Source organism: Camellia sinensis, chromosome 6, assembly GCF_055761805.1.
Source record: "Camellia sinensis isolate YWXY chromosome 6, ASM5576180v1, whole genome shotgun sequence".
NCBI lineage: Eukaryota > Viridiplantae > Streptophyta > Magnoliopsida > Ericales > Theaceae > Camellia > Camellia sinensis.
The window spans coordinates 107,887,079-107,949,331 of NC_138966.1; the positions used below are offsets into that span (position 1 = coordinate 107,887,079).

Genomic DNA, 62,253 nt, shown 5'->3' on the forward strand with positions numbered 1-62,253 from the left:
GTTATAGGATGTGTTGGGCGGGTTGGTTTCAGGTTGGTTGAGTTTAGAAACCAAAATAGTTGCCCAGATTTTTGGCCTGTCCGCTCGAGCGGAGGTGTTGGCGCTCGAGCGGGGAATACATCCATCCAGTATCTTGTTGTGCAGTGTTGTGAGCTCGAGCGTAGGGTTGGGAGCTCGAGCGGAGGCCTGGTTCTGCAAAAGTGCTGGGCGAGTGCATTCTGCGCTCGAGCGGGAGGTTGGCCGCTCGAGCGGAAGTCTGTGAGTGGACGCTCGAGCGGGGTGTTTTACGCTCGAGCGGAGACCTGGGTTAAAGTCCCGAAATTGTGACTTTTCAAATCACTTTTTCACTTTCTCTTCTCTCTCTTACTTTTCCAAAATCACCATTGTTGAGCCTCTCACTCTAGACTCTACCTTCTCTCTAGGTTTTGATCTAGTAGGAGTGATTTACTCACCTTTGGCCTTTACAAAAAAGTTGTTGATCGTCGAGGGCTTCATTTTAATCTGAAAATCTCGGGTTTTGGAGCACGTTGGGTTTTGTCGTCTTCTCCTTTGGGGCTCCGAATTTGAGGTAGGGATATCCTACTCCTCTCTATGGGTTTTGTCTTTAAATTTTGGTATTTTGAGATGTTGGGCTTGGTGTGGTAATTTTGTGAAAGTTTGGGGCTTTTGTGCAATTATCCAAAAGTTGGGGTTTCATTCATAATAAACCTAGATGCATGTTTGGCATAGAAAAATGGAATGATTGTTGAATCATTGATGAAAATGGGACCTAAGGGTTGAAATAGTAATTATGGAAAATGGCCTAATTACATTGTTTAATTAATTGGGATAATTAATTGGTGAGAAATGAGGAAATGAAAATGTTGATTGAATATCCATTTGTGCATTTATTTTCTGTTTTAGAAATAACTGCTTTGGGCTATCGGTGGAGGATAGTCGTGATTGTTGTAGACAATGTATGTTGATTAGGCAAACTGAAACTAATCAATGGAATGTGTTATGGAACTTGACAGTTGTTAGAATACATTAATTGTTTGTATTGTGTGATTGTATATAGAACCAATGTGTTTATATACGTTATGTGTAGAGGAGGAGATAGGGGATGTACTCCGCGGTTTAGGGGAAGATAGGGGATGGACCTCTAAACCGGATAGGTATTTGGAGGAGATAGGGGATGTACTCCGTAGACAGAGCTCATATGCTTGTCTAGAGAAGTGAAGATAGAGCTCATATGCTTATCTTTGTGAAGTGAAGTGTGGATACAGCTTGTATGCTTATCTGTGGATATTGTTGATATACATATCTGTTGTAGAGTGTGGATACAGCTTGTATGCTTATCTGTGGATATTGTTGATATACATATCTGTTGAGAATGTGGACATAGCTTTTATGCTTATCTGAATGTGAGATATAGTTTTTTATACATATCTGTGGAAATGATGATAGAGCTAGCATGCTTATCTGTTGAAAAAGGGAAAATGAAAAGTAATTGGGACTTGTAAGTCGTTGACATAAATATGAAATTTATGTGATTGTATCAGTGTTGACCAACTATCAATTGCTAATGTTTTAGTCATTATCCATGGTTGGTTTAGTGTATTTCTACTGGGCTGTGGCTCACCCTATATGGGAATATCATTTTCAGGTACAGGAAGCATGCCACCTCCAAGGACATAGCTGGGAGGCTTGTGGCGGGCATAGTTTTGTCGTTTTACTTTGATGTATTACATGTAATTTCAAGCCAAGGGCTTAATGTGTAAACGAGTTAGAACTATTTGTTGTAACCAAGTGTTAACTTGGAAAGCTGTAAGCCCGTAGGGCATTTTGTTATGAGGTTAAACATGTAATACTTATGTCTTGGAATTCTAATGAATGAAAGGAATGCGGTTAGTTTAAATGTAAATTCATGTCTTATCTGATGGGTTTATTGTTATTATTTTGAGGGCGTTACACTGTGCCTCACTGCGAGGTTCCGAGCCTGTCAAGTTATGGCTTAGGGGTGTTTTAGTTCCCCCTTTTGTCTCTGTAACTGTTTTGTTTACTACACTATACTGTTTAATAGGGATTAGGTCTCTAAACTGAATGATTATATATATGTACATACTGTTTTGTTCGACTGTATATATTTGAATGGAAAGTCTTTTTGCATACAGACTGTCACAGCTCATTGGACATTGTTTATTTACTGTATTGGCTTCTGCCAGCCCCTGTACTCTGTATTACTGTATTACTGTTAAGTAGGCCTTCGGTAATCTTGGATTACTGGCCGGTTACGGTGCTAAACCCATAGGGGCGGGTTTGGGTCGTGACATTAATCCAAAGTATTATATAGATTGATATAAAATTTTGTTAAAATGTATCCTAAAAAGTTTTTTTTTTTTTTTGGGAGGAGGGGTGAATATATCCTAAAAAGTTAAAAAAGAATATATTCTCTATGCAAAATTAATGAGAAATTTTTGGATGCAAAGAGGGTAGGTGCCATGTGGTACCTTCCTCTTCTCTCATTGGTTGAGAGAGTGGGGGCTACATTTATGTGTTGGGTGATGGGGAGACAACATAGAGGGCCATGGTGTTTGTGGTTGGTTGAAAGTACCATGTGGCATGCCACATGATACCCTGCTAGCATCCAAGAATTTTTCAAAATTAAGAACTTGTTTGGTATGATCTGCATTAGCATTTATTATTATTATTTTTAATTTTTTGAGTCAAATCACCTCTCTATATTTTTGCATATTTTTTCATAAAAAGTCAAAAACATACTTATTTAAATCATTTCAAACAAATAAACCACCTTATAATATATCTAACTTGAGATTTGTTTCTCGAAGGGAGTGATTATTTTAGAGGTGAAAATAAAAATGTTTGACAATAATTTTTTATAAAAAAATATGCAAAAAAAATAAAATAAAAATACATAGAAATAAAAGAATCTTTAAATTTTTTAAATATTTATATGACTTTGAAGTTTGTAATTATTTTAATCAGTTGTCAAATATTTTCTTAACAGAAAAATTAAGGTCCCAAAATTTGAAATCCAGAATCTACTTAGAAATAGGTATTTATATGGGAGATTGAATTGATAAAATATGAGATTCACATATAAAATAAATCTAAATCATTAATATAATTTCTGAATTTTTATATTAGTGTTTTCTTAAAGGGAGCTTTTTTGATAAATTCATTTTCTAAGAGCTTTGTTTCATCCAACCCATATTCTTTTTGACTATTCCATTAGGTCCAATTTGAGATAAGAAGACCAAAATATCCTTTTCATCTACTTATGTTCCATTTAGTTCACATTATTTTCTTATGTTTCAATAAGTCCTATGGGTGACATAATTATCAAAATACCCTTAATGTGAATGTTCACAACGTCAATATAAATGTTTATATCGTCAATGTGTAGGGGCCCGGCTCATGTCGATCCTCGTGGGTGCTCGAAAAAATTCTAGTCGGGTCGGGCCAGCCCACAAGCCAAAAAAATAGGCCCGACCCGGCTCGTTGATAATATGAATATTCACATTGACAAGTTAACATTCACATTGATAGGAGTGTAAAATTGGCCTGCGGCCCGTGGGCGGCCCGAAACCAGCGAGTCGCCCGGGGCGAGCCCGGGCCGGCCCGTTCACAATATGAATATTCACATTGACATATTAACATTAACATTAACATTGAAAAGAGTGTAAAATTGGCCCATGACCCGTGGACAGCCCGAAGCCCGGGTCCAGGCCCAGGTCGGGGCGGGCCCGGCCCGTTGACAATGTGAATATTTACATTGACATGTGTAACATTCACATTGATAGGAGTGTAAAATTAGCCCGCGGCTTGCAGCCGGCCCGAAACCCGCTTGCGGCTCGTGGGCTACCCTGGGCGGGCCCGGCCCGACTCGTTGATAATGCAAATATTCACATTGACATGTTAACATTCACATTGATAAGAGTATAAAATTAGCCCGCGCCCCGTGGCTGCCCAAAACTAGCCCACGGCCTATGGGCAGCCCGGGGCGGGCCCAACTTGGCTTGTTGACAATGTGAATATTCACATTGACATATTAACATTCACATTGATAAGAGTGTAAAATTGACTCGCGTCCCATGGGCAGCCCGGGGCGAGTCCGGTTCGGCCCGTTGACAATGTGAATATTCACATTGACATATTAACATTCACATTGATAGAGTGTAAAATTGGCCCGTGGCCCGTGGGCGGCCCGAAGCCCACCCGCTGCTCAGGGCAGGCCTGGCCCGGCCCGGCTCGTTGACAATGTGAATATTCACATTGATATATTAACATTAACATTGATAAGAGTGTAAAATTAGCCCGTGACCCGTGGGCAGCCCGAAGCCCGGCCCCGAGCCGACGCGGCCCCAGCCCGTTGACAACGTGAATATTCACATTGACATGTTAACATTCACATTGACAAGAGTGTAACATTAGCCCGTGCCCCGTGGCTGCTCGAAACACGCCCACGGCCCATGGACAGCTCGAGGCGGGACCGGCCCGGCCTGTTGACAATGTGAATATTCATATTGACATGTTAACATTCACATTGATAAGAGTGTAAAATTGACTTGTGTCCCATGGGCGGCCCAAAGCCCGTGGGCAGCCTGGGGTGGCCCGGGTTTGGGTCCGGGCCTACCCTGGGCCACGGGCGAGCTTCCGGCAGCGGACAAGTTTTACACTCCTATCAATGTTAATGTTAACATGTCAATGTGAACATTCACATTGTCACGGGTCGGGCTGCGATCGAGCTTCGGGCCGTTCACGGGCTGCGGGCCAATTTTACACTCCTATCAATGTGAATGTTAACATGTCAATGTGAATATTCACATTGCCAACGGGCCGGACCCGCCCTGGCCCGAGGTCAGGCTTCGGGCTGCCCACGGGTCACGGGCCAATTGTACACTCTTATCAATGTGAATGTTAACATATCAATGTGAATATTCACATTGTCAACAGGTCGAGCCGGGCCCGCCCAGGGCCGCCCACGGGCCGTGGATGGGTTTCGGACAGCCACAGGGCGAGGGCTAATTTTACACTCCTATCAATGTACATGTTAACATGTCAATGCGAATATTCACATTGTCACGGGTCGGGCCAAGCCCACCTCGGGCTGCGGTCGGGCTTCGGGCTGCCCATGAGCTGCGGGCCAATTTTACACTCTTATCAATGTGAATGTTAACATGTCAATGTGAATATTCACATTGTCAACGGGCCGGGCCGGGCCCGCCCCGGGCAGCGGGCGAGCTTTTGGCCGTCCATGGGTCGCGGCCATTTTTATACTCTTATCAATGTGAATGTTAACATGTCAATATGAATATTCACATTGTTAACGGGCCGGACTGGGCCCGCCCTGGGCCGTCCATGGGCCGCGGGCGGGTTTCGCGCCGTCACGGGACGGGGGCCAATTTTACATTCCTATTAATGTGAATGTTAACATGTCAATGTGAATATTCACATTGTCAACGGGCCGGGCCCGCCCTGGCTCGCGGGCGGGTTCCGTGCCACCTACGCGCCAATTTACATTCTTATAAATATGAATTTTAAAATATGAATATTCACATCATTAAATTGCTAATCGTTGAAAAAATATTTATAAGGGTATCAAAATTAAATATAAGGGCATAAATGTCCAAGAAAATATTGTAAATCAAGAAAATAGACTTTATGGAATAAAACTATACATACATAAGACTAAATAAGTTAAAAAATTTCTTCATAGACTTCTTAAATTAAACACTTCTAAATTGAACTTATCGATAAAAATCTCTTTCTTAAATTAAAAAACGGGAATGACCAAACATGCTTGAACTCCGAAAAGAGCACAACAAACATCCTTCGAAGTTGGACACAAAAAAGCATGATAATAATATTGTCGCATTCCACGTCACCAAATCCACACGTGCGTATCCTCAACCGCTACCTCAGTACTAAGGAACCGGTTCGCAACAGTCCCCACTCTCTCTCTCTCTCTCTCTTCAAAAACCCACACACATATATGTATACATACACACTTGTGTTTCCCATTTTCTCTTCCTTTCTCATCCCCTGATCTTCACAATCAGATCACAATCCCTAAAAAATTCCCCAAAACCAATCCCCATTGACACAATCGTTCCAACCCTTCCCCTAAAAATCCATTTCCTATCTCTGTTTTTGGTACATTGATTGAAAAATTGCTCTGATCAGAAGAACACTGTAATGGCGACTGCGATTCCGACTCAACAACAAGTTCAGGTGGCGGCGGAAGCGGCGGCCGCCGGCGGAGGAGGGTTCGCGAATGCGTCGCTTTACGTGGGCGATCTCGACCCGACTGTGAACGAAGGCCAACTGTATGATCTGTTCAGTCAAGTGGCTCAAGTTGTGTCTGTTAGGGTTTGTAGGGATCAAGCCAGACGAACCTCTCTCGGCTACGCTTACGTCAATTTCGGCTCTGCCCAAGATGGTTAGACTTTGATTTCCATTTTCAAATTTTTATTTTTTAATCTTTTTTTTGATTTGTTTGTTCGATTGCTTGATCGGTTAGATTTTGATTCACATTGATCTTAGTGAAACATCAGATACATACTAGAAATGTGTTTCGTTGATCAAGATTTTTTTTTTTTCCATTTCATGTTGGTGTCTTGATGAAAATGAAAATGATTTTAGTTGTTAATTATTTTATGTTAAAAGGGGTTGCAGTGATTGTGCATTGTTTTAAAAGTGTGTTGTTGCTGTGATTAGTTCTGTGCAGTGACTTTGTGTTGAGTAGTTTGTTATGTTATGGATTTATTCTGTAATTTTTTTTTTCTTTTGAGTGTTATCTATTTTTCTGGTCTCAAATCTCCGAGATTTACTTTGTCATTCTGTTAGATGATTATGCTTGAAACACAAGTACCCAAAATTTACATAATTTGGTAAAGAAATTTTGTATAATTGTGTCTTTGTATGCGTTTCGAGTGGCTTTTGCTTGTCATTTGGAAGTATATAGTGACTAAATTTGATTGTTGCGAGTTATTTGTCAACTTTTGATTTTCATTTTCTGACATCATAAACATTTAAGGGTCGTCACGATGTGGGTCTATTTCAGGGACTTGTTACTTCTAGTAAATGTGTGCAATGATGTCTTTAACTATTTATTGAAGATTTATTGATGCACGCATGCATACAACCTTCAAATTTTGAAAATTTTAAATTTCTATAGATTGGACATTAGTTACCAATGTTTCTTTGGAATCATTTTTATGTTATTTTTTGTTATGAGTTTGACCCTGTTTGTATTCTGTAAATTGCAGCTGCTAATGCCCTGGAGCTTTTGAATTTCTCACTTGTCAATGGGAGACCTATCAGGATTATGTTCTCTCATCGAGATCCTAGCATTAGGAAGAGTGGATATGCTAATGTGTTCATCAAGAACTTGGACACATCCATAGATAACAAAGCATTGAACGACACTTTTGCTGCCTTTGGCACTGTGATTTCTTGCAAGGTAGCCATCGATGCCAATGGTCAATCAAAAGGGTATGGATTCGTGCAGTTTGAACAGGAGGAAGCTGCACAAAACGCAATCAAACGGTTAAATGGCATGTTGATTAACGATAAACAAGTTTATGTTGGCCTTTTTGTTCGTCGCCAAGAAAGGAGTCGAGGAAATGGATCACCAAAATTCACCAACATTTATGTGAAGAATTTCTCTGAAAATACTACTGATGAGGAGCTTAAGAAATTTTTTGGCAATTACGGTCCCATAACCAGTGCAGTTGTTATGAGGGATGGGAACGGGAAGTCCAGATGTTTTGGTTTTGTAAATTTCCAGAACCCCGATGACGCTGCTGCTGCAGTAGAGAACTTGAATGGCACATCTTTAACTAATGATGACAAAGTTTTGTATGTGGGGAAGGCTCAGAGGAAATCGGAAAGGGAGGCAGAATTGAGAGCCAAATTTGAACAGGAAAGAAACAGTAGATTTGAAAAATTACAAGGTGCTAACCTATATCTCAAGAATCTTGATGACACCATAAATGATGTAAAACTGAAGGAGTTATTCTCTGAGTTTGGAACCATTACGTCTTGCAAGGTATAGTGTTTCATGTAAAATTTATGATTAGGGCCTTTAATACGCTGTTGTTACAATTTTCTGATACATATATATACCAGAGGGTTGTTATGTGCAGTGCATGTGATCTATATCCATTGTGTAACTGCTCCCTCTGTGACAAATTTTTTTTTTTTTTTTTGTTGGACTGTTCCAACCATGCATTCCATTCAAAATTTCCAATTTATCTACTACGTTCTACTACTTTTCCACCATGACTTCCTATTCTCTCTCTTCGTCTGTTGGTTCAATAACTTTCTTTTGTTTCTTTGTAACTTCCTACTTTGTAGGAAAATAAGATGTATATAAAATTTTTATTCTAGACCAAACATGACACAACTTCAGAATCAGGGGAACATTGGATTATGTAATTTGTGACGGAGTAACCTTTTTGTATTTATGTTTTTGTAACAATTTTGTCAGGTTATGATTGATTCACAAGGGGTGAGCAAGGGCTCTGGTTTTGTGGCCTTCACTACCCCTGAGGAAGCTACAAAAGCTGTAAGTAGCCTCCTCCTCCTTTTGAACTTGGCGGATTTTTCTCTTCTATGTTTCAACCACAGAGTTTGTCTACTCATGTATGAATTATGATTTATTGATTGTTATCTATCCTGTTCAGTTGAATGAAATGAATGGTAAGATGATTGGTCGAAAACCTTTGTATGTTGCTGTGGCCCAGCGCAAAGAAGAAAGGAGGGTACAATTACAGGTGATTTTACTTCATTGAATATCTTATAGTAATGGATATAGGTTCTTCTTCTTCTTGTGTCCGTGATGATGGATACGATAATAAAAAATAATTTTGAGATCTTGGTGCAATTGAAAGTTTGTTCCCTTTCGAAGGGTAGTATCATATGTAACTGAAGTTAGTTTCTGCAATCTTGAAGTTTAGTCTGTAGATAAAAAATGATTGTTATACATGGAGTGGGTGCTCCTCCTAACAAAGAGTTTGGTGTTTCGGCAACAAATAGGTGTGGGGAAGGGACTTCAAGCCCTCTCCCATTGTCGTTCCCGGACCACCCATCCCTTCTTTCCCCTTCGCCTGGCCCAGTGAGGTCTGATGAGATCAGATATCTTTAATGAAGTGAAGTGAGGCATTCTTGTTTTGTTATACTGTTGTTGATAGATTTCCTAATAATAATACTACATTAATGCTGGGAACACTAATATACCAACAAACAAACCAATAAAGACACAAGGCTTGCATGTGGGTCCATCACTTCATGTGTGGCCCACCTAACCTTTTGTTTACTTGCTGTATTGGTACATTTGCTTCTAATATTATATATATAATAAAAAGTAAGGTTTTTATGGTTTTCCAGCATACATGCTTTTGGTGTTGAAAATGATGTCTTTGAAGGAGCACTATAACAAATGCCCACAAGATCTCAGTCCCTCGTGTCGAGCATAGTTCTTAATATATATTTTTCATTTATTTTTATTATATTTTCAGGCACATTTTTCTCATGTACAAGCACCAGGTGGAATGGCACCGTTGCCTACAGGGATGCCTGGATTCCACCCGGGGTTGCCTAGGCTTGCTCCTCCTCAGCAGTTGTATTTTGGTCAAGGTGCGCCTGGTCTTCTACCTCCTCAGCCTGCTGGCTATGGATTCCAGCAGCAACTCTTGCCTGGTATGCGCCCTGGTGTTTCCCCCAACTTCATTATGCCATTCCAACTTCAGAGGCAAGGACAAACCGGACAGCGTGTTGGAGCAAGGAGAGGTGGGAGTCCTCTGCAGATGCAGCACCAGCACCAGCAGGTACATTATTGTTCTCTATGTTGTCTCTAAGCATTGTTTTTTCATTTCTTCCTCCTCATGCTTTATGCATTTATATAATCAAGGGTCTTTGGCCTTGGAATTTGATCGAACATGACATACACTTCGTAATTTTTAAAAATTCCAGCCTTGTTGGAAGGCTGATATAAAAAAACTTTAGCAAGAATTCCCAGTGACTGATTTATGAATGTCCTTGTCCCATGTCTGTTAAGACTCTTGTGTTCTGCTTTAGAATTTCGTGGTCTCTCTAATGGTGTTGTATGTATTTTTGTTGTTATTTTAAATTAGTTGATGCATCGAAACGCCAACCAAGGCTTAAGATATGTGGCCAGCACACGAAATGGTATGGACCCATCTATTGTTCCTCAAGGTCTCATGGCTCCAATGATGCCATTGCCTTTTGATGTTTCGGGAATGTCAACGACTCCATTGGATGTTCATCGTCCTGGGCCAGTGCCTATGTCAACACTTGCTTCTGCTCTGGCTTCTGCTACGCCAGAGAATCAGCGCATGGTGAGTTTTTTAATCTTGTCTCTTCATTTCAGCTTCCATAGCATAAAAATCTGAAAACTATTTTGAAATGTTGGTTCTTGATTCTGAATGTTTGCAATGGCCTTGTTGTCAAAATGACAGATGTTGGGGGAACAGCTATTTCCACTAGTGGAGAGGGTTGAGCCTGACCATGCTGGAAAAGTGACAGGCATGTTGCTGGAGATGGACCAAACCGAGGTTCTCCATCTTATCGAGGCTCCAGATGCTCTGAAGAAGAAAGTTTCCGAGGCTTTGGATGTCCTCCATTTAGCATCATCAGGACCCAATGTTGGTGATCAGCTCGGCTCACTGTCCTTGAACCAATGAAGCGAGCCCAATTTGGCATGGTATATACATTTCTTCTTTAATATATGCATATGCATTTGTAGAGGCCTAGGGTTATTTATTTTTAGGGTTCATGAGCTGCGATTGATTGATTGTTGGGGTTTTCTCCAAAAATTTCTAGGATCTGTTTCATTTTTGTGGGGGGTGGCAAATTGGTTGCTGAAATACTTTTTAGGGTTGGGATTTGGTATGGAGAGAGAGTTTGAAGATCTGGGAATTGGTATTAGGATTATTATTTTTATTTTCAGTTTGTTTTGACTTTTCTGTCAGTTTTAAAGTTTGTTCAGTTATCAGGGATTTGGTTGGGTATTCTTTTGGCCTATAGTTGTTCTCAGCTATTATTTTGATCCTATTTATTAGCAGTTGTTCTAGGAACAGAAAAACTAATTCGGTTAATTTGATTGGTTTGTGTCATATTGCTTGCCTTTATAATCAGTGTCGGGATCCAAACCGTTGATTGGTGTGGTGTTGTCGATCTTCCGTGGGACACACCAACTAATCGATAGCTTGGAACTCGTATGCGGTACTATTTTATTGGCCTTATAAAAAAGGGTCCATTTTTAAATCCAAATGTTTCGTTCTGAAACGCTTTCCATGTTTTCTGTTGGTCTCGTGGGGGTCCATCACGGGTCCCGTTTTGATAATCCGAACTGTTCAATATGTAGAACTCGTCGATTACTTTTATGCTTGTAAAAAATCACGTTGATCGGATATCGATAGCTATGTGAACAAAACAGTTTTTTATCAATCGTTAATTGTTTCACCATCCATTTTTTTTATTCAAAATTGATTTGATCACAGATCTATTGATATCCGATTAACGTGATTTTTTACAGGCATGTAGTACTCGACGAGTTCTACACATTGAACGGTTTGAATTATTAAAACGGGCCCAAAAAATAGGCCCCATAGGCCGAACTAGACGGGTCCAGTCTTGATCTCAACTTGAGACAAGCTGGACCCTTTTTTTAATCAAAATTTGTTGATACGTTTTTTTAATCAAAATGTTGAAATGATCTCAACTTGAGACAAGCTGGATCCTTTTTTTAATCAAAATTTGTTGATACGTTTTTTTAATCAAAATGTTGAAATGATGAGTCAGTTTAGATATTTTATACTCTCACACATAACCATGGATGTGTAAAATAGTGTATTTTTTAATTAACATATAACTATGGTCTCAAGTAAGAGTATATATATTCTATTTAAATCAAAGCATTAATAACAAATTAATCAAAATAATAAATAAATAAATAAAAGATACTATTGTTGTAATAAAATAAATAAATGTATTAATATAACTTATTAAATCAATCATTAATAACAAATTAATAAAGATGATTATAAATAAACATTACAAACATAAAAATTATAAATAAAAAATAATGCAAGGGAGCTCTTGATTTTATTGTTTTAAAATAAAAGATTTATTAGGATAGCTTGTATACTCCCTATCTAAAATAAAAAAAAAAAGGAATTTTCTTTTTAAGGTCCCTAATATTAAGACTTTATAAGATAAAGGATATACAATATTTTTATAGGAATTAAGGTTTCTCAATATTTTCACAGAGAAATTTCTTCAAGTCAGATAGAATTTTTCTAAATTGAATTTTTTGTGAAAATATTGAGAGACCTTAACTAATAATAAAAATATCTTGGACTTTCTCATACTACACAAAGTTGAAGATGGATGTTTCACTAATGTTCAAAAGAAAAGAAGAAAAAAGGTAGCGCTTGTGTACTCTTAAAAATAACTTTGGCATATTGTTTTTATCAACAGTTATGGATATAATTTTTGCGCGAATAAAAATAAATTAAACAATTAGAATAACTAAAAATATTAATTTTATTAAAAAAACTACATTTAAATAAAAATTAATATCATTTTAAAGTTTAAAATATTAAATTACCCATTAAAGATATTTTAATAATAGTGATGTGTATTGGATTTTTCAATAAATTTTTTTGTACTTATCTTTAATGCATTCTTCTATTTTTTGGAGACTTGTATTTAGAAATAAAAATAAATAAAATAAAAAATGAGATTAGATGTCACCATTTTTCAAAATAAATACATAATTAAAAAATCCATAGAGATAAGGGAAAATTACAAAAAAAAAAAAAAAAAAAAAACTTCATGTTATACCCTTGTAACAAAAGAAACCTTTAATTTTTAATTTTATTAATTAATTTAAACCTTAATATTTTGATTTGTTTGAATTTAATCATTATTTTTATTTTTATTTTTGTTAAGTAAAATTAATACCAATTTTATTTAATAAAAATACTCAAATAAATTAAGAATAATTAAAAATTTTAAATTTAAATTGACAAAATTAAAATTAAAATTAAAATTATTTTATTATAAAGGTCAATTCTTAAGATTTTTTGGTAATTTTTTCAAAAAAGATATCCTTAAAAAATTCGATACGAAGGAAGAAGACAAAACTTTAAACCCCCAAAAACACAATGACAGAAAAAAATGTGTTTCAACATAGGGAAAAAAAAAAAAAAAACAAACAAACAAACAAAAACATAGAGAGAATTGGGTTTCAAACACAGGATACAGAGAAAATTTTGTGGTTAAACACAGTGACAGAAAAATTATGTTTCAACACAAGATATGTGTTTCAACACAAAGAAAAATAGAGATAAAGAAATTTTGTATTTCAACAAAAAAAAAAAATAAATAAAAAATTATAGAGACATGGAAAAAATAGCAAAAAGAGAGAAAAAGGGAGAAAGCAGATGGGAGAAGAGATTTAAAAACTCTTGCATCAAATTTATGCACGAATCAACAATAATGAAACAAATTGACTAGATAGAAAGTAAAACATGCTAGATCTATGCATAGATCCGAGAGAGGTTGTCGGTGATGGTAAACAACGGTAGTTAGACGACGGTGGTAGAACGAGCGGTGATAGATGAATGCCGGTGGATGCGGTGACGACACCGGAGATACAATAAAAGCTAGGTTATTGTTATCAATAGCTGGATTTTTCTTATGACATCTTGTATTTTTATGAAAGAAGATTTGAGTTTCTATCAATAGCCTTTCATAAGGTATCTTGTGTTTTTATTTATTTATTTATTTTAAGAGATATGAAAGAAGATTTGATTTTTTTTATTTATAATTGGGTCTTTCATATGGCATCTTGTCATTTTTTTATATTGTTCTGTTTGAGGACAATTAATAATTTTAAATTAATCTTGTGATGTTTTGTGGAAACAATCCTAGAAATATAAAAGAAGACTTGGTTGTTGCAATCAATAGTTAGGTATTTCATATGATATCTTCATATTTTTTTTATTGACAGTGTTATATTCTTACAATTTTATCCTATAAAAGCACTTCTTTAGATACTCTTATTGGTAAAAATGGATCATTTTTCTTTTTTTTATGTTGTTATGTTGCAGGACAATTTAATATTTTTAAATAAATCTATTGTGGTGTTCATGGAAACAAGCTTAGAGACTGACTTGGTTGTCGCTATCAATTGTTGGGTCTTCCAAGAGAGAAATATATATAAGAGAGTAGGAAAAAAAAATAAAGTGATAGGAATGAGTAAAGAAATAGCGAGGATTGACCAGTTTGTTATCACGATGTAGGCATAAAGGAATTTCATCCACTCTATTCTTATTACATATTATAAAGGTGGTGATATGGTTTTCGGAGGTGGTGATATGGTTTCGGAAATATTCTTTCTATCTTTGGTGATTTCTTGGAGAAAATCCTCAATATGATACCTGTAATAAGAAGAACAATTCCGATCGGTGGTACTAAAATTAGCACTCTAACAGACTAGTTATATCCAAAAGAATTTTCTTGGCGTGGGTTTCTTTTAGGTCTAAGTTTTTTTTTTTACCTCCTCTTCGTCTGAGCTCTACCTCCACCTTTTATAGTATTGTTGTCCTTGATCTTTGTTCCATGCAACCCAGGCGCTCATCATTATTCTTCTTGGGCCCCCCTCTCTTGCTGGTTCATTTGCCCCAATTTATTCTACTCTGGGTGATCACAAGGTTCAATGGGCTTGGGTTTTACTTAGCCCACAGTATTTGGCCCTTCTTATTAGCCACTTGTTTGAATATATTTATTCGGCTCTCACAATTGCCCTCCGAGTATCTGACTTTCTTCATAGCTTGGATAGTCAGCTTGTTTAGATGCTGAAAGGTTGTTCTGACATGGCATTCAATGACGTTCACGTGCCTTAATTACTGTGGGTGTGCCGGTTGCCTAGTGAAGCGTCCAACGTGACACGATATGTGATAATTATAGCTTTCCCGTCTCTTCGTAACCTGCAACATTAAATGCGATTGAAATACGTCTTTTTTGCCCTTCCATTTCCAAAGAGACTTCACTCCTGCAACTTCCAACCTTCAAAGCTCTTTGAGCGACTGCTTCGCTTTTCTCATTGTTCGTGAAACTCTCGTTTGGACTTGTAAGTTTTCTAAGCTTCCCATTATTTTGGTCTTGTTTTGCATTTCTGTCCACTCGTTGTTCTCGCCTCCTGTATTTCCTTAGTCGTGTCTTATGGCAAATCGTTTGAAAGCCCACATTTCGGAAGATAGAATAGCCGCCTTTCGTCACTAGTTCTCCATCCCTGACGATGTCTATCTTACTCTCATTGGGGATGATGAGGTTAGTATGGAAATGACTAATGCCAACATCAACGTCTTTCCCCTACTGGCAATCGCGGAAGGTGGAGTTCGTTTTCCACTTCATCCCTTACTCAGATATGTCCTCCACCATTGGGGTTTGATTCCATCTTATTCCAATGTCAACTTTTACCGGGTGATCATGGGGGTTGTAGAATTAAATCGTAGATTAAGATTAGACTTAGGAATTCCTGCTATTGGGCACTGCTACATCCTTGCTAAATCCTCTGGTCGGCCAGGGCGGTACTTTCTTAGGGCTAAAGACACTAACCACCACCTAGTCACCATGCTTGCCAGCTCCGGTAAGAGGGCAGATGGCGTAATGGTTATTGTGCAAGGCAACTGGAAATTCAGTATGGGAGAGGACCATTCGATTTCAGTTCTTAGACGGAAGGGTGACCTAGGTAGCTGAATAGATTTTTTGCAAGTGTTAGTGTTAATTGGCATTTCAACTTTTGCAAACTTCTCACCTCCTTTGCATTATGCAGGTACCAATTTGAAGAGGTTATTTACTTCGATAGACGAGACTGTCTTAAGCCAAGTAAAGGTTGTCCTTGACTTTTCTGGTCCCCAAAATCTTCAAGGTCAGGGACGTGGCGCTCACATTTTGTTGAAATATGATCCTTGCTATTCAACATTTTCGGCGGCAGAACATATTCCAGTTCCTTATGGTGAGCAACAACTTACAGCGCTTGTTTTCCCTAACTTCGTCCACTTGAGAGAAATCGGGGTTCGGAATTTATCTGATAGCGAATCAAGTAATGGAGATGGCCCTCAAGATGCTGAACAAGGTGTTCATTAGGGTGACGAACAAAACGCCGAGCAAAATATAACTGATAGTGTTGCCGCAGATTCGGACATTCGTCCATCCGAAAAGGAAAGAATCGGCGAGCCAAGCGTTTCTTTTGTTCAAATTGGCTCTGGTGACAATCTTGACGGTGAATCACAGTTGGCGGCCTTCTTTGACTGAATTGTGATTGACAACTTAGAAGAAGATATATTCATTGATTTGGCTGATTTGCCCGGATCCGAGGCCGAAGACATGGCTAGCGAATCACTATCGCTTGCTCAACTAGCCAAGAAAAGAAAGGCTGAACATCTGGCAGCAATGAAGAAGGTGGCTGTCGTTGAAAGCAGTCAAGAGATCCCCCCTTTGGTTGTTCAGTCGGGGGATGTTGCTGCCGAATACAATGCTTCGGAGTTTGATTAGCCAATGCAAGAAACGGTGGTGCAAGAGACTGGTGACTTTTCCAAACGCTAGGTCAAGAAGCATACAGCTGAATCTGCCACGAATTAACCGTCAATTAGTAAAATGCCAAGGGTTTCGCCGGCTCTTGATCTGACGGTACCGTTTACGATTTAGCCAAAGATAAAAGGTGCACTTGTTCCAACGGGTGCATCAGCTGTGAAGGAGCTTGACATCTCGCTGAGTGTGGCTACGGCCATCACTTTGTTGCTCGATAAGGCGGCATTTCGTGCTGAACCAGATGTCGTTTCTATTATTATGGCCGCTCAAAATGCCATTGTTTTGTGACTCGGCTAACCATGGTACTTTGCAGGCCGCCGAACGAATTGCTGAAATTGGCTGCCGCCACTATGATGCTATTGAGCTTATCAATCAACTCAGAGAGGAGGTGAGGGCCGAGCAAGGAAAAACTAGATCTGCAGTTGCAGATTTGGCCATTACGACCTGAAGGGCAGAGGCCGAGTCCAACAGGGCCAATGAAGAGCATGCAAAAACAACTGCTGAGGAGGAAAAAACAAAACAAGTGGATTTATTATGTCGTGCAGGTGAAGAAAGAGCCAATTTTGCTAATGCTGCTCTAAAGACGGCTCATGAAGAATTGAAGAAACTTAAAGTTGAACTTGTTGAAGCCAAAAAGGCAGCCGAAGAGGCATGGTCCATTGCGTTAGAGGCTTTCGAGGCTGAGGAGACAACAACCACAATAAAATATGCCGACGAAGCTCTCAAATTTGAGAATTGGAGCTTTAAGCACGATTGGCTCAAGACATTGGCTGTCGCCTAGGTGACTTTGGACGTGCCGATTCCATTTGAGCAAGAAGGTGTAGATCCATTGGAATCTGATCAAGACGAGTAGCTCTGAGGCCGAATAGGAAGAATGATACTTGTTTTTGATGTATTTACTTTGTTTTTTTCTTTTTTTTTTGTGGTCATTTTCATTTGTAAAGTGTCCAATGTATGCTTTAAGCCAGTTTATTAATGAAAACTTGCTTTTTAGGCATCAAATTTGTGTTGAATGGATGTTAAACGGTTGTTGAATGGCATGCAAAAATAGTTTGCAACTATAAACTTGTTAGTCGCACAAGACTTAAGAATAGCACAAACTGGTGATATACAACTGTATAACTGTATAAATGGCACAAACAAATTTATATGTGAAGTATCCAATGATTGTCTAATGCTCTGAGGGATATTCATGATATATTCAGCATCCTTCGGCATTTATGTTCTGAGAGGTCCAGTAAAGGCCAGCACCTACCCCTCCCCCAATGAGGACGGAGGCAACTTAGTTGCCGATCAATTATGAGTTTCTTAGGCGGGGTATGACGTTAAAATTCGGAATTTTATTTAAGACTCAGAACTTGGTTGTCAAATGGATTCATATATCTACCCCTGCCCCGGCCGAGAAGGAAGAAGCACCACGCTAGACAAGAGCCAATACAGTGAAGGCGTGCTAGGTGGGCACGTTTAATGGTTGATGGGATAGAGTGGTAACTCATATTAAATGTGTATAGTGGGTCCTTAAATGTTCCACTCTTGTCAAAGAGGTGAAGCTTTGGCATGCGATTCATTTTTCTAATAGAAGAAATCGCTTCACTGAATAAAGTCCAGGAGGTTGTGTATGTCAGGAAGGCTGTTCTTCAATAGCAAATGAGAGAGAAAAAGTTTAGCAGAGTTGGACGTGGAAATGAATCAAGGGGTGCCCAGTGACCTTACTCGTAGAGAGGCTGTGGGGTTGGAGAAGCAAAATAGGTGACGCTCGCCCAGACGTCGTAGCAGATCACCCAGGAGGGACGGGTGAAGCAAATCTCCAAGAAGTGGCAATCTCTCGAAGAAAGGGAACGCAGGTACTACCAATGTTCAGCCCTTCAACAGAAGTGAGCCGAGTAGATGACCTTTTCGTCCACTGAGTTTCTCCATGTTTATTGGGAATAAACCCATGATGGAGGTAGATTCAATTGTCCACGATCCAAATGCGATGGTTGAATTTAGACGGCAAATCTTCGCTCCTAAAGTACAACAGTTGATGTTTGATCGCGCTGACTATAAGGTGTTTAGGGAGAGGGTGCATGGAGCTATCAAAGGTTTGTACAACTCCTATAAGGTCGAAATGCGCCTTCCTGTCGCTCGTAGGGACATTGAGCATAAAGATGGCCGAATCTGCAACTTAGAACGTTGACTCAAGAAGGTCGAAGAAAAAGCTAAAAACGAGGCTCGAAAGGCTAAGCTGGCAGAAATGAAGATGGCGAGATCAACGTCAAGGGACACAGTTACACAGCGCCTTATTGATAACGCCATAGCCGATTGTGATACTGCTGCCATCTTTGCAAAAGAGGCCATAGATTCCCGGGCCTACAACAAGGGTTTTTTTGAGGGAAAAAAGATCAGTATTGACAAGACGATAGAGAAATTGGCTGACGATGTCTGTCGTTGCAATAACCATGGCTTTAAACACGAATGGGCCAAAACACTTCGAGCGGTAGGGGTGGAGTTGGAATCGCCTTTGTACCAGGGCTATGTATTGCCGTTTAAAGCTTATGATGCTAAGAAGTCGGATGACGAGGCTCTGAATTCAAAAGAATAGTGGTCGGCATTGCTTATGATTGGCTTATGATTGAATAGAACTAGGCAGCCGATCGGCTAAATTGTCAATGTACCTGTACGGGGAGCAAATATTCCGGCGTGCCCGTATTCCTTTCTTCCGAGCTCCGTCGATATCCGATCACCTGCGAGCAAATAACGATGAGCTACCCGGCGGTGTGTGGCCGGAAAAACCCTCCGACGGTCAAGTTAGCACACACCTTAGAGGGAATAGAGAGAAGGGAGAGAGTGTTTTAGTGTAAGAATTTCTTACAAGGATGTTCGTGTCTCGCGTATGGGGGGCGCAGACATGCTTATATACCTTCTGAGCCCCATATCCACTCCCAGTCATCTCCTGACACGCGGCTCTGCTATCCCATCTGTCAGCATAGACCATGCCATTCATCACCTAACCTCAACTGCCCGTCATCACAGCTGGAGCTCGGCAACCGAGCTGCCCTATCCGTAGTCGTGCCATGCCGTGCTCCATACCCTAGCACTTTCCTGGCAAAGTATATAAGGGGGGCCGGGCTAGGCGGCATCTCGGCAAAGCCTAGCCCGAAGCACCCCGTGGCCAGCTTCCCTGCCGGTCAAACGGTAACCTCGGTCGATCGTGCCTTTCCGGGCACCGGACACTCGGCTTGTCTGGCTTCGGCTATCCTCGGACCGAGCAACCGAGTCCGACCGAGCACTGCCTTGCTGGCTGCTTCTTTAAGAGTCCGGGTCGGGACGCGCTCGGCCCAAGTTCTGCCCGGCCCAAGCTCTGACAGCCCATCTCTGGGTGAACAGTCGATCATCTCGGCCAAATGCACTGCCGGGCTCTCAACTTGCTCGGTCACCACCTCGGCCCAACACCGGATCATAAATCACCCTCTCAATTGCCCCTTAATTCCGTCCGCGAAAGCGTGACTGGGATTACTCACTTCGACCGAGATAACACTTCTCCGGTCTTCAAGACGCCTTACCTTGACCGAGCTGGTTAACACACTTGTCCGCAAACTTGCCCGGTTATATTCCTCGGCTGACATCTGTTCCTTCGAAAACACCTCGGTTGTCTCTTCGACTCTTCAACCCGTCGCTTCAGTCCCGTCGTCGCCATAAATGGGGACACGTGGTGGGCTGCCATTGGTCATCGGGCAGCCAACCCGCCGTTCTTGTCAGATTTTTGAATTTGGGCGGCCTTTCTCCCTTACATATACATCACCCTCCTCAGGCCATTTCTTCCTACTGCTGTTTCATCCCTCAACTACAGAGCTCTAGCATTCTTGCCATTGACTCGCCTGCCACTCTTCGTGATTGTGGGATTAGGCCCTGCCCTCTTCTGGTAAGTCATCCCACCTTTATTCTGTTGCCATTTTCCTTTATTTTACACACATTAGGGTACAAAAACGTAGCATTTAGGGCAAAGGCCATAGAATCTGTCCCAAACCCCCCACTGTTCTTGGTGTTCTTCGTCTTCCTGAAGAACACTGAAGAACTGGGGTGAACCGGGCTCTGGGCCTTCTTTTGATCCAAAAAACCAACCAAACCGGGCAAACAACATGTTTGTTTCAACCCCAGCGAAAACCGAGATAACAAAAGGACTTGGCCGTTCAACCGGGCTAACATCTGGTCCGCTTGGGCGACCGGGCTCCTTAGACAGACAACCGAGGTGGTTTGGCACCCTTAATGACCGAGCTAAAATCCAGCACCTTTCGCGCGACCGCGCTAACACTTAACACTTGCAATCCTTTTCCTGCAGAGTCCAAGGGGACCACTGTCATTCCTGAGGCTCTCAGGACCGGGCAACATCCAATACCCAGAGCCAAACCCCTCAGCCGGGATACACTAAGCCGGCCAAAAATGGGGAAATTCCGCTTCCTAGTGGATACTCCGGCCGCGCTAGCCGCTTTCAGAGAGGAGTACGGCGTCCCGGCCGACGTCCATCTCGAGCTGGCCGAAGAAGAGACCACGCCTTGGGGTAGGGAGGAATGCCCCTTCACCGTGCTGTCTATTGTCGAAGGGGGCCTTCGTTTCCCGCTCAACCCTCTTATAACCGAGTTCCTCCGCCGCACCGGGCTGGCACCCACACAGGTGTCCACCAACACTTATAGAATAATCAACGGCGTTCACGAATTGAACAAACGGCTAGGCACCAACTTAGGCCTAGCCGAGATATTGAGGCAATACACAATGGGCCACACCGGTGACGGCCTAGCTTACTACTTGAAAATAAGACCGGGCAAGGAAAAAATCGTAACCGGCACCCTGGATAAAGATATGCACGACGATGATTTTTTCTGGGTGTCCGGCAATTACGAAACAGCCGAGGTACCGGGCTGGCGCATAAGCAAGGACTTCGGTTCTTCATGTAAGCCACTCAAACTTGCTCGGTGAACTTAATTCTTTAGTTTAACTAACCGGTTTCCCTGTTTCTTTTGCAGCTATCCAAGCCTTGCAAGCCAACTACCAGTTCCCCAACGTCGAAGCAATTCGGGCCGTGCTTAGGTACCGTCACCGGGATTGCAACGATTTACTCGGCTATACCCCAACGTACAGGTATTCTGCCCCGCGCCGGAGTAGAGTAACCGACTTCCTCAGAGCTCCTTCGCCACCTCCAGATCCAACCCTACCCGACGTCCCGCTAATCCGGCTGACCGAGGAGCAAGAGATGGCAAAGCGCAGTAGAATCAAAAACCTTCTAACCGCTACCTCAGCCGAGATACCGAGCGTCGCCACCCGCTCCCCGGCTGCCGGTCAATCGAGTGCAGCCGTGGTAGCCCTTGCTTCTCCAGCTCCAGCTGCCGGGCAATCTGCCAGAGAAGCGCGCCGGGCTGGAAAAAGACCAAGGGCAGATCCCTCCGCCGAGCTCGTCGCCGAGCTGACAACCGAACATCCAGCTGAGACTCCTGCTCCCGTGCCCGCTTGGCGTCCCCAGCTGAAGCACCGGGGACAGGACATCCCGGCGACGGCTTCGATCAAGGCTGACAAAGAACATTTGCTCGCCTTCGATCTCTCCAAAGCATTTCTCCTACCCGGCGACGTGGTCGGCAGCGACCATGTCCCTGACACCCGGCTGGTGAAATCCTCAGTCAAGTCCATGGCCAGGGTAAGTCGGCGTTCTTCTGAAAATTTCACGAAGTGTTTTCCCGGTACTTTTTCTGCTCGGTCTCCTTTCTAATCTACTTTGCTTTTGTGCAGGCCATTCAAAAACAACATCTTGTCTTGGAGCGCATCCACAGGCTTCAGCAAAAGGCTAACGACACAGCCAGCCAGGTCGAGAGCCTCCAAGCCGAGCTCGGCCGGGCTAAGGCTTCCCTTGAGATCGCCAACGCTGATAATAACAGGCTGTTGGGTCAACTGAATGCAGCCGAGAAAAAACAAAGGGAGCTCCAGGCCGAGGTGGACGTCCAGAAGAAGGCCAAGAGGAAAGCTTGCCGGGCTGCCAACAACGCCGGCTTCAACGAGGCCGAGCAAAACTACAAGAAGCAGGTCTTTGCAACCCAAGACATCTACTTTAAGGCCGGTTGGAAGTCCGCCTGCGAACACCTCGGCCAAAGTTCTGACACCGACGTATTTGCCAACCCTCCTCCAGCTTCTCTACCGGTCTACCTTGTGCCATATGCAAACGATGTTTTCAGCGCTTTACAGGCTGAGGCCGAGAAGGGACTTGAAGATGGAGACGGGGAGACAGATTCTGAGGAAAAAGAGGCCGAGGTGCCTGAGCAGCCCGGCAACGATGAGCCCGGCGCCCAAGAAGCAAGCCAAGCTATTGACCTTGATGCTGATGCTGCCGAGGATGCATTCACCAATCTTTCCCCCTTAGTTTAGGTTTCTTTTTCCTTGTTTTTGTATTTTTGCTTCCAACTCTTTTGATGTAACCGGGCTCTGTCCCCTCCGTTTGTAATGAATTTCTTATCAATGAAAATTCAAATTTTTGCAAGTGTATGCACGGTTGTAATCAGTTCTGTGCTTCGGGCTAGGCGGCATCTCGGCAAAGCCTAGCCCGAAGCACCCCGTGGCCAGCTTCCCTGCCGGTCAAACGGTAACCTCGGTCGATCATGCCTTTTCGGGCACCGGACACTCGGCTTGTCTGGCTTCGGCTATCCTCGGACCGAGCAACCGAGTCCGACCGAGCACTGCCTTGCTGGCTGCTTCTTTAAGAGTCCGGGTCGGGACGCGCTCGACCCAAGTTCTGCCCGGCCCAAGCTCTGACAGCCCATCTCTGGGTGAACAGTCGATCATCTCGGCCAAATGCACTGCCGGGCTCTCAACTTGCTCGGTCACCACCTCGGCCCAACACCGGATCATAAATCACCCTCTCAGTACCTTTTTTCTGTTTTTTGTTTTTTGTTTTTTTAGTACATAATAAAGACATTTGCTGTTCATTTAATATAAAATACGTCTTTTTTTTTTCTTCTTAGTTTTGAACAAGACAATTGCAGAACTAGCAATGCCATATAAATCGCTTTGAATTTGAAGGCTTGTCTTGGCACCTTGTGGTGAGCACGAAATGCGCTTCGAATATCGTGGCTTTTGTTTTGGCACCTCGTTGCGAGCACGAAGTGCGCTCCGAATTCAAAAGCTTTGGCCTTGGCATCTCGTGGCAAGCATGAAGTGCGCTCCGAATTTGGCAGCTTTAGTCTGGCACATCGTGGTGAGCATGAAATGCGCTTTGAATTCGGAGGCTTTTGTCTTGGTACCTCATGGCGGGCACGAAAAGCGCTCCAAAATTCGGAGGTTTTAGTTTGACACCTCGTGGCGAGCATGAAGTGTGCTCTGAATTCGGAGGCTTTAGTCTTGGTACCTTGTGCCGAATGAACAGAAACAATCAACAGGGTCAGCGCAGAAGTAATGTAATGTATCATTTGACTCAACCGGTAAACACGTTGAGCGATCAACATACATACAAGCCAACAATTACTACTGACAAAGCAAAATGGGTTAACATAACTAGGAATACTAATGATAAAATTTACGTAGATGAGTTGAATTCTAGGGTCGGGGTAGTTTCTTGCCATTCATGTCTTTAAGTCGATATACCCCTGTCTCGGTGATGGAATCGACCTGGTAGGGACCGTCCTAGTTCGAGCCGAGTTTGTTGTCGACTGGGATCTTAGCATTGGGTAGAATTTTCTTAAGGACCAGCTTCCCAGGGGTGTATTGGTGCAGATGTACACTCTGATTGTATGTTTTGGCAAGTTGCTGCTGGTATCGTACCAGGTTCATAAGGGCTCGATCTTGGCGTTCTTCAATTAAATTCAAATCCAAGGCAAGCATTATGTCATTTTGGCATGTCTCAAAGGCTCGGGACCGAAGAGTGGATAGACCAATTTCTAGTGGAATGATAGCTTCAGTACCAAAACATAAGGCAAGCGATGTCTTTCCGGTAAATCTCCTTGGCGTAGTATGATGGGTCCACAATACGCTCAGTAATTCTTCAACCCATTTGCCCATCGCATTTTCCAAATGCTTTTTAATGCTGTCTAAGACTACCTCATTGGAAGCCTCAGCCTGTACGTTACTCTATGGATAGGCTGGTGAAGAAAAATAGGGTCGAATGTCATACATGCCGCATAACTCCCGATAGACATTGCAATCAAACTGAGTGCCATTGTCTGAGATGAGGGCTCTGGGTATGCCGAATTAAGTAATGATATTCCTCCATACAAAGCGCTTGACATCAATATCCCATATGTGTAACAATAGCTCTGCTTCCACCCACTTTGTAAAATAATTTGTGACAATTAAGAATCTCTTGTTTCCTAGAGCTCTTGGCAATAGTCCGACTATATCCAAGCCCTATTGAGCGAAATGTCATGGACTGGTTACAGAGTGCAGTTCTTCGGCGGATAAGTGAGTGAGTAGGGAGAACTTCTGACATTGTTCCCATTTTTTAACGTATGCTTCTACGTCAGTTCTCATAGTTGGCCACCAGTATCCTTAAGTAACGGCTCGATGAGTTAGTGACTTTCCGCCAGAATGGGCACCGCAACTGTTTTCGTGTATTTCAGCCAGACAATCTTCAACCTTCTCCAGATGGACGCATTCCAGATAAGGTTCGAAAAGGGACTTTTTATAAAGTCTTCCCTGAGGAGCCGAATAGTAACGTAAGGCCTTATTTCGCAGTTTGTGGGCTTCTTTCTTATTTTCTGGCAGTTGTTCTGATGAAAGGAAGACAACGATAAAATCCATCCAACTCGGCGCCAATTTCTCTATAGTATTCATAATAGGATACTCAGGAATGTTGATACTTGGTTCCGGGACAAAACCCATCTCAACAGTTCGCTTAATTTCGGAGTGTACAGTTGAGGCCAGACAGGTGAAATCATCAGTATGTGTGTTCTGATCACGGGTGATCTGATTTAGTTCATGGCTATTAAATTTCATGAGGAGAGAATTGGCTTGCCTCATGTAGGCCGCCATTCGATCGTTTTTGGCTATATATTCATCTTTCAGCTGATTTATGACCAGCTTGGAATCACAAAAAACCTACAGTCGTTTGGCTCCCATTTGCAATGCGTTTTAAGGCTGGCCAGTAGGCTTCTTATTCGGCATCATTGTTGGAAGCATTAAAGCCAAGCTTGATAGATTGCTCAATTACAGCTCCTTCTGGGGTCATGACCACTACTCCTGCTCCACTGCTGCGTTGATTACATGACACGTCGCAATATAGCCGCCAAATATCTTCGACGTACATCCTCCATTCCAGCATAGATTTTGTGTCTGGTTTATCAAAAATTAGATCTGATTATGTAGTAAATTCAATGACAAAGTCGGCCAATACTTACCCCTTAACGGCCGTCCTAGGCTGGAATTGGAGATTGTATTGTCCGAGCGCTAACGCCTACTTTGATACGCATCGTGATGACTCGGCACTACCCAGGACTGATTGAAGGGGATGGTATGTTAAAACCTTGATAGTATGAGCTTAAAAATAGTGCATCAGTTTTCTAGCGGCCACTACAAGAGCCAATATCAGCTTCTCTAGGGGCAAATACTGGGTTTTGGCACTCACCATCGTTTTGCTAACATAAAAAATGGACTTTTGATGACCGTCTTCCTCCTTTATCAAAACGATGCTCATTGCTTGATCAGATACTGCCAAGTATAGGATGAGCACATCTCCTGGTGAAGAAGTAGCTAGAAGTGGGATGGATTTGAGGTAGGTTTTTAACCCTTCCAAGCTACGATAACGTGCGGGGAACCAATCAAATACTTTGCTCTGCCGAAGTGTTTGAAAAAAGATTTGCATTTATCAGAAGATCGGCTAATGAATCTATAAAGCATCGCTGCCATGCCCATTAGTTTCTGAACATCTTTGACCGATTTAGGTGAGTTGAGTTCCAAAATGGCCTGGATTTGCTTCGATCCCACGTTGGTTCACTATGTAACCAAGGAATTTTCTTGAGCCAATGTCGAATGTACACTTCGAGGCATTGAGTTTTATCTTGTACTTCAAGAGGATGTCGAAAGTTGTGGTGAGATCGGCTAGGTGAGCGTCATTTTCTTTGGACTTTACGATCATATCATCGACGTAGACTTCATTGGTTCGGCCAATTTGGTCTTTAAACATGGTTATGACCAATCATTGATATGTTTCCTCGGCATTTTTCAGTCCAAAGGGGACCTTGTAACAATAGGTTCCCCGCGGGGTAAGGAATGCCGTTTTGTCCTGGTTGGCCGGATCCATGGCGATATGATGATATCCCCTATAAGCATTGAGAAAGCTCATGTGTTGATGCTGGGTAGTTGCATCCACGAGCTGGTCGATCCATAGTAGGGGAAAACAGTCTTTAAGACATACTTTGTTCAAATCGGTAAAGTCCACACATACACACTATGTTCCAGTTTTTTTTTTACCATAACGGTGTTGGATAGCCACGTGGGATAGATAACCTCCCGAATTGCCCCGGCTTCCAAGAGTTTGCCAACTTCTTCAATCACTGCAGTAACATGTTCGATGATTGAACGCCGGCCCCTTTGAACGACTGGCTTGGCCTTGAGGTCAACATTCAGACTGTGCATTGCAATGGTGGGGTCTATTCTAGGCATTTCATAGGGCGACCATGCGAATACATCGACGCTGCAAAGGATAATGGAAACTAACTCTTGTCGTGTCACAACCCAAACCCGCCCCTATGGGTTTAGCATCGCAACCGTCTAGTAATTCGTGATTATCGAAGGCCTGCTTAGCAGTATTGACAGTAATACAGAGTAAAGGGGCTGGCGAAAGCCAAAACAATAAATAAAAGATATCCAATGAGCTGTAACAGTCTGAATACAAAAAGACTTTTTATAAACATGCCACATTGATAACCAAAACATATGTACATGCGACATATACACAAACATCCATGTCAGGGACCAAATCCCTAACTATAACTGTACAGTCAAGTCTTAAACATTTATTACAAAACAGAGACAGGAGGGTGAAACTGAGACACCCAAAACAGCCTTAGCTTGAACGAACTTGGAACCTCAAAGTGAGGCGCGATGGTTGGCTTGACAAAACAAGAGCTTAACCTGACGCTCCTAGCATCGGTCCGGTGCCTGGACACCTACATATAAATATAAACAGTGAGCTAAAGCCCAGTGAATAACAAATGCGTAAAGGGGTTAAGAATGAATGTCCTTTCATTAATTAAAACAGTCATTTAGAATTCATAACAGTTATACGTGGTACGTCCAATAGCAAAACAGTACAGTAGGTCTTAACAGACCGAACAGTCAGTTGGTGGCCATCATAACAGTAAACAGTAGTGGTCCCAACATTGGAACCGACAGAGATCTTTGTAACAGTAGCAGTAACAGTAACAGTAATAGTAACAGTAACAGTAACAGTAACAGTAGGTTGCTATGGATGCCACGAGTACAGTTTTTAAATAGGACAAACATTCATTCATTAAACAATAACATTTCAGTAAACAGTACAGTTGATCATTCAGAAAATAATCATAATTGAACATATCTTTACAACATTGTTACTCACAGAGCACTGGGCTATAGACAAGCTAACGAGCGTCCTTGGATGCCAACCTTACAGTTGCAGAACGAACACACACTCGGGATTAATAACTTAGCCCCTAATTATACATGGTGTGGTTCTATAACATTATCCTCATTAAGATGCCTTAAGCTTGGCCTATGAATGCCTAGAATGAAATGAGGATGCAAAAATACACTTTAAAACACTTTTTAAAATCTGCTGAAAACAGGGGTCTCGCTCGAGCGTGGCTTTCTATGCTTGAGCGAGCTTTCCAAAACAGAGGGGTCGCTCGAGCGTGGACTTCCTCGCTCGAGCGTGGACTTCCTCGCTCGAGCGGTCTATAAAAATACAAAAGTACTGGATGTTGAAAATCCCCGCTCGATGCTCGCTCGAGCGTGAGACACAGCTCTTCGCTCGAGCGTAGGTCTCGTCGCTCGAGCGTGCGTCTGCATGCACCAAAAACCTGAGAGCTTGCAATCTACGCTCGAGATAACATTCCGTCACTCGAGCGGAGCTCTGAACAAAATGATGGTCGCTCGAGCATGGAATCCTTTGCTCGAGCGTGGAAGCCAAATCTGGAATTTCCAGATTTGCCTTCAAAACTCAAACCAAGCATTCAACACATCGAAACTCAACCTTTTGGGCCAATTTTCTAGAAAACACTTGCAAACTCATACTACAACATGTTTTGAAGATCAATTTTGTAAAATCAAGCCCAAAGGTGACACAATTGAACACAATTTCAAATAAAACTTCAAGAACATGATGTAAATATATCATGCATGTGTTCATTGAATTCAAAGCTTCTAACACATGATCAAATGAGTCAATCCCTACAAAAACATGATGGATTCATGGACCATAACTAAAATATGGACATGCATGTAAGAATTTTCATGAAACAACCTCAAAATGCTAGAACATGTACATGCATGCATGAATTAGCTCACAATTCAACTCTTTCAAATTAATTCTTGACTTTAAACTCCAAATCTCCATGCACCATGCAAGAAACAACTTAATTTCATAATGAAGAAGGTGAACTCCTACCTTAGGTCTTGAATTCTAGATGTGGAAGCTCAATTTTGCCAATTCTCTTTCAATTCTTCTAAGTCTCCAAGCTAATTCTTGTTGAAATCAATTTTCTTCCAAGTCTCTCTCTCTCTCCCTCACGTTTGGTCTCTAGAGGATGGAAAGTGATAGTGCCCAATAAATATGAATAAAGACTAAACAATGGTCTAGAATTAGCCACTCAATGGCAATCTTGTAATAAATCCAAACTATTGTAATTTAATATTATTTAATCTAATCTAATCATTCCAAATCGAATTTTAATTAAAGTTATCATAAAATCACATAAATCCTAATTAGCATATAATAGTAATCAATTTCTGATTCAGTCGCCGATAAGACCTTCAATTCGCAGTTCGAAATTAAAACATGAACAGATTCATTCAGAAATCAAACAGATAGAAATGCATTCAAAACAATACACTCATACAATCGATTCAGGATATCATTCTTATCAGTTACTTATCATGCTAAAACACAGTTTAACACTAATCAGAGGTGGGGGTTGTCACATGTCGCTCTGTTGTGGTAAGAGATATGCCAATCAAAAAGAACTTTTCGGGGTTATGTTGGATTATCACTCAGTCCACTTCTTCGGTTGCCTTTTCAGTCAGCGTTTTACCTACGTCTTCAAGGCATTCCTAATCCGGTACCTTAATTAAATGCTTTGGGCCTTTTTGTCAGATAGGTTAGATAACAATCTTTCGTCAATTTTTGAGAACCCCGAATCTGCTCAATGCCGTATTGAGTTGGGAAGCGAAGTAGTTTGTGGTAAGTGCTTGGGATGACCTTCATTGCATACAACCACGTTTTTCCTATGATTATGTTGTAGGAGCTTGACCACCAAAAATTCAACATCAAGGGTCTTGATGCCTGTACGAACCAACATCGTGTTTTTACCTAAAGGATACTCAGGGTTGGCATTAAAGCTGAACAGTGGGCAGTCACCCGGAAGGAGTTCATAGTCTTTTAGGCCAAGCTTGGTAAAGGTTTTATAGTACATTATCTCGGAAGTGCTCCCTTGGTCGACAAGAATATGTTCCACCGTAAATTTATTCACCTGCAACTCAACCACAAGAGCATCATCGTGTCGAAGGGTTACGCCATTGATGTCAGCGTCAAAGAAGTTGATCTCACTCGACTACTGCAGTCGTTTTGCTTGAACATCTGGAACAGAGTCGGTTTGAAGCAAATGTCGCAGGTGGATTATATTCACAATTGACGGTGAAGGCAAATTGTATATCATATGGATTGTGCCGATCGGGCGAATCGGGACATACGGTTACTATACCCGACAGGTCCCTATTTTTGGGGTGGTACTTTGTTAATTTGTCGTTCTGGATCAAATCTTCCAAATAATCTTTTAGGCCGAAGCACTTTTCAGTCTTATGCTCATGATCCTTGTGATATTCGTATCTCCGATTTGTTCGTCTGGTGTATGGGGATCCAAACATCTTAGTTGGCCACTTGAAGAACGAATGGTGCTAAATTTTGGTAAAATCTTGCTGATCGGATCAGTCAGCTCTGTGTATTTCATTTCCGGCCGCCTAGGGAGCCGATTTTTCAGTTGATATTGTTCTCCCCGTGGATGTGAGTCACGTTGATTCTCTCTTCTTGCTCGGCCTTTTGGTTTCGGGCTTTGTGGGGTTCTTTCGGGTTGTACTACACTCAGCGACTGTACCAAGATAGGCACCGCTGGCTCTGTGTTTTGTAACCCTGTTTTGATCCAAAGTGCATCATCCTCTACCTTAGAATACTTTTTCAACCTTATTCATCAAGGCCCATACTATCTTTGGAGGCCGCTGTGTTAGTGAACTCCTCAGTGGACTGTCTGGGTGTAGCCCCATTTTAAAGGCCATGATCGCTATTGAATCAATGCAATCGTCATCGACCAGATTAAAGCCCTCCCAGTAGCGCGCTGAATACGCGCGCTGAATACGCGCGCAAAGTCTCATCTGGCCTAATATTCATTGCCCACAGGGAATCTGCTTGTTTTGGTTGAGTCTCGTTGGTGATGAATCGTGCCCTGAAAGATTTCTGAAATTGATGAAAGTTCTTATTTGATGACGGCTCAAGCTTACAACACCACCTGACAGCTTGGGGTCCCAAACTACTGGGAAATATTCGGTACATAAGTGCTTCATCATCTGCATGAAGGGTCATGGCTTGCTTATAGTGACGAACATGATTCATAGGGTCAGATTTTCCGTCATATAAAGTGAATGACGATGCCTTGAACTTCTTAGGTAAACTGGCTTTAGCTATGCGTTGAACAAATGGGTCATGTTTGTCTTCTGAATCCAAATCGTCGTCCCTGTTCTGGCTCCCATGTTGTACTTGAGGGCTTCCATCATCTAATGAGCCCGAATCATCTATTTGGCCTCGTTTTCGGGCCACTCCCAAGAGGGATCCAATGTATTGCTACCATTATCACGCCTCCGGGAGCGGTGTTTGTGTTTGGTTCTTTTCCTAGGCGATGGATCCCGTTCTCAGCATAGTGCAAACTATCGAGATTTTGCCAACTTTTGATGTAGGCGCTCGTTGTCAGCCGCCATGTCCTCTAGACACTGTTCGTTTCGCTGTGTCTGACTTATCAGGGTTTGCATGGCATCTTGCGCTGATGTCGAAAACAATGAAAGGGTGAATGAGTCGAAATTCAAAGACCTTCGAGCCGGAGCGTCTTCCGGACCAAACACTGTTCCTGGTGGAGTGCTATCTCCAATGGTTGAAGGATCTTAGATTTGGTCTGCCATGGATGAATCTGAGTATTTCCACAGACGGCGCCAATTGTGGTGATGCGGTTTTCGGAAATACTCTTTCTATCCCTAGTTATTCCTCTGAGAAGATCCTCAATATGATACTTGTAATAAGAAGAACAACTCCGGTCGGTGATGTCGGAATTAGCACTTCAACGGACAAGTTAGATCCGAAAGAATTTTCTTGGCATGGGTTTCCTTTAGGTTTAAGTTTTTTTTACCTCCTCTTCTTCTAAGCTCTACCTTCATCTTTTATACTATCATTGTCCTTGATCTTTGTTCTATGCAATCCAAGCCCTCATCATTATTCTTCTTGGGCCCCCTCTCTTGCTAGTTCGTATGCCCCAATTTATTTACCTCTGGGTGATCACAAGGTTCAATGGGCTTGGATTTTACTTAGCCCACAATATTTGGGCCTACTTATTAGCCACTTGTTTGAATATATTTATTCAGCTCTCACAATAAAATAAAAATGTAAATTTATAATTATTTTAAATTTAAAAATATCTTTATAATTATCATTAGATGATATAATAAAATATCTCTATTATAAATATGTAATGAAATAGATCATAATTCAATAAAAAATGACATAAGAAAGTGTGAGATGTGATTATGGGTAGTTGAGTAATGATATATAATTAAAAAAAAAAAGAAGGCAAAATATGATTTATTGTGTATATTTTATTTTAAAACAAAATATTTATAATAATAAATTTATTTATAAAATCGGCATTGTTATATCATCTTTATATAAATTTTAGGGTAAATTATGTAAATGGTCCCTCTAGTTTTTACCATGTATCAATTTGGTCTCAGTTGTTTCAATTTATTTGATTTTGCCCCTTAATTTAACGGATTGTGTCATACTAGTTCAATAAATAACGACTATTAGGTTTAGTGGACGAAAATTCAAACGATGTGTCAATTTGATTATTGTCAAAATCGAACAAATTAAAACAATAAGGATTAAATTGACACATTGTTTAAGCATGTGATGAGTTGACGTAGGTGAACTCGGTGATCTAGTTGGAGAAGACGTAAGTGACGCAGTCGACGGGCGGTACTTGAGTGTGAGTGCTTGACAACAAAGCCGGTCATATCGGCGGTAGTAGTGGATGTCGGTGATTGAGAGCGAGAGAGAGAGAGAGAGAGAGAGAGAGAGAGAGAGAGAGAGAGAGAGTTGATGTAGGTGAACTCGGTGATCTAGTTGGAGAAGGCGTAAGTGACGCAGTCGACGGGGGGTGCTTAAGCGTGAATGCTCGACAATGAAGCTGGTCATATCGGTGGTAGTAATGGATGTCGGTGGTTGAGAGAGAGAGAGAGAGAGAGAGAGGGGCTTGGGTTTGGTTTCTAGAGTAATAGATTTAATTTAATAAATAAATTTGTAAGAAATTGGTGTTTTAATTATTCTGCATTGGGGGTGTTTGGCCACTTAGGTTTAGGCTATTTTTTGGTTAAAATTCACAAGAAGATAAAATATGCTAAAATAACTAATAAGATAAAATGTCACATCAAACCCATTATCATTTCATTTTTTTTTTCTTATAAACATTACATCCAACTACAAAAAAATTTAATTATCTTTCCAAATATAAAATTTAACCTACTAAAATAGCCTATTAAAATAACAACTTTTCAAACGCTCACATTGTCTTGCCCTTATGGACATAATAAAGTAGTGCTTAGATTTTGGACAAAAGAAATTCAAATATGAATTTTTGAACAGAGCACCCAAAAAAAAAATATTAAATATATTATTATTATTATTATTTAGGGAAAATTACCTATACATTTCTTGAGATTTAACGAAATTACAGATTTTTCCCTGATGTTTCAAAAATTAAATCCCGTCCCATCGCAATTAACGCCGTTAACAGATATCATAAATTGACTAAAATGCCCTTTTGACAAATAAGGGTACATTAGCTACACCCCCTTGAGGTTTAACTAAATTACAAATTTCCCCCTAAGATTTAGCTAAATTACAGATTCCCCCATGAGGTTTAGCTAAATTATCATTTTTCAATAAGTTATGAAATGCAAAATTAAAATTGAAAAACACTTATCACACTACAAAAAATTAAGGTTTTAGAGATCAAAATTTAAGGACAAAATTATTTTTAGGAGACCAAAATTTTTGTTGTGAAAAGTGTCATTATATTTTTAGCAACGAAAATTAAACATTAGTGATTAATTATTATTTTTTTGTCTCAAAAAATAAATCAATTTGAGACCAAATTATTTTGTCTTTAAAAGTCTATTTGTTATTGACATTTTCAAAATTTTATTGCTAAAAACCTTATTTTTAACTTTTCAGGACGACCTTTTAGCGACTATTCTCATGACGATAAAAATTAATCCCTAAATGTCTTTTGCAACAAAATTTTCACTTTTAGAGATCAAAAAAGTTGGTTTCTAAAACTCTTATATGTTATAGTGTCAGATGGTAAAAATATCATAAAATTAACAAATAATTAAATAAGTTAAAAACACAAGAAATGACTTGTCAAAAAATTCTTAGAATATGTTTGGTTTGATTTTTAGAAATTTTTTTTTAAAAAAAAAATTAAAAGTTAATTTGGTTAAGAAATAAAAAATAAAAAATTATTATTATTTTTATATAATTTTATCTTTTGAGTGGTTAGAAATAATTTTTACAAATTAAATATATTTTTTTATATTTATTTTTATTAAATTAGTTTTTTTTTTTAAAAAAATTTGAAATTTTTTTCTAAACAACAAATCAAACATAGTTCAAAAAACTTAATTTTTTTTTTCCCATCTACCGTAATTTTTTTGTAAATTTTGTTGATTTATTAAAGGGATTTCATCAAGGCCAATATCGTCCATTAATTTATATGTTGGTGATGTCAACTAACCATTCTTAACGTTTAGTTAACGGTAAGTGTTAAATTGTTATGCGAATATAAATCTCGAGGGACAAAATGTAATTTTTGAAACCTCAAAGAAAAATCTATAATTTAACTAAACTTCAAGGGAGGTGTAGGTAATTTACCTTATTTATAAAATTCATATTGTAGTGGGAAGGATTCTATACCAGAAGGAGTCAAGAAGAAAAATTATTCAATACCCTTAGCATGTCACGTGTTTATATTTTAAGACTAATTATCATATACTATACTTTCTATTCTATTAATTATAATGCCTTAAAATTTTACGTGATCATATTCTAAAAATACTTAGGTCTCGTTTGACAAGTGATAATTTTAGTCAAAAAATTATTAAAAAAATTTAAAAAATCAACAACTTATATAAAAAAAGTCAAAAATTTCATTCTCTCTCTACTTTTTACACATCTTTTTATAAAAAATTAAAATATCATTCTAAATATATTAATTTTTTATATCATATTTTAATTAAAAAATTAAAAAATTATTAAAAAACTCTGTTCCTAAACGACTTCTTAATAATCACTCGAATTATAACGTTCGAGGCGAGAAACAGTACCATTTTACTGCTCCAAGGTGGGATTCCAAGAATTTGTTCAAAGGTGGGACTCCAAGAAACATCCAAGAAATTTACCATTTTACCTACTCCAAGGTGGGATTCCAGGAACCAGTTCAAAAAAGAATAAAAAAAAAGAGGTGGGATTCCGAGAACGGCCGTGATAAAGGCCTCAAAATTTCGAAGAATTAGTCTCGAATCATGGTTTTTTTTATTTTATTTTAAGGATGATTATATGTAGGGTTGTGCTAAAAAATTAGATATCTTGTACCTTTATGTAATTTGACAAGGTAAGTGAGTTTGGTTGCACTGGTTTGATGATAAAATTGATTGATCAGTTAAACTGTTGCTTAAAATTTGTTAATTCTATACCGTTTTTGTTCAAGTCCCTACTATATTTTTATTTAAAATCAGGAAGGCTGGGAGGAAATTGAAATGACTTTGATTTCAATTTCCTTTGATTTTTCTGATTTGAAAAAAAAATATAATAGAGACTCGTACAAAATTATATAAAATTAACAAATTTTAACTAGCAGTATAACTGATCAGTCAATTTTTTTTATCCAATCAGTACAACCCAACTCACTCACCTTATCAAACCACACAGATTGAGTTAATATGGAATGTTTAATTTTTTAACACCTCAATACCAAAAAAAAATAAAAATTCGAAGCATTGGAACCTCGAAATTTCGAGGCCTCGAGCATTACACTTCCACGAATTTGTTCAAAGGTGGGATTCCAAGAAGGGAAAAGTTAGGAATCATGAAAATTTTGTCATGAAAATGATCATGAAAATTTTATGATCCTTGGATTACCTTGATTAGTGTGTGGTGTTTTATTCTAAGTGTAATCCAAGGGTCACAAAACTTTCATGATTATTTTCATGACAAAATTTTCATGATACCTAACATTACTGTTCCAAGAAGCATCCAAGAAATTGGCTAGTCATGTGAGAATTGGGATTCCAACACAGCAATCTGCACTAAAAAGTTCGAAAAAAAATAAGAAAATTTTATAATTTTGAAATTTTATTGTAATATTTAATTTTATTTTTAATAATAATTTATTAGTTATATAAATAAAAAAAATAATATTATTATATTTTTTTACATAAAAATATATACTTTATTTTTTTTATTTTTACATTACTTGCATTAATTTTAATTGATTTAATTATAAGTATAACACTTATTATATATTTTTAATTGTAAGAAAAAGTCAGTGTAATTTATCCCAACTGATCATTAACTGTACTCCCACTCCACTCCACTCCACTCCACAGATGAGATCCCTCCAAAGCCCATAACATAAGATGGAGAAGCTTGCAATTTGCAAATGACTCTTTTCTTACCTTTGGCAGAATCACTATTCTTTCACACTGTTTACAATTGATTTTGATCTCTAATCTAATTTTGGTTTGATCATCCATGGCTTTTAAAAGAAGCTTAGATCATTGTTCTTCTTCTTCATCATCTTCGACACAATCTCCCTGGAGCTATGACGTGTTCTTGAGTTTCAGAGGTGAAGATACCCGCAAAAACTTTACTGATCATCTCTACGAGGCCTTGGTTCAAGCTGGAATTCACACCTTCAGGGATGATGATGAACTTCCAAGAGGACGTGAAATTTCTCCGGAGCTTCTCAAATCAATCGAAGGATCCAGGATGTCCATCGTTGTTTTCTCAAGAAACTATGCTTCTTCCAGATGGTGCCTTGATGAGCTCGTGAAGATCATTGAATGCAAGAAAACACTTGGACAATTACTTGTCCCAATATTCTACGATGTTGATCCATCTGATGTACGCCACCAAACTGGGTATTTTGGAGAAGCATTTGGAAGACACGAAAAGCGTTACATGGATGAGATGGAGAAGGTGGAGATGAGGAGAGCTGCCCTCTCTCAAGCTGCTAATTTGTCAGGGTGGGATTTGCAAAATGTTGCAAATGGGTAATCTTTATTAACATCCTTTTTATCTTGATGCTGCTGCTATCAATTTTTATCCTTAACTAGAAAGAAAATCCTACCATGTTGATCCTTCTTGTTTTTACAATTGCCTATTTTAATACTTATTGAGAATTTTATTTATGGATTTGATTAAAAAGAATTCAATTTTTTTGTTTAATACATGTATATCTTTTATTAAAACCTTTGAAGAAGAATGAGTATTTCAAAAAACATGTCGTACTCGTACTAGATATTTATGGTACTTTGTATGGTAATTCTATATATGTACCGAGTGTATGAAATGTGTATTCAAATTTTTTCTTCTTAATTTTTGGCATGCTTAGACGCACCTATTATATATTTAAGTCGTACCGTACCTCAATTGAAACAATATTTTCTTCTACTATAGAGATAAAACTCCTTTCACCAAATTTCTTTTTTATTTTTTATTTTATACTTAGCATGATTTTAAAATTAGACTATGATTTGTAAGTTATTTAATATATTGACATTTAATTTTGATTTATATCTCTACTTTTGGTATTAAATTTTAGTTGTAAGTTACCTTAACAAAATAAACCATTTAATTAATTTTTGCATTATTCTAAATTAAAAATAAATATTTTTTTACAAGCAGTACCAAGCCGTACCTGTATCCTATTTTTTAAATTTTACCGTATCTGTACCCGTATCATACCAGTACTAATTCTTGTACCCGTACCAATGCTTTATAGATTAAAACTGACTTACTATGCTTTCATCAATAATTTTATTTAGGTCTGTCTTGGTTATAAAAACGAAATGAGTGCTATGCTCTGATTCATGCATATATAGAATATTTACTCCAAAATCAAGTTCAAGGCCTGAAATATAATGCATACATACCAAAGTGCATACTACACACTTATTTACTAGACTATATACATACATGTACATAAATAGTTCACTTTGTGACTTTAGGATGTTTTGAATTTTACATTTCTTAACTTCATATTGGGAGTGGGGTTTGTAAGGTCTCATATTTCCATAATGTATACTTGCTTCACTTTTTATTTGGATCGAAATTGACAGGCATGAAGCAAAGTTCATCCGAAAAATTGTTAAAGAGGTTTTATGTGAATTGAAACATACATTCCTAAATGTTGCTGTGCACCTAGTTGGAATAGATTCTCGAGTTAAACACGTAAAGTCATTGTTGAGCATTGGATCATATGACGTTCGAATGATTGGGATATACGGCATGGGTGGAATGGGCAAAACGACCATTGCAAAAGCTGTGTATAACCATATTTGCCTCAAATTTGAAGGGAGTTGTTTTCTTGCAAATGTTAGAGAATGTATAGGACAATTCAATGGTCTATGTCAATTACAAGAACAACTTCTCTTTGAATTATTAGGGATAAAGAATCTAAAGATTGGCAGTGCTAATAGAGGAATGAATTTGATAAAAGAAAGGCTCCACTCTAAAAGGGTTCTCATTGTTCTTGATGATGTGGATCAATTAACTCAATTAAGTACCTTGGCAGGAAATCGTGATTGGTTTGGTCCAGGAAGTAGAATCATCATAACAACTAGAGATAAGCACTTGTTGAAGGGACTGAAAGTTGATGAGAGATACATGGCTACGGAATTGAATCACGAAGAGTCTCTGCAGCTTTTCAGTTGGCATGCCTTTGGAAAAACCAATCCATTAGAAAATTATGCAGATCTTGCAAATGGTATAGTAAGTTATGCTAGTGGGCTGCCACTAGCTCTTGAAGTTTTGGGTTCTTATTTGTTTGGAAGAAACATGGTAGAATGGAAAAGTGCATTTGATAAATTACAACAAATTCCTCATGAGGAAATTCAAAAAAGACTTAGGATAAGTTTTGATGCACTAGATGATGACAAAATAAAGGATATCTTCCTTGATATTGCTTTCTTTTTCATTGGAATGGACAAAGACTATGCCATTACTATATTGAATGGTTGTGGTTTCTTCGTAGAAATTGGAATTAGTGTTTTGATTAGTAGATGTTTACTGAGAAATAGTGAAAACAATGAGTTGATGATGCATGATCTAGTTAGGGATATGGGAAGGGAGATTATTCGTGAAAAATATCCCAAGGAGCCTGAAAAGCGTAGTAGATTGTGGTTTCATGAAGATGTATGCTATGTACTCGAAAAAAACAAGGTAAGAGTTGAATCTTAATTCTTTGGCTTTTTGGGCTAAAATAGTACTAAAATTTAAAATGTCACATCAAATCTATAATCATTTTATTTTTTCTCTCACAAATATCACATCTTAATTGTATAGTCTTTCTTCCTTTTAATTTTTCATTTTGATTTTAAATATTACTATATTAGGGAACGGAAGCAGTCGAAGGTGTGATCTTGGTCCTACCCATGTTAAAGAAGATAAAATGGAGTAATAAAGCATTTGCTGGGATGCCTAAGTTAAGATTGCTTCGAATAAATCGTGTGCACCTTTGTGGAAATTTTGAACATCTATTTGAAGAGTTAAGATGGCTCTGTTGGCATTATTGCCTATTGGAGTATTTACCATCCAATTTTCATCCAAAGAAACTTGTTATTTTAGACATGCAATTTAGCAAATTTAAAACACTCTGGACAGATGGCAAGGTATGATAATCTCATCAAATTTATTGTTGTTTGGGATTTTAGATAAATTCTTTGGTGGGATCATGATGAAAGAAAATTGTATAATTTTATATATTTTTTTCTTGGTTTTAACAGCACTTCAAGAGCTTGAAAATTCTAAATCTCAATAATTCCAAATGCCTAACAAAAAGCCCCATCTTTTGTGCACTATCAATGCTCGAGGAATTACAGCTTGAACGTTGTACAAGTTTAATGGAGCTCCACGAATCAATCGGACTTCTAGATAAACTTGTTTACTTGAATTTGAAAGATTGCATGAACCTTAGGTTTCTTCCAGGCAGTATCTGCAAGTTAAAGTCTGTTGAACGTCTAAATCTCACTGGTTACACAAAACTAGAAGAGTTTCCAGAGCACTTGGGACATATGGAAAGCTTAACAGAGCTTCTTGCAGATGGAACAATCATTAAACAACTACCTTTCTCTATTGGACTACTGAAGAATCTTAGGAGGTTATCGTTGAAGGGATGTAATAGGCAATTCACAACTAAATCCTGGTTTTCTCTTATTTTATCTTGGGTTTTACAGAGAAAAAATGCCTACTCCATAAGATTTTTACCATCTTCTATTTCAAGTTTGTGTTCCTTAACAAAGTTAGATCTCAATTTTCGCAATTTGTCTGAAGGAGATTTTCCAGTTGATCTTAGGAGTTTATCCTCATTACGAGTGTTGGATTTAGGCGGAAACAATTTTCGTAGCCTACCACATGGCTTCAATCATCTGTCCAAACTAGAAGACCTTTCGTTGGATAACTGCACAAGTCTTCAATCTATTTCAGATCTTCCTCCTAATTTATGTACAATATATGCTTGTAATTGTTCATCACTTGAAAAAATATCCGATCTACAAAGAAGATTGAAGACTCTAAAAATGCGGTTGGGTAAACACCAATTTCACCATATTCTCTCAAATCTTAATAATGATGGAATGGAAGATCCTCACTGTTTTCAAGGTGCACGAATCATCCCCTCGGACAGGCTCAACAATTTACAAACTCCTCTTCAGGTCTCTCTCTCTCTCTCTCTCTCTCACACTCAGGTGCAACAGTTTAGCAAAAAAAAATCTCTTCGAAAATTAAGTGAAATGTGTGAAATCAAATTATTTTAAATGTTCCCTGTAAAATACCAAAGGAGGAGGATTTCATCCGGTCCAGATTATATGGACTGGATGATGCTGTTTAGGTTTGTGGAATCAATAATGGGGTCCATCATGAATTCTGTTTCAGTGATTCAAATATTTCATTTTATCAGACACTTAGTGTATTTCATTGACCAAATATTTTTTTTTTTAAATCGATCTGATAATCATAATATTATTCAATTTATCAAATTTGTCATATAAAAAAAATGGATGACAATTGTATTTTTAAAAATAAATAATATATTTTTTTGGTGACAAACGCAACAAATTATATAGGTTACAATTATCGGATCGATTTAATTTTCGTGTGAATGAAATATATGAAGTGCTCAACAAAATGAATAATTTAGATTACAAAAACGGAACATGTGGTGGGTCCAATAGACCTAAACAACACCAGTGGACTAGAGAAGAGTTGCCTATTAGATATGGAATATCTTACTCTTATTGAATTTTTTATTCAATTTTTTTTTACTTGAATAACGTGACAATAACAATTTTAAAAATAGGATTTACTAGTTTTTTCACCGTTTTTATTACCAGCTACATGATAATATATTAGATGATTATATATCACATATTTATATCATCTTTTTATATCATCAATCTACTTGGAAATATGTCATTTGTTTGCATTAATTTGTTAATAATCATCTTCAAATAAGAGAATTAATCACAAGTATGGTGACACAAAATAATGATAAATAATCGGTCATATATACCATTTCTCTATGACAATATGTTAGTTGTTTTCATTTGTTTATCAGTAATTATCTGTAAATAAATGAGCCAATTATAAATTTCCATGTAGACAATAATACAAAACAATGATAAAAGCATATGTGACATATCTAACATTTCTTTTTTCAAATATAAATAAGTCTTTTAATTCTAAATAATAAAATTAAAACTTGCCACTATATTGATTTGATGCAAAAATAATTTCAAACAAGATTATGAGGATACAGAATAAACAACATGGCATAATCTTAATTATACATATCACATGAAAAGAGTAGGATTTATCATAAAATATACAGCTTCACTCTCAAGTTATTCTACTTATATTTTATGTTATTGATTCTGTATCCGCAAATTTATTTTAATTATTTTTGTCTAGCACTCTACTAATTAGAAATTCATATGACAGCACCTTCGTGGCAGGTCCTTATTCATGCGTGACTATTTCTATCCCGGTGACTTCAGCGATATTTTCAGCTATAAAATAACAGGGTCGTCTTCAATATCCTTAGAAGTGCCAGTAGTGCGAGGGAAAGACGACTACGTTGTAGGATTCGATGTGGGAGTTGTTTATTATAGAGCTGGGGATGAAGAAGGCTACTCTACAGAACTAGATGATTATCCATACGTCATTATTACTGATAAAATTAATGGCATCGATTTTACTTATACCCCAATCTTCTTCGGCATCCCTGAAAGTAGTGGGGATTATGTTTGGAGCAGCGATATAATAGTTGAAGAACATTTTGGGTATAGAATTAAAGGTGGTGAGCAATTCCAAGTTTCTTTCATTATGCCGTCACCTTTTAAAGTAAAGCAGTGTGCGATGGATCTGATTTTCCTTCACAACAAAGGCGCCTATACAGCCCCTACTGCACCTGCTTTGGATTATGTATGTACTGGAGCTTTAACCCTCCTTCTGCAGATGACGACGAAGGATGATCATGAAAATTTTCACCAAAACATCAATTGTAATTGGGCCATCTCACATTTTCCTTTGAATAAATATGAATAAATTACAAATGCATTCTTTTTAGATAGTACTACAAATACATTTATTTTTTTTGAAATTTGTTTAAAATCTATAATTTTGAAAATTACAAAAAATCGTTTGATTATAAATTTTGAAAAGAGAAAACTCATTTGGTTATGAGTTTGAAAAAGAATTTTGAACTGTATTTTAATTTTTTTTTTGTTGTTTTTCAATATTTAAAAATTTTCTTATTTTATTTTTATTGGATAAATATTTTTTACTATAAATATTTTTTTTATGTGCATTGTATTTTTTTAAATATTTTAAATATTATTTCTAAATATTTAAAAATTTATTTATTTTCATTTTAAATATATAATTTTATTTTTAAAATTGTTTTGGAATAGTTATTTATTTATTTTTTAAATATTTAATTTTTTTTTAAATTTAAAAACTTTGAATCGCTCATATATATTTAAAATTATAAATTATTTGGTCAATACTTAAAAATAATAATAAAATATTTTTTTGAAAAAAGAAAATAAATAAATAAATAAAATTTTCTTCAAAAATAATAAAAAAATATTTTTTCAAAAAGTAAAAAATAATTTTAAAAAAATAAAAAAAATGATTTTTTTTTTAACAAAATAAAATTTTGAAAGAATTTGATTATAAGTTTTTAAAATAATTTTTGAATTGAGTTTTGAATTGTATATTTAGTTAGGATAAATTACACTGACACCCTCTGATATTTTTGTTTAATATAGATTCTAACCTCACATTTGAAAAATTACATTTCTCTCTTTGAGGTTTGTAATGTCATTATAAATTGGCTCTGGATATCTGATGTTATACACTAAAATTTTCTAAATGACCATTTCGCCATTTTTCCGACCATTTATTCTTTTTATCATCATGACTATATTAAATAATTTTTCATCATTAAATTCTACCTGAATATATTCTTATTGAGAGGTGATATACAAACATAAATTTTGTATAAAATTTTCAATCCCAATGATATAGCTTAATAGTGATTTTTCATTTTAAAACAAGACAACCATAAATATGATTTATATTTATAACAATATCACTATCACTATCACAATATTTTTATGATATTTTTTGTATAAATTTTTATATATGAATATAATTTTTTATTTTTATTTCCACCATCATTTTTCTTTCTTGTTTATTCACATACATTTATTAGAGTATTACCAAATATTGTCATTCACATTTATTACAATATTATTGAATTTTTATATATATTTTTTTATATTTGGTGAATTTAAAAAAAAAATCTCAAATATTATACTTCTTAAGTATATCTAGATTAGGTGTATCTCAAAAAAAAAAAAATGCTTAAAATATTAAAAAAATTGAAAAATAAAGAAATTCAATTTTTTGTGTGAGTTAAACCAAAGAAGATGATTGTTATTTCTCTTGAAATGACATGAACAAAATATCAATATTATTTTATTATTTTACATGTATAAAGGTTAAGGAGATAAATATGTCATTTTAATCTGACAAGGGTAAATGTAATTTTTTAAACATGAGAAAAGGATCTGTATTAAACAGAAACCTTAAAGGGGTGTCGGTATAATTTATCCATTTAGTTATAAATTTTAATTTTAAAAAAAATAATTAAAATCATGATTTGGTTTGGGTTTCAAACCAAATGCTACGCAAATTTGATGGTGAATATTCCACACTTTTACACTATGTTTAGAAACCTACGAGATAAAAGAAAAGAAATTATTACATAATTTATAAGAGAAAAGAAAAGAAAAGAAATGAAATGATTATAATTTTTCTCATTTTTGTTTGGATAAATAAGAAATAAAATAAAAGAAATGATTATAATTTCTCTCTTTCTTGTTTGGTTAGATTTCATAAGAGAAAAGAAAAAGAACTGTTTCATATTATATTATCAAAATAACCTTTTTATATTTTGTCAATCATTTTATTTATTTTATTTTTACAGAGACAAAATTGATATTATGAAAATATAAAAATCTGTTGGTTTTTTTCTCTCACAATCTCTCCACTTTTAAAAAGATTGAAAATGAAAATTATAAGAGAAATGAATTTCTCTCAATTTCTCTCCGCTTAAATTATTTAAACAAATAAAAAAAAAGATACTTACATGTAGGTCCTAACAATTGTACTTATTGTTTAATAGGTCTTATGAAAAAAAATTATTATAAAAAAAGTCATTAATTATAAGTTTTAGCCACAATTTATAAAAATCATTACAGAAAAAAGTCACTAATTGCTAATTTTTAGTAATAATTTTACCAAAACTTATTTTCAGTAAGACTTAATAAAAATTAAATCCAACTATTAGAATCTTTGATAATCTATACTATATAATAAGCAAAAGGGAGTTTTTAATCCCAAGTCTTGTGGGAGGCCCAATCTCCCAATCTAAATTTCCTGATTTTTTGATTTTTTTAAAAAACAAAACCTTAGCATTTATTAACTTCTCCCAACTCCCAAGTCTTACCCTCATAATAACACTTTAATGCATTAAGAATAAGCATAAAAAAAATTCTTTGAAATCCAACACATATGAATTTATTGAAAAGTCTCAACGCATATGATTATTATCCCTCATAATAATACTTTAATGTATTAAGAACAAGCATAAAAAAAATTTCTTGGAAAGGCCAACACATATGATTATTATCAAAATATTAAACTTTAATATAATATAATAAAAAAAAAGACATTTAATTCCTTGAAAAGTCTAACATATATGATTATTATCAAAATATTAAACTTTAATATAATATAAAAAATGAAAAAAAGAAGACATTTAAAAAAAAAAAAAAAATTTAAAAATCGCAATCTATCTATACTATATATTAAGCAAAAGGGGGTTTTTAACCCTAAGCCTTGTGGGAGCTCCAATCTCCCAATCTAAATTTTCTGATTTTTTGTTTAAAAAAAAAAAAAAACCTTAGCATTTATTAACTTCTCCAAATCCCTATGTCTTACCCTTATAATAACACTTTAATGCATTAAGAACAAACATAAAAAAAATTGAGCAAATTACAAACACCCCCTCGAGATTTGGTGAAAATACAGATTCCCCCCTGAGGTTTGAGAAATTACATCCCGTCCCCTGAGGTTTATATTTTCATAACAAATTGCCCCCTGAGGTTTTTATATTCATACAGATTCCCGCCTAATTTTTCCTAATTTGTTATGAAAATTTGATCATCAGGGGGCAATTTGTAATTTCTCAAACCTCAGGGGAGAATCTGTATTTTTACCAAACCTCGAGGGGGGGTTTGTAATTTGCCCAAAAAAGTTCTTTGAAATCCAACACATATAAATTCCCTGAAAAGTCCAAACACATATGATTATTATCCCTCATAATAACACTTTAATGCATTAAGAACAAACATAATTTTTTTTTTTCAAAAGTCCAACATACATGATTATTATCAAAATATTAAATTTTAATATAATATAATAAATAAATAAAAAAGACATTTAATTCCTTGAAAAGTTCAACACATATGATTATTATCAAAATATTAAACTTTAATATAATATAAAAAAGGAAAAAAAAAAGACATTTAAAAAAAAAATTAAAAATCACAGTTCACATATATAGATAATTGTAAACACAATCCGTGCATAGCACCTGTGATATGCTAGTACTATATATTAAGTAAAAGGGGGTTTTTAACCCCCAAGCTTTGTGAGAGCTCCAATCTCTCAATCCTAATTTCTTAATTTTTTGATTTAAAAAAAAAAACTCAGCATTTATTGATTTGGTCAAAATCTCCTGATCAACATTTTCTTTCCACATGCCTACATTTATTGATTTGGTTAAAATCTATATTATATATTAAGCAAAAGAGGGTTTTTAACCCCCAAGCTTTGTGAGAGCTCCAATCTCTCAATCCTAATTTCTTAATTTTCTGATTTAAAAAAAAAACTCAGCATTTATTGATTTGGTCAAAATCTTCTGATCAGCATTTATTAAATTTTTTCAATCCACATGTCTTTCCACATGCCTGCATTTATTGATTTGGTTAAAATCCCTTAATCAACATTTAAAATCCCCTCATACAAATAATTATAGATACAATCCGTTAGGGGTGAGCATGGTCCGGATTGGACCGGATTGGGATAAAACCAGGACCAATCCGTTATTTACGGTTCCTAAAAAATTGGAACCAATCCAATCCGTTTAAATCATGGAACCAATCCGAACCAATCCATTTAAATACGGATTGGATCGGTTTAGGACCACGGATTCACATAATTAAATAACAAAAATATATATATAACACTTGAATTTCATAAAAATATAAACATAGCGCTATATTAGTTCCATAATAGCAACATGTTTTTCTATAATAACGACATACTTTTCTAGAATTTAAACAACCATAAGAAAACTGGTTTCACCATAAGTATTTAGACCATTGCAAATTAAAACTTAAAACTAACAAACAAAAGTAATAAAAGAAGATATTATACGATTTTTGGTTTGAGTTTAGATTTTACATAGAATAAGAAAAGATACTATGGGGGAGGATGTATAATAAAAATATAGACTATTTGTATACGGTCCGGATCGGTTCCAATTCGGAACCGTGGGATTCAATCCGGAACCAATCCGTGAACTACGGATTTTTAATTATTCAATCCGGAACCGAACCACGGATTCAAAAAACCAATCCAAACCTATCGGATTGGACTGGACTGGATCGGATTACGGATTTCACGGATTCCTTGCTCAGCCCTACAATCCGTATATAGTTACTGCAGTACCCTTTTCAACTTCTCCTATACACTATGGTTAGTAATAAGATTGTTAAATTATTTTTATAAAAAATCTTAAAAAACATAATTTATATATTTAAAAAAATCTAAAACAAATATAAATATATATCCCCTTATCAGCATTTATTAGCTTTTTTCAATCCACATGTCTTCCTACATGCATGCATTTATTGATTTGATCAAAATCCCCTCATCAGTATTCAAAATCCCCTCATACAAATAATTATAGATACAATCTGTGCATAGTTACTGCAGTACTTTTTTCAACTTCTCCTACACATTATGGTACATAGTGATAAAATTATTAAATTATTTTTATAAAAAATCTTAAAAAACATAATCTATAAATTAAAAAAAATCTAAGATAAATATAAATATTTATAATTATTCCGTGCATCTATACTATATATTAAGCAAAAGGGATTTTTTAACTCCAAGTCTTGTGAGAGCTCCAATCTCCCAATCTAAATTTCCTGTTTTTTTTTTATTTAAAAAAACTTAATATTTATTAACTTCTCTTAACCCCGAAATCTTATCCTCATAATAATACTTTAATGCATTAAAAACAAGCATAAAATTTTTTTTTTGAAAAGTCCAACACACATAATTATTATCAAAATATTAAACTTTAATATAATATAATATAATAAAAAAATACATTTAATTTCTTTGAAATCCAATACATATGAATTCCTTGAAAAGTCCTAACACATATGATTATTATTCCTCATAATAACACTTTAATGCATTAAAAACAAGCATAAAATTTTTTTTTTGAAAAGTCCAACACACATAATTATTATCAAAATATTAAACATTAATATAATATAATATAATAAAAAAATACATTTAATTTCTTAAAAAGTCTAACATATATGATTATTATCAAAACATTAAACTTTAATATAATATAAAAAAAAATACACTTAAAAAAAACAAAAATATTTAAAAAAATCACAATTTATATATATAAATAATTATAAATATAATCCATACAAAATACGTGTGATATACTAGTTTTCCTTAAAAAGAATACATATCTTTCTATTTTTTCCTCACACTCGAAATCACAATCCAAACATCAGTGTTGGTTGTAGGGATTAAAACAGCAACCAATAAAATGTACCCTACTCCTTCTTGTATCTGTCTCTGTGGCCATGGCTCTGGACGACGACATAGAGAGAATTCTATTCAGCGAAGACCAAATCTCCTAATGAGTCTCCGATCTCGCCTCTCAGATCACCCATGACTTCACCACCAATGCCGTCTCTTCATCCCCGCCGGTCGTCGTCGGCGTGGCCACCGGCGCCTTTCTGTTCCTAGCCGACCTCGTCAGAAAGATCAAACTTCCCCTCAACGTTGACTTCGTTCGAGCCGACTCGTACGGCTCAGAAACTGTATCGAACGGCGCTCCGAGAATTTCATTCGACTTGAAGATCGATATTCAAGGACAGCACGTCATTCTGGTACTGTTTATATCATTCAATTTCATTTTTAATTCTTTCGTAGCTGTTGTTTGGTATCTAATTGTGTGAAGATGAAGATTTTTTGTTTTCTTATTTTTTGGTTGCATAATGACTCGTGAAAGCTGAAAGATTGGTAGAGAGGGAGAGAAAAGAGACAGACTGAAAAGAAGGATTTGTATATACAATGTATGTTGTTGTATATCTGCTATACAAGAGAACAAGGTCTCTCTCTTTTATAGAGATGAGAGGCAGACAATTAAGGACGAAGGCATAAGGCAATACATTACAATAATAGCAAAGTGACTTGTAAAGCTGAAGTCAGTGGGTGTACAGCTTTGTAAAGCTCTGAAGTTAGTGGGTGTACAGCTTTGCCTCCTTTACAGTTCCTAATGCACTGTGATGTGCATTTACAGACTAATGCATTATATATTATATGTATATATTATATTATATATTATATGTATGTTAAGTATATTATATGTTAACAGCCCCCCGCAAACTCAAGGAAGGTAGGCATCGACCAAGTTGAGTTTGGAAACAAGATCACGGAAGCGCCCAGGAGGATGAGCCTTGGTAAAAATATCAGCAGGTTGATCAGTAGAAGCAATAGGGAGAAGATGAACAGTACCACGTGTAACATGCTGTCGAATGAAATGACAATCAATCTCAATATGCTTGGTGCGATCATGAAAAACATCATTGTGAGCAATCTGAATAGCACTCTGATTGTCACAATAAAGTGAGGTAGCGCCAGAAGAGGAAACACCCATATCAGTGAGGAGCCAGCGTAGCCAGAGAAGTTCCTGAGTAGTATCAGCAAGAGCCCGGTATTCAGCTTCGGTGCTAGAACGGGCAGTGAGGGATTGTTTCTTGCTACGCCAAGTAAGAAGAGAATCCCCTAAGAAGAAACAGAATCCCGTGGTGGAGCGTCGATCCGTAGGATCCCCAGTCCAATCAGCATCAGAAAAGGCACGCAGTTCAAGAGAGGAGGAAGCAGAGTAGTGAAGGCCATGGAACAGGGTGCCTTTGATGTAGCGAAGGATGTGGAGTAGAGCAGTATAGTGGGGAGTGCGAGGAGCCGACATGTACTGACTAACAATGTGAACAGCATAGGCAATGTCAGGACGAGTCACGGTGAGATAGACAAGACTACCGACGAGCTGGCGATAAAGAGTCGCATCAGGGAGGAGAGCCCCATCGAGAGGAGTGAGACGAATCTGAGGATCAACTGGAGTAGAGGTAGTTTTGCAATCAGTAAGACCAGCACGAGCCAGAAGATCGGATGCATATTTGGCCTGAGATAAATAAGAGCCAGTAGAATCATGAGAGACTTCAAGGCCTAAAAAGTAATTAAAAGTACCAAGGTCCTTCATCTCAAACTGACGGTGGAGAAAACGTTTGAGGTGGAGAATACCAGTTGCATCATCACCAGTGATAATCATATCATCCACATACAGAAGGAGAAGAGTGGTACCATGAGGAGTAGTCCGTATAAAAAGAGCAGAGTCATAGGAGCTAGAGGTGAACCCGAAGTCATGAATGGTAGAGCTGAACTTAGCAAACCAAGCGCGGGGTGCTTGCTTGAGGCCATAGAGGGCACGTTGTAGTTTGCAAACTTTATGAGGGGGAAAAGTAGACCCAGGTGGAGGTTGCATGTAGACCTCCTCAAGAAGATTACCATTGAGGAAGGCATTTTTGACATCCATTTGAAAGAGCTGCCAGTGGCGAGCGGCAGCAACAGCCAGTAAACTGCGAACAGAGGTAAGCCGAGCAACAGGGGAGAAGGTTTCCTCATAATCAATCCCATATTCCTGGTTGAAACCCTTGGCAACAAGACGAGCTTTGTAGCGTTCAATAGAGCCATCAGAATGGGTCTTGATTTTGTAAATCCATTTGCAGCCAATTGCAGTTTTGCCAGGAGGAAGATCAACAAGATCCCAAGTATGAGTTTTGTCCAAAGCTTGAAGTTCATCAGTCATAGCTTGCTACCAAAGAGGATTAGTACAAGCCTCACGATAGGAGGTAGGTTCATAAGTAGAAAAGGCAGCAGATCCAACAATATAATCACGAATGTGGATAGGAGGCTGAGTTACCCGGTGTGGTCGACCCGCAGGAGGAGCGGTGGGAGGAAGAACCGATGGAGAAGAAGGTGGTGTAGGGAGAGGTGGACCTTCAGGGAGAGCAGTCTGGTCGGGAGCAGGAGTGAGCAAGGGCGTCTCAATGAAGGAGGAACCTGTATCAAAATCATCAGAGAAGAGATCTATGGAAGGATTAGTAAACAGTACAGTAGAGGAAAGTGCAGGTAAGTAAAAGGAGGATAGGGAGGAAAACATTTGGTGCTCCCAAAAGACGACATGGCGGGAGATACGAAGACGTTTAGAGAGAGGGTCCCAACAGCGAAAACCTTTATGTTCAATTCCATACCCAAGAAAGCAACAAAGACGAGAACGAGGTTCAAGCTTGGTGCGTTCATGAGATTGAAGGAGAACAAAGCAGGCAGAGCCAAAAACCCGAAGATTAGTATAGGGAGGAGGAGTGCCATGCAGACGTTCAAAGGGAGTTTGATTATGGATGACAGGGGAAGGAGCACAATTGATAGTGTAGACAGCAGTGAGGGCAGCTTCCCCCCAAAAGCTTTCAGGGCAGGAAGAAGAGAGAAGGAGAGCTCGAGTAGTGTCAAGAATATGCCTATGTTTCCGTTCAGCACGGCCATTTTGCTGGGACGTGCCAGCACAGGAACGATGAGGCAGTGTACCATGACTCTGAAGAAAAGAAAGGAAATCGGAGTCCCGATATTCCATAGCATTATCAGAGCGAAAAAGTTTGATGGTTTTGAAAAATTGGGTGTGGATCATTTTAGCAAATCGATAATAAAGGGTTTTGAGTTCAGATCGAGTTTTCATGAGAAAAATCCAAGTATACCGGGAAAAATCATCAATAAAAATAACAAAATAACGAGATCCCCCCATAGTAGTAGTAGGGGAAGGGCCCCAAATATCCGAATGTATAAGATCAAAAGGTGCACAGGAAACGGAAATACTTTTATTGAATGATAAAGCAGGTTGTTTGGCAAGTTGACAGGGTATACAATCGAAAGTATCTGGAATGACATGACCCAATTGTCCACTAGAAACCAAAGACTTTAAGCGATTAATAGAAATATGCCCTAAGCGACAATGCCAAAGATGAAAAGGAGATAATGAGGAAGCAGATGCAGGAGCAGCGATCTGAGGAGAGTCAGGAACATGAAGGTGAATAAGCTCATAGAGACGTCCCTGCTTACGGCCGATCCCAATAGTCTGCCCCGTCTGAGGGTCCTGCACCAAACAATGAGTAGCAGAAAAGGTGACAGTTAGACCAAGTTCACATAATTGACCAATAGAGATAAGGTTTAAAGTGAGAGCAGGGATATGATAAACTTGAGGTAAAGTTAAAGAAGATGTGGAAACAGTACCAATATGACGGACAGTCATGAGAGAACCATCAGCAGTTTGAATTGAGGGAATATGAGGAGATGAAGAGAGGGAAGAAAATATAGTTGAACAGGAGGTCATATGATTACAACAGGCAGAGTCAAAATACCAACAAGAGTTACCTGGCTTTACAGACAAAGCAGTTTGAGGAGGTGTACCAGAAGGGGAGAGAAGTTGTTTGAGCATGGCCTCTACATCCGTCGGAGAAAAGCGAGTGGTAGACGGAGCAGGAGACGCAGAAAAACCCTCAGCGGCAGCAGCAGCAGTGGTAGTGTGATGAGACTGAGTCCCAGAATGAGACTGATTCCTGGAACGATGAAAGCTTCCCCGAGGAGAACCACCGCGAGAAGAGTGGCTAGTGGAGGAGGAGCGGGATGGATTGCGAAAACAATCCTGTTGCAGATGACCAGGACTAAGTTTGTTGCAGTATCGGCAGGTTCTGACTGGGCAATTGACCAGGAGATGTGTTGAGGGAAGGCCCCGATTCTGACAATAGAGGCAGGCAGTGGTCCGCTGGGTGAATGATGGCCGGTACGGGGGAGTGGCAAGAACAGAGTCCACATGATGAGTTTGGAGAGTACCGAGACGAGTCTCTTCTGATAGCAACTCAGAAATAGCTTGTTCCCTTGCCGATGAAGAAGAGAGGCACGGACGGGCTCAAAGGATGACGTGAGAGCCATGAGAAAGTGCACCAACCTTTGCTGATTACGATAAGCAGTAAATAAAACAGCATCTTCTCGGTGAGGCCAAGTTGGTTCGGAAAGAGCAAGCTGGTCCCAAACGGAAGACATTTGAGAAAGGAAGTCATTGATGGACTGACTAGATTCTTGGCGCATCTGATGAAGTTGGCTCTGAAGTTGATATTGATGAGCAAGACCAGTAGTCTGGTATCGTTCTTTCAAAAAATCCCAGATGTCTTTTGCAGGAGTAGTGACAGAGTCAAGCTGAAAGCGGCCAAACTGAAGACTGATAGAGGTAACAGAAGTATTCCGAAACCAGGTAATGATTTGGTGATTCTTACTGTCCCATTCCTCAAGGCGATCTTCATATGTAGGAGTAGCAGGAGAAATAGTGGTTTCAGCAGTTTCTTTGACCGGTTGGGTCATGTCCCCGGAGATAATTCGCCAGAGCTTCTTTCCTTTGAGGAAGGAAGACATGGCTTGGGCCCATAGAACATAGTTGGATCCATCCAAAATAACGGAAATGAGATGAGAGGTATCATGACGATCCATAATAATAGTTGAGTAGGGCTAAATTGATAGGGATAGATTTGTAGGAGCAAAATTAGGTAAAACAGAGTGCACCAGTGAGTCCGGAAGGTCGAAAATAGCTAGGAAAAGTGGGCTGCGTAGTGATGATGTCAGCAGGGTGAAAAATGATGTCAGCGGCGCACGTTAGCAGAATGGGCGTGCGGCGCACGGTATCAGAATGGCGCACGCGGGTGCACAATAGCGGAACGGCGCACGTGCGGCTCACGGTAGACGAATGGCGCACGTGGGTGCACGGTAGCAGGCGCGGCGCACGAAAAGGTAGGGTGGAAGGCGCGTGAAGGCGCGTGTGCGCGTGGCAACGGAAGCAGAGACGCGTCGAGCAAAAGAGAGGCGCGTGAGAGCGCGTGTGAGGGTTTCTGGTGATGGGCTTGGTGCCGTTGGAATCGTAAGGAGATTCCGAGCAGTTTGGTGTAGTTCCACTGTGTACGGGACTAAACACCAAAGTGGAAGAATGCCAGAGTTGTATTTCTGTGCTCTGATACCATGAAAGATTGGTAGAGAGGGAGAGAAAAGAGACAGACTGAAAAGAAGGATTTGTATATACAATGTATGTTGTTGTATATCTGCTATACAAGAGAACAAGGTCTCTCTCTTTTATAGAGAGGAGAGGGAGACAATTAAGGACGAAGGCATAAGGCAATACATTACAATAATAGCAAAGTGACTTGTAAAGCTGAAGTTAGTGGGTGTACAGCTTTGTAAAGCTCTGAAGTTAGTGGGTGTACAGCTTTGCCTCCTTTACAGTTCCTAATGCACTGTGATGTGCATTTACAGACTAATGCATTATATATTATATGTATATATTATATTATATATTATATGTATGTTAAGTATATTATATGTTAAGATTTCATTTTGTGACATTTGATTGATGTTTGCTTCTCTATTTATTTATTTTTTAAAATCACAAACATTTAGACCGAAAAGGGTTATTGCAATGCAATGTATCTTTATTCAATGAAATGAACCACCACATAACATGGGGAATGATCTGAGATTTTGTCAAATTAGGAGACAGTCTGGATGTAGATATTATTTTTTAAAATTTCTAAGGGTTTTGTTAAGGCATACCTTTTAAGGCCAGAAATTATCATATGAGTTACGAAGATGGGAAACACTATATATGCTCCTTATAAGTAAAAAGGAAAATGGCATAACTTCAATCTAAAAAAAGAAAAAATTGTCATACCTAAATGACTAAAGAACTCAGGAATCATAACTAATATAATGTCATAACTAAAAAAGAAAATTGGTTATAACTAAAGATAAAAACGGCATAATTAGGGGTGCATATGGTACGCCTTTTTTAGACGGGTGTATAGTAGAATTTCCCTAGGAAGATAAATGTTAAGAAGTTTTAAAAAAATTGTACATTTTGCATAAAAATGCATGCAATAAATGATATATAATATTTTTAAACCTCAAGGACACAAATTAACAAGACCCAGATTCTAAACTTCTTTACCAAGCTTATTTAGAAAGCTCTGGGAGGAGGGTATGTAGTAATGTGGGAATCAAAATTACAACCATCATACAGAGCCTTCCCAGGAGGAAGAGATATGGTTAATTTATGTTACTGGCAAGGTCCACACCTTGGAGTCGTGCCCCCAATCCCTTCTGCACCACTACCACCACCACTACAACAACAATAAAGATCTGAATATTATATAATGACAAAAGATTATTTCACATGGGTTACATTGAGACTAGAAAAATAAACGTGCAATTTGGATCAGTGATGGGGTGCATAGTTGTTCTTATTCTCAACATTTATGGGATTTGATATTATACTTGTATTTTTATTTTCTATTCAGCTTTGATATTCTTTCTTTGACATGTTACTTATGTTTTGGTTTTTCCTTGGCTCAGGTTGAGGACATTGTGGATACAGGAAACACTTTGTCTTGTCTTATTGCTCTTTTGAAATCCAGAGGAGTGTCCTTCGTATCGGTGTGTACCCTCCTTGATAAACCAGCAAGACGAAAGGTTAATTTTGAGCTTGTGGGTAAAGGAAAGTATTATTGTGGCTTTGAGGTACTCTCTCTCTCTCTCTCTCTCTCTCTCTCTCTCTCTCTCTCTCACATATGCAATTAGTGGAACCTTTTCTAATTCCAAGTTTTACCATGTTTGATGTTTCAAACAATTGAAAACTAATATATTTGAAAATAGCTGCACAATTTACCTGCAGTAATATGTGGAGTACCAAGGACAAACTAATACATTTTATCAGCTAACTATGCTTTGCTGCCACATCATTGAGTTGCAGTGTGTTTCTGCTGGCAGGATCATATATCAGTTCAATTTAAAACTATGAATTCTTGCAGCCCAACATTTCTTGGTGTCAAGAGGAACCTGAATTACCAAGTAGTTTATCTCCTCTGATTTTCTAGGCAATGATATCCTAGTGTGCCCGTCGAAATTTTTTCATTTTGCTAGTTTCAAGGCATCGTGAATTACAATTGCCATTCATGCATTTGAGGTTTGAATGGGTCGAATTCTTTATTTATGACGGTTCCTTATTATTTATATGTCATTTTGTAGCAGTCAATTACCACCATGTATGTTTTGTAAGTATTCAGAGGCACAACCTCCATTCAATAGTTTCAGGAAGTCAAATAGTCCATCTCTACTTTATCGCAATAGTTGTTAACTTGTTATAATGTTTTTGAGTCATGGCCTTCTTTTTTCTGTGCTTGTATAGAACTTTTCTCTTTCCTTGGAGTTTAGATTATTTGACCTCTCTTCACTGAATTCTTGTACATTTTGACAACTATAACAAAGAAAATGCTTTTTTCTCTTCACTCAGAATAACCAATCACATACTTCTAATGGACTTTGAAGTAGTATTCCCAAAAGTGATATGTAATTGATGGATTAAATCTTTGATTTTTTTTTGTTTTTAGTTATTTTAATTGGGAAAGTTAAACAGCACTGAAGGATGTATTTAAGGCGCAAGCTCTGTTTACCCAGGCCAGACCCTTAAAATTTTTAAAGAAATTATCTTGACGTGCTTCAATTGGATGATGTGTTGTGTAAGTTCACTGTCTGGTTGGCAGAAACCTTTTAGGGAGTGTTTGATAACTGGATGAGCGGGTGAGGGATTAGGATAAGAAAAATATATGTCAGCCCCACATTCTCCCCTTTGTCCCTTGTTTAGTACAAAATATCTAATCCTAGGATAACCTTTTTATCACTCATATGGGGAATTAAATGAGGGATAACTAAGGGGTCTAGGAGGAAAAGGGGGGTCAGTAGAGAAATGTTGAAGTTACATCAACCAGATATAGTGTTGCTACAAGAAACAAAACGTGAGACTTGTGATAGAAATCTTATTAAAAGCATACAGGGAGCTAGATTTAGGAAGTGGGGATACCTTCCATTGGTAGGAGCGTCAAGAGGTATTTTGATCATTTGGGATGAAAGAGTTGTGAGCAATTGTGAGACAATTTTGGGGGAGTTTTCAATTTCAATCAGGTTTAGAAATTTAGATGGTTGTCAGGGGTTTATGGCCCTAACAGTCCTTCTAGGAGAGGGGTTTGGTGGGATGAGTTGGTTGGTTTGTATGGGTTGTGTTTACCAAATTGGTGTGTGGGTGGAGATTTTAATGTGGCAAGAATGGTGCCGGAAAAGCTCAATGGCTCATTAGTTAATAGAGAGATGAGGGAGTTTGATAATTTTATTAGAGAGTGCAGTGTGGTGGATTCTCCTCTGTTCAACGCCAGGTTTACCTGGTCTAATCTTCAAGAGAATTTGGTTTGTTGCAGGTTGGATCGATTCTTATTATCTTTGGGGTGGTCTGATTTGTTTCGAGAGGTGAGGCAATTAGCTCTCCCAAGGCTTATCTCGGATTACTGTCCGATTGTAGTTGAGAGCTTCCCATTCAAATGGGGACCTACTTTGTTTAGGTTTGAAAATGTGGCTGGAGCATCCTTCGTTTAGAGATAAATTCACCCTTTGGTGGAATGAATGCAATGTTTTAGGTTGGGAGGGTTTTAGGTTCATGAGGAAGTTGAAATTAATCAAGGAGAAGGTAAATGAGTGGAATAGGGAGATATTTGCAACTTGAATAGGCAAAAAGGACAAACCGGACAGCGTGTCGGAGCGAGGAGAGGTGGGAATCCTCTACAGATGCAGCACCAGCATCAACAGGTACATTATTGTTCTCTATGTTGTCTCTAAGCGTTGTTTTTCTTTTCTTCCTCCTTATGCTTTATGCATTTATATAATCAAGGGTAGTTGGCCTTGGAATTAGATTGATCGTGACATACACATTGTAATTTTTAAAAATTCCAGCCTTGTTGGAAGGCTGATATAAAAAAACTTTACCAAGAATTCCGGGGGACTGATTTACAAATGCCCTTTTCCCATGTCTGTTAAGACTCTTGTGTTCTGCTTTTGAATTTCATGCTTTCTCTAATGGTGTTGTATGTATTTGTGTTGTCATTTTAAATTAGTTGAAGCATCGAAATGCCAACCAAGGCTTAAGATATGTGGCCAGCACACGAAATGGTATGGACCCATCTATTGTTCCTCAAGGTCTCATGGCTCCAATGATGCCATTGCCTTTTGATGTTTCGGGAATGTCAACGACTCCAGTGGATGTTCATCGTCCTGGGCCAGTGCCTATGTCAACACTTGCTTCTGCTATGCCAGAGAATCAGAGCATGGTGAGTTTTTTAATCTTGTCTTTTCATTTCAGCAATTTTTCCATGGCGTAAAAATCTGAAAACTATTTTGAAATGTTGGTTCTTGATTAATGTTTGCAATGGCCTTGTTGTCAAAATGACAGATGTTGGGGGAACAGCTATTTCCACTAGTGGAGAGGGTTGAGCCTGACCATGCTGGAAAAGTGACAGGCATATATTGCTGGAGATGGACCAAACCGAGGTTCTCCATCTAATCGAGGCTCCAGATGCTCTGAAGAAGAAAGTATCCAAGGCTTTGGATGTCCTCCATTTAGCATCATCAGGACGCAATGTTGGTGATCAGATCGGCTCATTGTCCTTGAACCAATGAAGCGAGCCCAATTTGGCATGGTATATACATTTCTTCTTCAATATATGCATATGCATTTGTAGAGGCCTAGTGTTATTTACTTTTAGGGTTCATGAGCTGCGATTGATTGATTGTGGGGTTTTCTCCTAAAATTTCTAGGATCTGTTTCATTTTTGTGGGGGGTGGCAAATTGGTTGCTGAAATACTTTTTAGGGTGGGGATTTGGTATGAAGAGAGAGTTTGAAGATCTGGGAATTGGTATTAGGATTATTATTTTTATTTTCAGTTTGTTTAGACTTTTCTGTCATTTTTAAAGTTTGTTCAGGGATTTGGTTGGTATCCTTTTGACCTCTAGTTGTTCTAAGCTATTATTTTGATCCTATTTATTGGCAGTTGTTCTAGGAATGGAAAAACTAATTCGGTTATTTGATTGGTTTCTGTCATATTGCTTGCCTTTATAATTGTTGGGATCCAAACCGTTGATTGTTGTGGTGTTGTCGGTCTTACGTGGGGACACATCAACTAATCGATAGCTTGGACTCGTGTGTGCGGTACCATTTTGCCGGCCTCATAAAAAAGGGTCCATATTAAAATTTTAATGCTTCGTTCTGAAACGCTTTCCATGCGTTAAGAAGCTGTGCCATGTTTTCTGTTGTTGATATAAAGCTAATGTTGCTGATACTTTCTTTTCTTTTTTTTTAATCAAAATTTGCTAATACGTTTTTTTAATCAAAATGTTGAAATGATGAGTCAGTTTAGATAATAGTTGTTAAGGTGTCTAGATTTTGGAATACTATGGATGTGTAAAATAGTGTGTACCAGTATCATTTAATTAACATATAACTATGGTATCAAGTAAGAGAATATATTCTATTTAAATCAAAGCATTAATAACAAATTAATCAATAATAAATAAATAAATAAAAGTTACTATTGTTGTAATAAAATAAATAAATGTATTAATATAACTTATTAAATCAAAGCATTAATAACAAATTAATCAATAATAAAGATGATTATAAATAAACATTACAAACATAAAAATTATAAATAAAGTCAATAAAAAAATAATGCAAAAGAGCTTTTGATTTTATTATTTAAATAAAAAAAAATTTATTAGGACAGCTTGTATGCTCCCTATCTATAAAATAATAATAATAATAATAATAATAATAATAATAATAATAATAATAAATAACGAATTTTTTTTTAAGGTCACTGATATTTATAAGATTAAGGACATACCATATAGTAATTAAGGTCCCTCAACATTTTCACAGAGAAAATTCGATTTAGAGAAATTGTACTCGACTCGGAGAAATTTCGATCCCGACTCAGGGAAATATCAATAGTTGGGTAGAAATTTTTCTGAGTCGGGCAAAATTTCTCTAAATCGAATTTTTTTTGTGAAAATATTGAAGGATCTTAGCTAATAAAAAAAACGTCTTGGACCTTTCCTGCTACATAAAGTTGGAGAGGAATGTTTCACTAATTTTCTATAAAAAAAAAAAAAAGAAAAAGATAGCGCTTGTATACTCTTAAAAATAACTTTGGCATATTGTTTTTATCAAAAGTTATGGATAAAATTTTTGCGAGAATAAAAATAAATTAAAAAATTAGAATAACTAAAAATATTAATTTTATTAAAAGCAATATTTAAATAAAAAATTATATCATTTTAAAATATTAAATATTAAATTACTCATTAAGGATATTTTAATAATGGTGATGTGTAAAGGACTTTTTTTGTACATATCCTTAATGCATTCTTCTATTTTTTGGAGACTAGTATTTAGAAATAAAAAATAAAATAAAATAAAAAAATGAGATTAGATGTCACCATTTTTCAAAATAAATACAAAATTAAAGAATCCATAAAGATAAGGGAAAATGACCAAAAAAAAAAAAAAACTTCAGGTTATATCCTGTAGCAAAAGAAACCTTTAATTTTTAATTTTATTAATCAATTTAAAACTTAATATTTTGATTTGGTTGAATTTAATCATTTTTTTTTAAATTTTTGTTAAGTAAAATTAATACCAAAAAAAAAAAAAAAAACACACACACACACACACACATGTTTTAGTTATTAAACTTAACAAAAAATGATATTTTAGACATTTTACATACACTAACATTGAGTTTAATGACTAAAATCTTTTTTGCCATCAAATTTATTTAATAAAAATACTCAAATAAATTAAGAATAAATAAATAAATATTAAATTTAAATTGACAAAATTAAAATTTAAAAATTATTTTATTATAAAAGTCAATTCTTAAGATTTTTTTTGGTAATTTTTTCAAAATCCATATCCTTAAAAAATTTGATACGAAAGAAGAAGACAAAACTATCCCCAAAGATATGACAGAAAAAATTATGTGTTCCACCATAGAAAAAAAAGAAAAAAAAACACAAAAACATAAAGAAGAAGACAAAACTATCCCCCAAAGATATGACATAATAAATTATGTGTTCCAACATAGAGAAAAAAAATACAAAAACACAAAAACATAGAGAAAATTGGGTTTCAAACATAGGACAGAGAGAAAATTTTGTGGTTAAACACAGTGACAGAAAAATTATATTTCAACACAAGACACAGAGACATTTTGTATTTCAACACAAAAAAATTATAGACATGGAAAAAATACCAAAAAGAGAGAAAAAGGCAGAGAAGGGATGAGATAAAAAAGATTTTACATCAGATTTATGCACAAATCGAAATCGACAATAATAAAACAAATTGACCGGATAGAAAGTAAAGCATGCTAGATCTATGCATAGATCTGAGTGAGGTTATCGATGATGGTAAACGACGGTACTTAGACGACGGTGGTAGAACGAATGGTGATAGATGAATGCCGGTGAATGTGCTGACGATGCTAGAGATACAGTAAAAGCTTGGTTGTTGTTATCAACAATTGGGTTTTTCTTATGACATCTTGTAAATTTTTTGGAGGTATGATAGAAGATTTGGGTTTCTATCAATAGTTGGGCCTTTCATATGATATCTTGTTTTTTGTGTGTGTTTTTTTTAAGAGATATGAAAGAAGATTTGATTTTTTATTTATAATTGGGCTTTTTTTATGATATCTTGTCATTTTTTTATATTGTTATGTTTGAGGATAGTTAATAATTTTAAATTAATCTTGTAATGTTTGGTGGAAACAATACTAGAAATATAAAAAGAAGACTTGGTTGTTGCTATCAATAGTTGGGTATTTCGCATGATATTTTCATATTTTTTTTTTTATTGATAGTGTTATATTCATACAATTTTATCCTATAAAAGCACTTCTTCAGA

The 62,253-nt window shown here is 37.4% G+C and overlaps 3 protein-coding genes across 3 annotated transcripts; all 3 read left to right on the forward strand.

Annotated features, from left to right (window-relative positions):
* The first annotated feature begins 5,823 nt into the window (after positions 1-5,823).
* Positions 5,824-11,141, forward strand: LOC114300945 (polyadenylate-binding protein 3). Its single transcript, XM_082874400.1, has 7 exons — positions 5,824-6,442; positions 7,272-8,053; positions 8,495-8,572; positions 8,691-8,780; positions 9,525-9,833; positions 10,140-10,364; positions 10,485-11,141. Exons 1-7 carry the CDS (start codon positions 6,199-6,201, stop codon positions 10,707-10,709), a joined length of 1,953 nt encoding a protein of 650 aa, XP_082730526.1. The 5' UTR covers positions 5,824-6,198; the 3' UTR covers positions 10,710-11,141.
* A 25,537-nt stretch (positions 11,142-36,678) lies between these two features.
* On the forward strand, positions 36,679-42,982 carry LOC114300942 (TMV resistance protein N). Its single transcript, XM_082874390.1, has 5 exons — positions 36,679-37,419; positions 38,488-39,589; positions 39,763-40,038; positions 40,153-41,079; positions 42,365-42,982. Exons 1-5 carry the CDS (start codon positions 36,899-36,901, stop codon positions 42,968-42,970), a joined length of 3,432 nt encoding a protein of 1,143 aa, XP_082730516.1. The 5' UTR covers positions 36,679-36,898; the 3' UTR covers positions 42,971-42,982.
* Positions 42,983-48,897: 5,915 nt separating this feature from the next.
* On the forward strand, positions 48,898-59,370 carry LOC114300943 (uncharacterized). Its single transcript, XM_082874406.1, is given in 4 exon segments — positions 48,898-49,206; positions 55,820-55,984; positions 58,405-58,617; positions 58,740-59,370. Coding segments are annotated over 4 exon segments (798 nt in total). The 3' UTR covers positions 58,851-59,370.
* Positions 59,371-62,253: the final 2,883 nt, after the last annotated feature.

What these genes read in the sequence shown, in the direction of transcription:
- LOC114300945 (XM_082874400.1), top strand. Translation starts at nt 6,199, where the DNA reads ATGGCGACTGCGATTCCGACTCAACAACAAGTTCAGGTGGCGGCGGAA. An exon ending in CTGAGGAAGCTACAAAAGCT is followed by an intron (nt 8,573 to 8,690) that starts GTAAGTAGCCTC and finishes TATCCTGTTCAG; the next exon opens with TTGAATGAAATGAATGGTAA. An exon ending in TGCAGCACCAGCACCAGCAG is followed by an intron (nt 9,834 to 10,139) that starts GTACATTATTGT and finishes ATTTTAAATTAG; the next exon opens with TTGATGCATCGAAACGCCAA.
- LOC114300942 (XM_082874390.1), top strand. Translation starts at nt 36,899, where the DNA reads ATGGCTTTTAAAAGAAGCTTAGATCATTGTTCTTCTTCTTCATCATCT. An exon ending in ATGTACTCGAAAAAAACAAG is followed by an intron (nt 39,590 to 39,762) that starts GTAAGAGTTGAA and finishes TTACTATATTAG; the next exon opens with GGAACGGAAGCAGTCGAAGG. An exon ending in CACTCTGGACAGATGGCAAG is followed by an intron (nt 40,039 to 40,152) that starts GTATGATAATCT and finishes TGGTTTTAACAG; the next exon opens with CACTTCAAGAGCTTGAAAAT.